Below are 72,089 nucleotides of genomic sequence, written 5' to 3'. Positions count from 1 at the left end.
AATGTATTTTAAAGATGGAGGTATGTCCCTCTTTGGCTAATGTATTTTAAAGATGGAGGTATGTCCCTCTTTGGCTAATGTATTATAAAGATGGAGGTATGTCCCTCTTTGGTTAATGTATTATAAAGATGGAGGTATGTCCCTCTTTGGTTAATGTATTTTAAAGATGGCGGTATGTCCCTCTTTGGTTAATGTATTTTAAAGATGGAGGTATGTCCCTCTTTGGCTAATGTATTTTAAAGATGGAGGTATGTCCCTCTTTGGCTAATGTATTTTAAAGATGGAGGTATGTCCCTCTTTGGCTAATGTATTATAAAGATGGAGGTATGTCCCTCTTTGGCTAATGTATTATAAAGATGGAGGTATGTCCCTCTTTGGCTAATGTATTTTAAAGATGGAGGAATGTCCCTCTTTGGCTAATGTATTATAAAGATGGAGGTATGTCCCTCTTTGGCGGCCGTCATACGAGCGCCTCACTCGTATGTATCCTGAATGATTCTGAATGTCAGATTCTACGCCTACGAGAATACTTTGATTAGTTGGTGGAAGTAATTACACATGAATGAGCACATATTTGTGAAAGAATAAAGTTTTTTTTAAGAATAAACTCAAAAATAATGAGTCTTGTGTTTTCTCCTTAACTTCTTCCACGACACGAACACCTGTTTCCTGGGTGAAAGTCTTGTGTTTTCTCCTTAACTTCTTCCAGGACATGAACACCTGTTTCCTGGGTGATAGTCTTGTGTTTAGCCCGGGACATGAACTCACCGTGGACGTATATGTGGAATACATAGGACACAGCGGGCATTACTTTTCATATCTATATGTAAGAACGGTTCATGAGAACAGCCTGACCAATCACGTTGGTTACTTTATGTGGGGATCATGATACAACAACAGGCTGCTGTCTGAACCATAGACTGGATATACTGCAACCAGTTTGGACTCCCTGTGCTTTAAGGCAGAATAAGGGCATGTTTTACACTGGTCAATGATATTGTGGGGTTTGGGGCTTGGACAGGGATCTGTGTACTGGTGGGGAGGGGTCCTTGTCTATACTGTATGTATGTAAACTGTTACAGGCTAATGGGGCTGCATGTTATAAAATGTCTTCGTCATGTTTTTCTCTGATTTGTATCTAATGTATGTGAGCTGCTTTCTCTGTGTGGTTGTGGTTAATGCATGTGCACGCAAGTGAAAGAGTTCAGAGGGTGGAACCTGAGAGGTGGAGCAACAGTGAGGAGGAAGAGGAGCGCTGCAACGTCACATTTCCTGATAATTAAAGTAAGTTTGAGCAACAGCAGAGCTGCACACGAGGCGAATCTCTCCATTTCTCTCAAAAGAAACATTCAACTGAATCCAGCAGCTTTTTCTCAACAACAGCAGAATCTCTGCAAACACTGGTAAGTACACTGAGACAACATCCACTCACTAAATACGTGCTCAAAGTTAAAACAAGAATCTGATATAAATATATTATGCTATGAAAGTCATAATTTTAGATAAAACAACTTGTAAATTGTGGCAGAACTTTAAAACAGATGGTAAAAACCAATCCACAGTGACTAACTCTGACTAGTTAAAGTTAGACGGAGAGCAGTCACAGTTAGCTTTAGCTCCAGCTATTTTACAGACTTATTTCTGACTGGTTTCCTGTATGAAATCAAAAGCTCAGCTCTACTCAGACAGGAAGTTCCTCTCTGAAAACTGCTCTTCTTCCACTTTCTAAGAAATGTGAATAAATAAGCTAAGTTTTATATTTAAGTGGGATTAAAAATGTTATAGTTTGTAATGTGTGTGATACCATTTAGACGCACCACTTCTGGACAAAACATATTGTCAATAATAGGAGGTAATCTCTGGAATAGCTCGCCCCTCCCAATAAGAGAGGCTCCTACATTCAACACCTTTAACCCTTGTGTTGTCTTCCCGTCGACAGTGCAAGATGCAACTTTTTGTTTTTCTGGGTAAAAATATGAGTTGTTCTTTTTCGACATTTGTTGCTTTTCCCGGCCTTTTTGTCCCAAGTTTTCTGTCACTTTTTACCCACTAGCTTGGCCGGCAGAATACTGAACAAAACATTTCTAGGAAACCAAAATGTTCCAGTTAACTTTGCTGAATTGAAAACACACAGTGAGAGGGTCAAAGTTAAAGATGAAAACACGGACAACAGCCAAAAACAACTTGAGGTCTATTTTAATGTCCACAGTGTTAGCATGGTTAGCATCACTAAGCCTCCATCCTGATTGACAGGTCCTTAAGCATCCCCTGCTGTTTTGTCTGTTTTAAAATAAATGAGACCATCATTTACTAAATGAACATCATGCTGTGACTTGAAACTAGCGATTGAGATCATAAACTCATTAAAGCTGCAAAAAGGGATGGACGGGCCCTCGCACCTCCCCACGGGTCGGGGTAACCGACAAGGCATAGGTCCATATCCTCGAATTTCCACTTCCAGGATTTCACTCATTTCGGTCGAATGTCCGTCCCCTTCCTCTTTCTGTTTTGGCGTTCTAACCTCCGGTGGATTTGTGAGAACTATGGTTAACTGCTCCTCAGATCTCTGCAGGGTAAATCCAGACAGCTGGCTAGACTTTCTGTCCAATCTGAGTTTTCTGTTGCACGACTAAAACTACTTTTGAACGTTCCACCAAAAGAAGTTCCTTCCTGAGACTATTTAGCAGAGGCACCGTGGCTCCGTCTGGAGCTTAGCGCCACCCAAGACGATAGTGATTGCTTTACAGAAATGCCAATAAACCAGAGAACGTTTTTCTCTCAACCAGGAATGTTGTGTGGACTAGTCAGACCTTCCTCCACAGCGCTGCAGAGGAAGGTCTGGTAAAGTGAGACTTCCGATGGGACATTGTTGTAGACGGCTGAGCATTTGTTAGATACATGTGGCACACACACACATATTGGGTGTAAACCTAAGAGGCTTTTTTGTAAGTCTTAACATGTTACATATGACTAATATAATAATCACAGTTTTGTTTTTCACACTTTTTATCCTCAGAGTGCCAACATGTCTGCTGCCAGCAGTCTGCTGACTGACGATCAGATTCTGTGCTCCATCTCTCTGGATGTGTTCACTGATCCAGTCACCATACCATGTGGACACAACTTCTGTAAAGCCTGCATCACTGATCACTGGGATATTGATGCTCCCTATCAGTGTCCCAACTGTAGAAAAGGTTTCAACACGAAACCTGAGCTGCAGGTCAACACTTTGATCTCTGAGATGGCTGCTAAGTTCAGACGGTCAACTCAACCGATACCAGAAGAAGTTCCCCGTGACGTCTACTCAGGATCCAAACTGAAGACCTGGATGTTCTGGTGTGTCCTGCTGTGTCTGATGGCCTGGATGCTCATCGAGACGATCAAGAAGACAGAGAAACTGGCTGAAGACTTCAGAGAGCTGAAACAGGAAATCTCTGAGCTGAAGAAGAGAAGCACTGAGGTGGAGCAGCGCTGTGTGGCTGAGCAGGAGAAACTCAGGAAAGAGAAGAACCTGCTCATCGAGACGATCAAAGAGAAAGAGAAAGCGGAGAAACAGGCTGAAGGCTTCATCAAATATCTGAAACAGGAAATCTCTGAGCTGAAGAGGAGAAACACTGAGGTGGAGCAGCTCTATGTGGCTGAGCAGGAGAAACTCAGGAAAGAGAAGAACCTGCTCATCGAGACAATCAAAGAGAAAGAAAAAAAGGAGAAACAGGCTGAAGGCTTCATCAAAGATCTGAAACAGGAAATCTCTGAGCTGAAGAGGAGAAACACTGAGGTGGAGCAGCTCTATGTGGCTGAGCAGGAGAAACTCAGGAAAGAGAAGAACCTGCTCATCGAGACGATCAAAGAGAAAGAGAAAGCGGAGAAACAGGCTGAAGGCTTCATCAAATATCTGAAACAGGAAATCTCTGAGCTGAAGAAGAAAACTGAGATGGACCAGTTCCTCAGTTTTTTTAAATTTCTATTAAGCGCTTTATTTATTTATTTATTTCCAAAATATTTTGTTTCCAAAAACATCACTCCTCAAAGCCACTGAGTCTAAGCCAGACTGGAATCAGCTGTGGTTGGCCCACTTTACCCAACATGAATCAGCTCTGTGTCAATTTTTCAATTGTTTTTTATTTTCAGCTGAGATATATTGTTTTTGAACTAATATCATTGCAGGAGCAGATACTGTACAGATAATGTATCTAAGGTTTGGATAATTGTTTTTGCTATTGTGGGATGTTGTGTGTTAACATTCAAAAATACTACACAAACAATCCATCATTTTGTTGGGAGATATTGCTTGTCTGTTAAGAAAATGTAAGCGTTGTGGAAATGTGTTCACTGACTGCATATTGTGTGAAAAAGACATGAAATATGTGAATTGTATGGCCAAAAATGACTGATGCTGTGCTAATTGTGTTTAGAGTTTTGAAAATGTGACTGTTTGGACAAATACTTGTTAGCGACTGAAAAAATCATGTTTGTTTGGTTGCATGCTGGATTTGTATTGTCTTTGTTTTTCTTATTATTAAAAAAAAATGCTAAATAAAGTTTGGAAAAACTAAAAACGTATCAGTGATATTTGTGAGGTTTTTGGTGGAACTGACTGACAGTAAATGTTCAATCTGTTCAATGCTGATTGGTCTGGTGGTGGCGAGGACCCTAAACTATACACAACATGGCCGCTGTTACAACATCTGGTCTGAAACATCTGGAAGAATACGAGTTGTGCACGAAGGAATCTCCAGACAGCAGCCTGAATGCAGCAACTTCAGGTACAGCAAAGGAAGGACAGTCCCTGTTTACTTCATTCATGTGTTTACTGGGTTCATGGACTGAGGATGGGAGGAGTCAGCACAATCTCAATGAGGAGTGAACCTCTATATATGGGCGCACGCTCTACCAGGTGAGCTACCCAGGCGCCCTCCATTACATTATTCTGACAGCTTTAGTTACTAGTTACTTTACACATTAAGATTTTTGCACAAAAATACATTAAGTTTATAAAAATTATGAAAATAATTATTATGATTAGATGATTTAACACTTAGTTGTTCGACAGAATTGTTTTGATCGTAAATTTGAGGATTTTTCTGCATTGAGTACTTTTACTTTTAATACTTTAGGTACATTTTCCTGATACGTACAGACTTTTACTGAAGGAACATTTTCAATGCAGGACTTTAACTTGTAACAGAGTATTTTTTACAGTGTGGTGTTAGTACTTTTACTGAAGTAAAGGATTTAAATACTTCATCCACCACTGCTGAGACTGAGGAATAGCTAAAAGGAACTGATTGGACGAGCTAAGGAGCTCAGCAATGTTTATATGTGAATAAATAAATTATGATGTATTAAATTGAATAAAGATGAGACAAGATTGATCCCGTTCACAAGCTACCTGCAGCGGTTATTATAATTAAGAAGTAACATAAAAGTAGTTACAATTCAGAGGCAGTAACAGGGGCGATTCTAGGATCAGACCTTTAGGGGGCTCAGCCCCTAATGAGAATGTGACACGGATACAATGTCTTGCCCCCAGCTGCTATATCAGTAATTTAATTAGCCGATAACCTCTGAGCTACTGAACAACAACATCAGCTAATGTTTTTGACACTATGATGGAACTAAACCTGACACTTCATAAGTCACAGTAATAACGACCGATTTGACAAAATGTTCTAACATTCAGCAACTTTAGTTGCTTACGTTTCAATTTGGGTTCTAATCTGCACCATGAAATGACCAACTTCTTCTCTGGGGACTACCAACGTTAAACTTCACAACCGTCTCTTTTTTCTCCCTCTGACAGATCAGATAGAGACTCAGCCAAATGCGGGAGTCTGGCACAACCTCCTCTGATTGGCCAACACTACATTTCTGTTAACCCTTTCCTTGACTGGTCTTACAGGGAGGTGTGTTCAGGTGCATTCTGGGCGTGCTGGTCTTACAGGAGGTGTGTTCAGGTGCATTCTGGGCGTGCTGGTCTTACAGGGAGGTGTGTTCAGGTGCATTCTGGGCGTGCAGGTCTTACAGGGAGGTGTGTTCAGGTGCATTCTGGGAGTATTGCTATCTTGAGGCAGCTGGATTGACCAACAAAAACCTGGTCTAAAGTCAATAACGCAGCATTTCATTGTTATGTTAACAGAGCATTAGTAAAATGCGGCTTATACACAGCGCGCACTATGCTTGTTACAAACACAGGGACACACAGCAGCACACACATATGCAGAAGATTACAAATAAAAATATTAGGGTGTAAATCCTCCATCATAACAGCAATGCTCCAAGGTCCAAACGCGCCTGTCTTTTAAAGGGAATGGGAGATGATCTCTGATTGGTTGATGAATGGGAGATGATCTCTGATTGGTTGATTGCATGTTACGCCCCAAACACACCTCTGATTAATGAAGACACTAACCGTGCGTTCATGGACATCGGAAAAACGTTTTTCCGAGTGAAAACGTCACCATTCACGTAACGTCCTGTGGGAATCAGAGGTGGGAAACTCGGGCTGGATTTTGATAACTGAGTTCCCCGTTGGCGACGTGTTGTTGACAACTGACTTTTGATGGAGGCGACTTTGGTTCACTGAACATATTTCACATATTTCAATGACGATAAACTGTTTATTGTGGACAAATGCCTCTGCCAAGAAACATGCACAGACATAACATGTTTAAAATGATTCATAAATAGGCCCATGTATAAAAAAACAACACATTATCCGTGTCTTTTCCCGTTTGTTGTCCTACAGATAACACAATCAAACACCTGGCGATGTGCTGTTTGGATGCTCGCATAAGAAAACAGCGGAAAATCTTTTGTTATTGTGGCCTCCATGTTTTCACACACCTGATATGAGCTCAAAGAAGAGCCATTTAAAACACACGAGTCATGCTCAGCATATACAGTACAGCCCCAAATCCATCACCGACATTAGGGACAGTAAACCTACTGTTACTTTTACTGATTCTGTCTTTGTTTCAGGGATGCACCGAATCCAGATGATGGTTAAAAACTCTGCCCCTCTGATCATCTCTCCTGTCAGTCACTGAGTAGAAAAACCATTTGATTTTCTAGATTCACTTTCATTTAATGTAATACATGTATATTTACTGGTGATGTTTGGTGTACATATACGCAGCCTTTTAACTCAGGGGGAGTGTCCAATATATTGGTGTATACTGCAGGGTATCATGCAATATCCTTGGTGTGTATGTTCTGAGTGTATGGATTGGTGTGTGTTACTGAATGTTAACTGTAGTTTGTTTGTACATGTATCCTAATATGTGGTGTGTAAACAGGCTGTGTGCTGTCACCTGTTTTATCTTGAATGCCAAAGACAGATTTATCTTGAGGGAAAAAATAAATGCTTATCTTACCTTATCAGATTCTTATCAATGTGTTTTTCAACTTTGCTACTTACTACAACACACAGATTTGCAGTGAATTCATTGTATTTTGTGATAAAATGTCATGCTCCGGGTTTCATGAACAGAAATCTAAATTTGCCAAGACTTAGTTCTGTTTAAAAAAAAATTAATAGACTGTTTTACTTAAATATACATTGTGTAATTTTTGAGTTGATTCTTAGCAAAAAAACTTTGTTCTTTCACAAATATGCGCTCATTCATGTGTAATTACTTCCACCAGCTAATCAAAGTATTCTCCCCGCCTCCATCTTTATAATACATTAACCAAAGAGACATACCTCCATCTTTATAATACATTAACCAAAGAGGGACATACCTCCATCTTTATAATACATTAACCAAAGAGACATACCTCCATCTTTATAATACATTAACCAAAGAGGGACATACCTCCATCTTTATAATACATTAACCAAAGAGGGACATACCTCCGCATTTCGCCCTCTTACACTCAGTGGCACCGTGATGAATGCCAGGAGGAGATTAAAAAGAGAATTAAAACGACAACGCGACAGGCAAAACAACAAGACCACAGTTAATATTGGAGTGGCTAGAACAGCTGCGTGGAAACGATGGAGATACTAAGAGATCATTTTGGGTTTGGCCACCGTGAGGAGTTAAAACATGCTCAGAATGTTAGGGACTAGAAAGTCATATTCAGTTGGTAGTCATATACAATTTCACCACTAGATGGGAGAAATTCTTGCACAATGTAGCTTTAAATACTCTGGAACATGTAATTAATAAGAAAAGTGTATCTAGTCTTCAGTATTATAAACAATTATTTGTTGATCTATCTAATATTTAATTTAAAATGCTGTTTATTTAAATGTTTTCTGTTTCTACTTTTCTGTCATCTCTTTTATTTATTTTAGTCTGTCATCTGTGTTTTTTGACGTTATGTGAAATGTATTCTGTCTGACTTTGTACCATTTACATTTTTAATGAAGTAACAAAAGGCAAACAGTGAGCTAACTTTGGATTCTTAAAAAAGGCATTTAAGAGACTGTATGGTCCAGCAAATGTATCATTTTTGTTCAGTTGCAACAATCCCAAGTTTCAATTCATATTTCTTAAGAATATTCACTCACTTGAAGGCTACATACAGTCATTCTATATATACTAAGGTACTAAGGAGGATTTGGTATTCGCCCTCCCAAAAAAAAAAAAATGGATTCGAGGAATTGAGGTAACTTCAGGTCCAACCCAGGGTTTTGTGTAACATGACAGTGGGTCACTTGTTACCAAGTTACAACACTGAGAACAGTGAATTAATATTTTTCTGAGTTTATATGAACTAGTAAAGATGACAAGACATAATTTAATTTGGCTATAATGTATGTAAAATGACCACTGTAGGAACATGGTTATATAGCCTTTAACCTTTGAAATAAGCCACATATTAACCATGCACGGGTAAAAGAAAGAAATGCAGGCCTAATTAAAGGCTAAATTACAATAACTAAATAGACTAACTAAACTAGCTGAAGACACACTAACTAGAGACTAGAGAGCAATTACTACAGTAGGCTATACCTACTGTATAATAGACATCATTGACTTGGAATGAACTGGATTGGCTACATGTCTCTGGGTGATATCTTCAGTGTGGTAAAGATTAATTTAATGTACAATAAATGGTAGCTTAAGTCACTCACTACACTTTGTTACGGAAGTGCCATCTCATGGTGAAACCCTGTAAGTGAATGAAAGGGTGTGATTACTGTGGCTTCTGGCTTGGAGGGGGAAATGTAGATGGCTTCATCTGTATAACCAATTATTTGGTTATACAAATATTGTATTTAATTTTAAAATGCTGTGTATTTTCCCTTTTTCTATGTTTAAGTTTTTTGCCATTTCTTTTATTTTACAGTAAGCCTAACTTTGGATTCTTATAAAGGCATCAGATACACAGTATGTTTCTGCAAATCTTTCAATTATGCTGTGTTGTCTGTTTGTACTTTTCTGTTCTTTTGACTGCTGTACACTTCCATTGTAGAAGAAAGAAGAGGAAACAAAAGCGTATCTTGTTTTTTGTTAAGGTATTTTCCAAAGAGGCAGTAACTCCTTCCACACAGAGCTACACTGACAGGAGGAATGTCACATTTCCTGAAATGCAGGTTAAACAAGTCTGTCTGAGTGACAGCAGAGCTGCAGTCAAGACAAGTCTCTCCGTTTCTCTCGAAAGAAAAATTCAACTTTATCCAGCAGCTTTTTCTCAAGAACAGCCGAATCTCCGCCAAACAGTGGTGAGTACACTGAGAAAAAATGCACACATTAATGTATTGCTTATAAAGGTCAGATAAATAACTAGATAAATAACAACTTAAATAACTGTGACACACTTTGGTAAGCAGCCTTGAACTTCAAACTCTTTCCTCTCAGCCTCCCTGTCTAAGGTGCAGATGTTAAAAAAACACTTTATTTTCTTATACTGCCCATGGCTGCTGCATCTGTATTAGAAAAACAAACAAGGGATTGTTTTCTAGAATACATTTACCTCACTATCTGAAGCTTTGGCAATGTTTCACATGAAAATCTGACATTGTAACATTATACATATGACAAAAAATACAGAAAAGCATAATAGGTGACCTTTAAAGATGTGAACTAACCACAGACTGTTGGCTAGTTCATGGAATCACGGCATTGCAAATTCACGAATATGTAGGAGTTTAACTACTTCTCTTACATCACAGTGCTGCTATTGCTGTTGCTGTCAGACGCTTCAAAAAAACAAATAATAAAGACAAATACTGGGTAAACATATCACAGTATATCATTATGAATGTGTTAAGTTCAATATTGAAGTGGAATTAAAAATATTCAACCTGTCAAAGTGAGATTTTCTGAAACAAATTAAAAGATGTCATTACAGTTTTGAGTTTTCACATTTTTCAGATATGTCTGCTGCCAGCAGTCTGCTGACTGAAGATCAGATTCTGTGCTCCATCTGTCTGGATGTGTTCACTGATCCAGTCACCATACCATGTGGACACAACTTCTGTAAAGCCTGCATCACTGATCACTGGGATATTGATCTTCCCTGTCAGTGTCCCAACTGTAAAAATGATTTTAGCATGAACCCTAAGCTACAGGTCAACACTTTGGTCTCTGAGATGGCTGCTAAGTTCAGACGGTCAGCTCAACTGATACCAGAAGAAGTTCCCCGTGACGTCTACTCAGGATCCAAACTGAAAACCTGGATGTTCTTCCTGCTGTGTCTGATTTGTGTCTTCATGGCCTGGATGGTTTCAGAACAAAAGAAACATGATTTTGTTCTTCTGAAAGAAGAATATGAAGCTAAGAAGATCGAGCTGTGCAAGACACAGGCTGAAATTCTGCAGATGATCCAGAAGATCAAACACTCAATGGAGCTCAGTAAGGAAGACACAAGCAGACAGATCTTCACTCTGAAGGAGTCTTTCGAGAGAAGCCGGGCCGAGCTCATCGAGACGATCAAAGAAAAAACAGACAACAACAGAGAAACTGGCTGAAGGCTTCGTCAAAGATCTGAAACAGGAAATCTCTGAGCTGAAGAAGAGAAACACTGAGGTGGAGCAGCTCTATGTGGCTCAGCAGAAGAAACTCAGTAAACTAATCATTAAACTGCTCCCTGAGTCTGATCTGATGAGGGTCCAGCAGTATGAAGTGGATGTGACTCTTGATCCTGATACAGCATATCCCTGGCTCATCCTGTCTGATGATGGGAAACAAGTTAAACCTGGTGATGTGAGGAAGAATCTCCCAGACAATCCAGAGAGATTTGATTATATTGATTCTGTCTTAGCAAAGCAGAGTTTCTCTTCAGGAAGATTTTATTACGAGGTTCAGGTTAAAAGGAAGACTTATTGGACTTTAGGAGTGGCCAGAGAGTCGATCAACAGGAAGGGAGAAATCACACTGACTCCTCAGAATGGTTACTGGACGATAGAATTGATGGATGGTGATTCGTACTACGCTCTTGCTGGCCCTACAGTCCTTCTCTCTCTGAAGTCTCGGCCTCAGAAGGTGGGGGTGTTTGTGGATTATGAGGAGGGTCTGGTCTCCTTTTATGATGTTGATGCTGAAGCTCTTATCTACTCCTTTACTGGCTGCTCCTTCACTGAGAAACTCTACCCATTCTTCAATATATTTGATACAAATGATGATGGTAAAAACTCTGCCCCTCTGATCATCTCTCCTGTCAGTCACTGAGTAGATCAACCCTTTGATTTTCTAGATTCACTTTCATTAACTTCCATTCATCTGCCTCCTAAACGTTTTCATTAGCTTCAAATATGGACACATATTGAACCAAAAATGTATTTGACGTGAACTGAAAACATTTGCCTCATTTGAAACACTCACCAAAGACCATAATATACCCAGATCCAACTTTTTCTGGGTCCAACAGATCCAAGTTTTCTACTTCACTTCATTCTTCCTCTCATTCCCCCACCTTCCACCCAAGAACCCAGTTGTTGAAGTAGGTTCCTGCCCCTTAAAACATTAAGATACAAAATGTGTAAAGCTCATAAAAAGTTGGAGTCCTTTTTTTGATTTCATTGAACAATTTTCACTCAATGATTGCGTTGTATTGATAATATTTGCCTTCTGTTATTACACTGAAGATGATCTGATATGAAACAGTTTTTATTGTCGTATTCGGTGCTTGTTTCTTTTTATTATCTAAAGAAGGGTTATATTAACATGTTTGTTTGGTTGCATGCAGGATTTGTATTGTCTTTGTTTGGAAAAACTAAAAACTTTTCAGCGATCTTTGTGAGGATTTTGGTGGAACTGACTGACAGTAAATATATATATATATATATATACACACACTACCGGTCAAAAGTTAAAAAGTAGAACTCCCCATTTTTTTTTTTGTTTGTTATTGAAATTTTAGCAGTTCACTAGCTTGAAATGGTACAAAAGGTAAGTGGTGAACTGCCTGAAGTTAAAAAAAAAGTTACCCAAAACTGAGAAATAATGTACATTTCAGAATTTTACAAAAAGGCCTTTTTCAGGGAACAAGAAATTGGTTAAAAATGTAAAGCTGTTCTGCAGCTATGGAGGTTGATCAAGCTTTGAAAGTTGGTGCTACCAATTCCCACAGGTGTTCCAACTTGTCTGGATTACTTACAACCCCCTCTGTTTTTATAAAAGTATTGTTGGAACACACTGTGGTACTGTACCCTCGTGAGCATTATTTGAACAGTATTGTACTGCAGAAAGTAGTCTGTTGCCATAAAAATGGCGGGAAAAAGGCAATCAACAATGGAAGAGAGACAGACCATCATAACACTTAAGAATGTTGGTCTTTCCTACAGAGAAATTGCGAAGAAAGTCAAGGTGTCAGTGAGTACAGTATTCTTCACTATCAAAAGGCACTTAGAAACTGGGGGAACGCTGACAGGAAGAGGTCTGGCAGACCCAAAGCCACAACAGAAGTTTCTGAGAGTCAACAGCTTGCGTGATAGGCGGCCGACAGGACAACAGCTTCAAGCACAGCTTAATAGTGGTCGTAATAAGCAAGTCTCAGTTTCAAATGTAAAGAGAAGACTTGGAGCTGCAGGTTTGATAGGTCAAGTTGCAGCAAGAAAGCCATTGCTAAGACATCAGAATAAGAAAAAGAGGCTTGTCTGCACCAAGAAACATCGTAAATGGACTACTGAAGACTGGAAGAAGGTGCTATGGACTGATGAATAAAAATTTGAAATCTTTGGTTCATCACGCAGGATTTTTGTACACCGTCGAGTAGGCAAAAGGATGGTTCCTCAGTGTGTGACATTAACTGTCAAACATGGAGAAGGAAGCTTGATGGTCTGGGGCTGTTTTGTTGGATCCACAGTTGGTGATTTGTACAGAGTGAAAGGCACCCTGAACCAAAATGGCTACCACAGCATTTTGCAGCACCATGCAGTACCCTCTGGTATGGGCCTAGTTGGTCAGGGGTTCATCCTACAGCAAGATAATGACGCAAAACATAAGTCCAAGCTATGCCAGAACTACCTTAGGAAAAAAGAACAAGATGGTAAGCTTAAAAACATGGAGTGGCCAGCACAGTCACCAGACTTAAACCCCATTGAGCTGGTTTGGGATGAACTGGACAGAAAAGTGAAAGCAAAGCAACCTACAAGTGCCACACATTTATGGAAACTTCTGCAACAGAGGTGGGAAGAACTTTCTGAAGAATATTTGATTTCCATTGTAGAAAGAATGCCACGAGTGTGTTCAGCTGTTGATGAGTCAAAAAGTTAGAATACATTTTGTTTTATAAATTAATTCTATGATTTCTTTTTTTAACTTAAATTGTTCATATGTTCTATTCTTTCATTTCAGAGTACAATAAGACATTGAACTGCATGAATTTAAATAAAAACCTGGAAAAATTGGGGTGTTCTAAAACTTTTGACCGGTAGTGTATGTATATGTGGAATACATACAACATACCGGCATTACTTTTTAAGTAGCTATATGTGACACGCACACCAGGAAATGAATCCACAAATGCTCGACTCAGGTGAGTAAAGTTCAATGGTTTTATTTGGGCACAGGAAAACGTACAGGTGACAGTGTCCAAGAAACGATAGCCAATGGGGAAGTCCAAAAACAGGCAATGGTCAAAAAAATCCAAGGGAAACTCAGGGAAAAACGCTCAAAAAGTCTGCACACAAGGAAAACTTACAATCTCGCACAGCAGTAAAGAAAAGACTGAACTTAAATATACAATACAGGGAAGACAATGAGATACAGGTGCAACACATAGGGGCAGGAAGAGGTAATCATACAGGCAGGAAGGAGGACAAAGACCAGGGAGACAACAGATCTGAAATGAGATGAGAAATGAAACAGGAAATGGAAAATAAAACAGAAACATGAAACAAACTAAAAACAAGAACTTGACACAGGGATGAGACATGACAATATGTAAGAACGGTTCATGAGAACAGCCTGACCAATCACGTTGGTTACTTTATGTGGGGATCATGATACAACAACAGGCTGCTGTCTGAACCATAGACTGGATATACTGCAACCGGTTTGGACTCCCTGTGCTTTAAGGCAGAATAAGGGCATGTTTTACACTGGTCAATGATATTGTGGGGTTTGGGGCTTGGACAGGGATCTGTGTACTGGTGGGGAGGGGTCCTTGTCTATACTGTATGTATGTAAACTGTTACAGGCTAATGGGGCTGCATGTTATAAAATGTCTTCGTCATGTTTTTCTCTGATTTGTATCTAATGTATGTGAGCTGCTTTCTCTGTGTGGTTGTGGTTAATGCATGTGCACGCAAGTGAAAGAGTTCAGAGGGTGGAACCTGAGAGGTTCAGTGAGGAGGAAGAGGAGCGCTGCAACGTCACATTTCCTGATAATTAAAGTAAGTTTGAGCAACAGCAGAGCTGCACACGAGGCGAATCTCTCCATTTCTCTCAAAAGAAACATTCAACTGAATCCAGCAGCTTTTTCTCAACAACAGCAGAATCTCTGCAAACACTGGTAAGTACACTGAGACAACATCCACTCACTAAATACGTGCTCAAAGTTAAAACAAGAATCTGATATAAATATATTATGCTATGAAAGTCATAATTTTAGATAAAACAACTTGTAAATTGTGGCAGAACTTTAAAACAGATGGTAAAACCAATCCACAGTGACTAACTCTGACTAGTTAAAGTTAGACGGAGAGCAGTCACAGTTAGCTTTAGCTCCAGCTATTTTACAGACTTATTTCTGACTGGTTTCCTGTATGAAATCAAAAGCTCAGCTCTACTCAGACAGGAAGTTCCTCTCTGAAAACTGCTCTTCTTCCACTTTCTAAGAAATGTGAATAAATAAGCTAAGTTTTATATTTAAGTGGGATTAAAAATGTTATAGTTTGTAATGTGTGTGATACCATTTTAGACGCACCACTTCTGGACAAAACATATTGTCAATAATAGGAGGTAATCTCTGGAATAGCTCGCCCCTCCCAATAAGAGAGGCTCCTACATTCAACACCTTTAACCCTTGTGTTGTCTTCCCGTCGACAGTGCAAGATGCAACTTTTTGTTTTTCTGGGTAAAAATATGAGTTGTTCTTTTTCGACATTTGTTGCTTTTTTCCGGCCTTTTTGTCCCAAGTTTTCTGTCACTTTTTACCCACTAGCTTGGCCGGCAGAATACTGAACAAAACATTTCTAGGAAACCAAAATGTTCCAGTTAACTTTGCTGAATTGAAAACACACAGTGAGAGGGTCAAAGTTAAAGATGAAAACACGGACAACAGCCAAAAACAACTTGAGGTCTATTTTAATGTCCACAGTGTTAGCATGGTTAGCATCACTAAGCCTCCATCCTGATTGACAGGTCCTAAAGCATCCCCTGCTGTTTTGTCTGTTTTAAAATAAATGAGACCATCATTTACTAAATGAACATCATGCTGTGACTTGAAACTAGCGATTGAGATCATAAACTCATTAAAGCTGCAAAAAGGGATGGACGGGCCCTCGCACCTCCCCACGGGTCGGGGTAACCGACAAGGCATAGGTCCATATCCTCGAATTTCCACTTCCAGGATTTCACTCATTTCGGTCGAATGTCCGTCCCCTTCCTCTTTCTGTTTTGGCGTTCTAACCTCCGGTGGATTTGTGAGAACTATGGTTAACTGCTCCTCAGATCTCTGCAGGGTAAATCCAGACAGCTGGCTAGACTTTCTGTCCAATCTGAGTTTTCTGTTGCACGACTAAAACTACTTTTGAACGTTCCACCAAAAGAAGTTCCTTCCTGAGACTATTTAGCAGAGGCACCGTGGCTCCGTCTGGAGCTTAGCGCCACCCAAGACGATAGTGATTGCTTTACAGAAATGCCAATAAACCAGAGAACGTTTTTCTCTCAACCAGGAATGTTGTGTGGACTAGTCAGACCTTCCTCTGCAGCGCTGTGGAGGAAGGTCTGGTAAAGTGAGACTTCCGATGGGACATTGTTGTAGACGGCTGAGCATTTGTTAGATACATGTGGCACACACACACATATTGGGTGTAAACCTAAGAGGCTTTTTTGTAAGTCTTAACATGTTACATATGACTAATATAATAATCACAGTTTTGTTTTTCACACTTTTTATCCTCAGAGTGCCAACATGTCTGCTGCCAGCAGTCTGCTGACTGACGATCAGATTCTGTGCTCCATCTCTCTGGATGTGTTCACTGATCCAGTCACCATACCATGTGGACACAACTTCTGTAAAGCCTGCATCACTGATCACTGGGATATTGATGCTCCCTATCAGTGTCCCAACTGTAGAAAAGGTTTCAACATGAAACCTGAGCTGCAGGTCAACACTTTGATCTCTGAGATGGCTGCTAAGTTCAGACGGTCAACTCAACCGATACCAGAAGAAGTTCCCCGTGACGTCTACTCAGGATCCAAACTGAAGACCTGGATGTTCTGGTGTGTCCTGCTGTGTCTGATGGGGGTCTTCATGGCCTGGATGCTCATCGAGACGATCAAGAAGACAGAGAAACTGGCTGAAGACTTCAGAGAGCTGAAACAGGAAATCTCTGAGCTGAAGAAGAGAAGCACTGAGGTGGAGCAGCGCTGTGTGGCTGAGCAGGAGAAACTCAGGAAAGAGAAGAACCTGCTCATCGAGACGATCAAAGAGAAAGAGAAAGCGGAGAAACAGGCTGAAGGCTTCCTCAAAGAGCTGAAACAGGAAATCTCTGAGCTGAAGAGGAGAAACACTGAGGTGGAGCAGCTCTATGTGGCTGAGCAGGAGAAACTCAGGAAAGAGAAGAACCTGCTCATCGAGACAATCAAAGAGAAAGAAAAAAAGGAGAAACAGGCTGAAGGCTTCATCAAAGATCTGAAACAGGAAATCTCTGAGCTGAAGAGGAGAAACACTGAGGTGGAGCAGCTCTATGTGGCTGAGCAGGAGAAACTCAGGAAAGAGAAGAACCTGCTCATCGAGACGATCAAAGAGAAAGAGAAAGCGGAGAAACAGGCTGAAGGCTTCATCAAAGATCTGAAACAGGAAATCTCTGAGCTGAAGAAGAAAACTGAGATGGACCAGTTCCTCAGTTTTTTTATATTGCTATTAAGCGCTCTCGCATTTATTTTTTTTTGTGTTTCCAAAAACATCACTCTTCAAAATCTTTCTTTTATAGTAACTGTAGGAAATCACCCCTGCCACTGAGTCTAAGCCAGACTGGAATCAGCTGTGGTTGGCCCACTTTACCCAACATGAATCAGCTCTGTGTCAATTTTTCAATTGTTTTTTATTTTCAGCTGAGATATATTGTTTTTGAACTAATATCATTGCAGGAGCAGATACTGTACAGATAATGTATCTAAGGTTTGGATAATTGTTTTTGCTATTGTGGGATGTTGTGTGTTAACATTCAAAAATACTACACAAACAATCCATCATTTTGTTGGGAGATATTGCTTGTCTGTTAAGAAAATGTAAGCGTTGTGGAAATGTGTTCACTGACTGCATATTGTGTGAAAAAGACATGAAATATGTGAATTGTATGGCCAAAAATGACTGATGCTGTGCTAATTGTGTTTAGAGTTTTGAAAATGTGACTGTTTGGACAAATACTTGTTAGCGACTGAAAAAATCATGTTTGTTTGGTTGCATGCTGGATTTGTATTGTCTTTGTTTTTCTTATTATTAAAAAAAATGCTAAATAAAGTTTGGAAAAACTAAAAACGTATCAGTGATATTTGTGAGGTTTTTGGTGGAACTGACTGACAGTAAATGTTCAATCTGTTCAATGCTGATTGGTCTGGTGGTGGCGAGGACCCTAAACTATACACAACATGGCCGCTGTTACAACATCTGGTCTGAAACATCTGGAAGAATACGAGTTGTGCACGAAGGAATCTCCAGACAGCAGCCTGAATGCAGCAACTTCAGGTACAGCAAAGGAAGGACAGTCCCTGTTTACTTCATTCATGTGTTTACTGGGTTCATGGACTGAGGATGGGAGGAGTCAGCACAATCTCAATGAGGAGTGAACCTCTATATATGGGCGCACGCTCTACCAGGTGAGCTACCCAGGCGCCCTCCATTACATTATTCTGACAGCTTTAGTTACTAGTTACTTTACACATTAAGATTTTTGCACAAAAATACATTAAGTTTATAAAAATTATGAAAATAATTATTATGATTAGATGATTTAACACTTAGTTGTTCGACAGAATTGTTTTGATCGTAAATTTGAGGATTTTTCTGCATTGAGTACTTTTACTTTTAATACTTTAGGTACATTTTCCTGATACGTACAGACTTTTACTGAAGGAACATTTTCAATGCAGGACTTTAACTTGTAACAGAGTATTTTTTACAGTGTGGTGTTAGTACTTTTACTGAAGTAAAGGATTTAAATACTTCATCCACCACTGCTGAGACTGAGGAATAGCTAAAAGGAACTGATTGGACGAGCTAAGGAGCTCAGCAATGTTTATATGTGAATAAATAAATTATGATGTATTAAATTGAATAAAGATGAGACAAGATTGATCCCGTTCACAAGCTACCTGCAGCGGTTATTATAATTAAGAAGTAACGCAAAAGTAGTTACAATTCAGAGGCAGTAACAGGGGCGATTCTAGGATCAGACCTTTAGGGGGGCTCAGCCCCTAATGAGAATGTGACACGGATACAATGTCTTGCCCCCCAGCTGCTATATCAGTAATTTAATTAGCCGATAACCTCTGAGCTACTGAACAACAACATCAGCTAATGTTTTTTGACACTATGATGGAACTAAACCTGACACTTCATAAGTCACAGTAATAACGACCGATTTGACAAAATGTTCTAACATTCAGCAACTTTAGTTGCTTACGTTTCAATTTGGGTTCTAATCTGCACCATGAAATGACCAACTTCTTCTCTGGGGACTACCAACGTTAAACTTCACAACCGTCTCCTTTTCTCCCTCTGACAGATCAGATAGAGACTCAGCCAAATGCGGGAGTCTGGCACAACCTCCTCTGATTGGCCAACACTACATTTCTGTTAACCCTTTCCTTGACTGGTCTTACAGGGAGGTGTGTTCAGGTGCATTCTGGGCGTGCTGGTCTTACAGGGAGGTGTGTTCAGGTGCATTCTGGGCGTGCTGGTCTTACAGGGAGGTGTGTTCAGGTGCATTCTGGGCGTGCAGGTCTTACAGGGAGGTGTGTTCAGGTGCATTCTGGGAGTATTGCTATCTTGAGGCAGCTGGATTGACCAACAAAAACCTGGTCTAAAGTCAATAACGCAGCATTTCATTGTTATGTTAACAGAGCATTAGTAAAATGCGGCTTATACACAGCGCGCACTATGCTTGTTACACACACAGGGACACACAGCAGCACACACATATGCAGAAGATTACAAATAAAAATATTAGGGTGTAAATCCTCCATCATAACAGCAATGCTCCAAGGTCCAAACGCGCCTGTCTTTTAAAGGGAATGGGAGATGATCTCTGATTGGTTGATGAATGGGAGATGATCTCTGATTGGTTGATTGCATGTTACGCCCCAAACACACCTCTGATTAATGAAGACACTAACCGTGCGTTCATGGACATCGGAAAACGTTTTTCCGGTGAAAACGTCACCATTCACGTAACGTCCTGTGGGAATCAGAGGTGGGAAACTCGGGCTGGATTTTGATAACTGAGTTCCCCGTTGGCGACGTGTTGTTGACAACTGACTTTTGATGGAGGCGACTTTGGTTCACTGAACATATTTCACATATTTCAATGACGATAAACTGTTTATTGTGGACAAATGCCTCTGCCAAGAAACATGCACAGACATAACATGTTTAAAATGATTCATAAATAGGCCCATGTATAAAAAACAACACATTATCCGTGTCTTTTCCCGTTTGTTGTCCTACAGATAACACAATCAAACACCTGGCGATGTGCTGTTTGGATGCTCGCATAAGAAAACAGCGGAAAATCTTTTGTTATTGTGGCCTCCATGTTTTCACACACCTGATATGAGCTCAAAGAAGAGCCATTTAAAACACACGAGTCATGCTCAGCATATACAGTACAGCCCCAAATCCATCACCGACATTAGGGACAGTAAACCTACTGTTACTTTTACTGATTCTGTCTTTGTTTCAGGGATGCACGAATCCAGATGATGGTTAAAAACTCTGCCCCTCTGATCATCTCTCCTGTCAGTCACTGAGTAGAAAAACCATTTGATTTTCTAGATTCACTTTCATTTAATGTAATACATGTATATTTACTGGTGATGTTTGGTGTACATATACGCAGCCTTTTAACTCAGGGGGAGTGTCCAATATATTGGTGTATACTGCAGGGTATCATGCAATATCCTTGGTGTGTATGTTCTGAGTGTATGGATTGGTGTGTGTTACTGAATGTTAACTGTAGTTTGTTTGTACATGTATCCTAATATGTGGTGTGTAAACAGGCTGTGTGCTGTCACCTGTTTTATCTTGAATGCCAAAGACAGATTTATCTTGAGGGAAAAAATAAATGCTTATCTTACCTTATCAGATTCTTATCAATGTGTTTTTCAACTTTGCTTCTTACTACAACACACAGATTTGCAGTGAATTCATTGTATTTTGTGATAAAATGTCATGCTCCGGGTTTCATGAACAGAAATCTAAATTTGCCAAGACTTAGTTCTGTTTAAAAAAAAATTAATAGACTGTTTTACTTAAATATACATTGTGTAATTTTTGAGTTGATTCTTAGCAAAAAAACTTTGTTCTTTCACAAATATGCGCTCATTCATGTGTAATTACTTCCACCAGCTAATCAAAGTATTCTCCCCGCCTCCATCTTTATAATACATTAACCAAAGAGACATACCTCCATCTTTATAATACATTAACCAAAGAGGGACATACCTCCATCTTTATAATACATTAACCAAAGAGGGACATACCTCCGCATTTCGCCCTCTTACACTCAGTGGCACCGTGATGAATGCCAGGAGGAGATTAAAAAGAGAATTAAAACGACAACGCGACAGGCAAAACAACAAGACCACAGTTAATATTGGAGTGGCTAGAACAGCTGCGTGGAAACGATGGAGATACTAAGAGATCATTTTGGGTTTGGCCACCGTAGGAGTTAAAACATGCTCAGAATGTTAGGGACTAGAAAGTCATATTCAGTTGGTAGTCATATACAATTTCACCACTAGATGGGAGAAATTCTTGCACAATGTAGCTTTAAATACTCTGGAACATGTAATTAATAAGAAAAGTGTATCTAGTCTTCAGTATTATAAACAATTATTTGTTGATCTATCTAATATTTAATTTAAAATGCTGTTTATTTAAATGTTTTCTATTTCTACTTTTCTGTCATCTCTTTTATTTATTTTAGTCTGTCATCTGTGTTTTTTGACGTTATGTGAAATGTATTCTGTCTGACTTTGTACCATTTACATTCTTAATGAAGTAACAAAAGGCAAACAGTGAGCTAACTTTGGATTCTTAAAAAAGGCATTTAAGAGACTGTATGGTCCAGCAAATGTATCATTTTTGTTCAGTTGCAACAATCCCAAGTTTCAATTCATATTTCTTAAGAATATTCACTCACTTGAAGGCTACATACAGTCATTCAAAATCACACTAAGGTATATATGCCCACAGTATTCATCCTATGTGTAAATGATCAGAACAGTTACTGCACCGGGTGGCAGTGTGAAAATATTTTTTCTAAAATAGCACAATGGACTAAGGATGGGAGGAGGATTTGGTATTCGCCCCCCAAAAAAAAAAAAAAAAAAAAAAAAAAAAAAAATGGATTCGAGGAATTGAGGTAACTTCAGGTCCAACCCAGGGTTTTGTGTAACATGACAGTGGGTCACTTGTTACCAAGTTACAACACTGAGAACAGTGAATTAATATTTTTCTCAGTTTATATGAACTAGTAAAGATGACAAGACATAATTTAATTTGGCTATAATGTATGTAAAATGACCACTGTAGGAACATGGTTATATAGCCTTTAACCTTTGAAATAAGCCACATATTAACCATGCACGGGTAAAAGAAAGAAATGCAGGCCTAATTAAAGGCTAAATTACAATAACTAAATAGACTAACTAAACTAGCTAAACACACACTAACTAGAGACTAGAGAGCAATTACTACAGTAGGCTATACCTACTGTATAATAGACATCATTGACTTGGAATGAACTGGATTGGCTACATGTCTCTGGGTGATATCTTCAGTGTGGTAAAGATTAATTTAATGTACAATAAATGATAGCTTAAGTCACTCACTACACTTTGTTAAGGAAGCGCCACCTCATGGTGAAACCCTCTAAGTGAATGAAAGGGTGTGATTACTGTGGCTTCTGGCTTGGAGGGGAATATTTAGATGGCTTCATCTGTATAACTAATTATTTGGTTATACAAATATTGTATTTAATTTTAAAATGCTGTGTATTTTCCCTTTTTCTATGTTTACGTTTTTTGCCATTTCTTTTATTTTACAGTAAGCCTAACTTTGGATTCTTATAAAGGCATCAGATACACAGTATGTTTCTGCAAATCTTTCAATTATGCTGTGTTGTCTGTTTGTACTTTTCTGTTCTTTAGACTGCTGTACACTTCCATTGTAGAAGAAAGAAGAGGAAACAAAAGCGTATCTTGTTTTTTGTTAAGGTATTTTCCAAAGAGGCAGTAACTCCTTCCACACAGAGCTACACTGACAGGAGGAATGTCACATTTCCTGAAATGCAGGTTAAACAAGTCTGTCTGAGTGACAGCAGAGCTGCAGTCAAGACAAGTCTCTCCGTTTCTCTCGAAAGAAAAATTCAACTTTATCCAGCAGCTTTTTCTCAAGAACAGCCGAATCTCCGCCAAACAGTGGTGAGTACACTGAGAAAAAATGCACACATTAATGTATTGCTTATAAAGGTCAGATAAATAACTAGATAAATAACAACTTAAATAACTGTGACACACTTTGGTAAGCAGCCTTGAACTTCAAACTCTTTCCTCTCAGCCTCCCTGTCTAAGGTGCAGATGTTAAAAAAACACTTTATTTTCTTATACTGCCCATGGCTGCTGCATCTGTATTAGAAAAACAAACAAGGGATTTTTTTCTAGAATACATTTACCTCACTATCTGAAGCTTTGGCAATGTTTCACATGAAAATCTGACATTGTAACATTATACATATGACAAAAAAATACAGAAAAGCATAATAGGTGACCTTTAAAGATGTGAACTAACCACAGACTGTTGGCTAGTTCATGGAATCACGGCATTGCAAATTCACGAATATGTAGGAGTTTAACTACTTCTCTTACATCACAGTGCTGCTATTGCTGTTGCTGTCAGGCGCTTCAAAAAAAAAACAAATAATAAAGACAAATACTGGGTAAACATATCACAGTATATCATTATGAATGTGTTAAGTTCAATATTGAAGTGGAATTAAAAATATTCAACCTGTCAAAGTGAGATTTTCTGAAACAAATTAAAAGATGTCATTACAGTTTTGAGTTTTCACATTTTTCAGATATGTCTGCTGCCAGCAGTCTGCTGACTGAAGATCAGATTCTGTGCTCCATCTGTCTGGATGTGTTCACTGATCCAGTCACCATACCATGTGGACACAACTTCTGTAAAGCCTGCATCACTGATCACTGGGATATTGATCTTCCCTATCAGTGTCCCAACTGTAAAAATGATTTTAGCATGAACCCTAAGCTACATGTCAACACTTTGGTCACTGAGATGGCTGCTAAGTTCAGACAGTCAGCTCAACTGATCCAGAAGAAGTTCCCCGTGACGTCTACTCAGGATCCAAACTGAAAACCTGGATGTTCTTCCTGCTGTGTCTGATTTGTGTCTTCATGGCCTGGATGGTTTCAGAACAAAAGAAACATGATTTTGTTCTTCTGAAAGAAGAATATGAAGCTAAGAAGATCGAGCTGTCCAAGACACAGGCTGAAATTCTGCAGATGATCCAGAAGGAGATCAAACACTCAATGGAGCTCAGTAAGGAAGACACAAGCAGACAGATCTTCACTCTGAAGGAGTCTTTCGAGAGAAGCCGGGCCGAGCTCATCGAGACGATCAAAGAAAAAACAGACAACAACAGAGAAACTGGCTGAAGGCTTCGTCAAAGATCTGAAACAGGAAATCTCTGAGCTGAAGAAGAGGAACACTGAGGTGGAGCAGCTCTATGTGGCTCAGCAGAAGAAACTCAGTAAACTAATCATTAAACTGCTCCCTGAGTCTGATCTGATGAGGGTCCAGCAGTATGAAGTGGATGTGACTCTTGATCCTGATACAGCATATCCCTGGCTCATCCTGTCTGATGATGGAAAACAAGTTAAACCTGGTGATGTGAGGAAGAATCTCCCAGACAATCCAGAGAGATTTGATTATATTGATTCTGTCTTAGCAAAGCAGAGTTTCTCTTCAGGAAGATTTTATTACGAGGTTCAGGTTAAAAGGAAGACTTATTGGACTTTAGGAGTGGCCAGAGAGTCAGTCAACAGGAAGGGAGAAATCACACTGACTCCTCAGAATGGTTACTGGACGATAGAATTGATGGATGGTGATTCGTACTACGCTCTTGCTGGCCCTACAGTCCTTCTCTCTCTGAAGTCTCGGCCTCAGAAGGTGGGGGTGTTTGTGGATTATGAGGAGGGTCTGGTCTCCTTTTATGACGTTGATGCTGAAGCTCTTATCTACTCCTTTACTGGCTGCTCCTTCACTGAGAAACTCTACCCATTCTTCAATATATTTGATACAAATGATGATGGTAAAAACTCTGCCCCTCTGATCATCTCTCCTGTCAGTCACTGAGTAGATCAACCCTTTGATTTTCTAGATTCACTTTCATTAACTTCCATTCATCTGCCTCCTAAACGTTTTCATTAGCTTCAAATATGGACACATATTGAACCAAAAATGTATTTGACGTGAACTGAAAACATTTGCCTCATTTGAAACACTCACCAAAGACCATAATATACCCAGATCCAACTTTTTCCGGGTCCAACAGATCCAAGTTTTCTACTTCACTTCATTCTTCCTCTCATTCCCCCACCTTCCACCCAAGAACCCAGTTGTTGAAGTAGGTTCCTGCCCCTTAAAACATTAAGATACAAAATGTGTAAAGCTCATAAAAAGTTGGAGTCCTTTTTTTGATTTCATTGAACAATTTTCACTCAATGATTGCGTTGTATTGATAATATTTGCCTTCTGTTATTACACTGAAGATGATCTGATATGAAACAGTTTTTATTGTCGTATTCGGTGCTTGTTTCTTTTTATTATCTAAAGAAGGGTTATATTAACATGTTTGTTTGGTTGCATGCAGGATTTGTATTGTCTTTGTTTGGAAAAACTAAAAACTTTTCAGCGATCTTTGTGAGGATTTTGGTGGAACTGACTGACAGTAAAATATATATATATATATATACACACACTACCGGTCAAAAGTTAAAAAGTAGAACTCCCATTTTTTTTTTTTTTGTTTGTTATTGAAATTTTAGCAGTTCACTAGCTTGAAATGGTACAAAAGGTAAGTGGTGAACTGCCTGAAGTTAAAAAAAAAGTTACCCAAAACTGAGAAATAATGTACATTTCAGAATTTTACAAAAAGGCCTTTTTCAGGGAACAAGAAATTGGTTAAAAATGTAAAGCTGTTCTGCAGCTATGGAGGTTGATCAAGCTTTGAAAGTTGGTGCTACCAATTCCCACAGGTGTTCCAACTTGTCTGGATTACTTACAACCCCCTCTGTTTTTATAAAAGTATTGTTGGAACACACTGTGGTATCATACCCTCGTGAGCATTATTTGAACAGTATTGTACTGCAGAAAGTAGTCTGTTGCCATAAAAATGGCGGGAAAAAGGCAATCAACAATGGAAGAGAGACAGACCATCATAACACTTAAGAATGTTGGTCTTTCCTACAGAGAAATTGCGAAGAAAGTCAAGGTGTCAGTGAGTACAGTATTCTTCACTATCAAAAGGCACTTAGAAACTGGGGGAGACTGACAGGAAGAGGTCTGGCAGACCCAAAGCCACAACAGAAGTTTCTGAGAGTCAACAGCTTGCGTGATAGGCGGCCGACAGGACAACAGCTTCAAGCACAGCTTAATAGTGGTCGTAATAAGCAAGTCTCAGTTTCAAATGTAAAGAGAAGACTTGGAGCTGCAGGTTTGATAGGTCAAGTTGCAGCAAGAAAGCCATTGCTAAGACATCAGAATAAGAAAAAGAGGCTTGCCTGCACCAAGAAACATCGTAAATGGACTACTGAAGACTGGAAGAAAGTGCTATGGACTGATGAATAAAAATTTGAAATCTTTGGTTCATCACGCACGATTTTTGTACACCGTCGAGTAGGCAAAAGGATGGTTCCTCAGTGTGTGACATTAACTGTCAAACATGGAGAAGGAAGCTTGATGGTCTGGGGCTGTTTTGTTGGATCCACAGTTGGTGATTTGTACAGAGTGAAAGGCACCCTGAACCAAAATGGCTACCACAGCATTTTGCAGCACCATGCAGTACCCTCTGGTATGGGCCTAGTTAGTCAGGGGTTCATCCTACAGCAAGATAATGACGCAAAACATAAGTCCAAGCTATGCCAGAACTACCTTAGCAAAAAAGAACAAGATGGTAAGCTTAAAAACATGGAGTGGCCAGCACAGTCACCAGACTTAAACCCCATTGAGCTGGTTTGGGATGAACTGGACAGAAAAGTGAAAGCAAAGCAACCTACAAGTGCCACACATTTATGGAAACTTCTGCAACAGAGGTGGGAAGAACTTTCTGAAGAATATTTGATTTCCATTGTAGAAAGAATGCCACGAGTGTGTTCAGCTGTTGATGAGTCAAAAAGTTAGAATACATTTTGTTTTATAAATTAATTCTATGATTTCTTTTTTAACTTAAATTGTTCATATGTTCTATTCTTTCATTTCAGAGTACAATAAGACATTGAACTGCATGAATTTAAATAAAAACCTGGAAAAATTGGGGTGTTCTAAAACTTTTGACCGGTAGTGTATGTATATGTGGAATACATACAACATACCGGGCATTACTTTTCGTAGCTATATGTGACACGCACACCAGGAAATGAATCCACAAATGCTCGACTCAGGTGAGTAAAGTTCAATGGTTTTATTTGGGCACAGGAAAACGTACAGGTGACAGTGTCCAAGAAACGATAGCCAATGGGGAAGTCCAAAAACAGGCAATTGTCAAAAAAATCCAAGGGAAACTCAGGGAAAAACGCTCAAAAAGTCTGCACACAAGGAAAACTTACAATCTCGCACAGCAGTAAAGAAAAGACTGAACTTAAATACACAATACAGGGAAGACAATGAGAAACAGGTGCAACACATAGGGGCAGGAAGAGGTAATCATACAGGCAGGAAGGAGGACAAAGACCAGGGAGACAACAGACCTGAAATGAGATGAGAAATGAAACAGGAAATGGAAAATAAAACAGAAACATGAAACAAACTAAAAACAAGAACTTGACACAGGGATGAGACATGGCAATATGTAAGAACGGTTCATGAGAACAGCCTGACCAATCACGTTGGTTACTTTATGTGGGGATCATGATACAACAACAGGCTGCTGTCTGAACCATAGACTGGATATACTGCAACCGGTTTGGACTCCCTGTGCTTTAAGGCAGAATAAGGGCATGTTTTACACTGGTCAATGATATTGTGGGGTTTGGGGCTTGGACAGGGATCTGTGTCCTGGTGGGGAGGGGTCCTTGTCTATACTGTATGTATGTAAACTGTTACAGGCTAATGGGGCTGCATGTTATAAAATTGCTTTGTCATGTTTTCTCTGATTTGTATCTATACTAATGCTGTTTTTCTGTGGCTGGTTGTGGTTAATGCATGTGTTAACACGCAAGTGAAAGTGTTCAGAGGGTTGAACCTGAGAGGTGGAGCAACAGTGAAAGAGGAGAGCTGCAACAACACATTTCCTAATAATGAAAGTAAAAGTTTCAGCAACAGCAGAGCTGCACACGAGGCAAATCTCTCCATTTCTCTCAAAAGAAACATTCAACTGAATCCAGCAGTTTTTTCTCAACAACAGCAGAATCTCTGCAAACACTGGTAAGTACACTGAGACAACATCCACTCACTAAATACGTGCTCAAAGTTAAAACAAGAATCTGATATAAATATATTATGCTATGAAAGTCATAATTTTAGATAAAACAACTTGTAAATTATGGCAGAACTTAAAAAAAAAAAAAAAAGTAAAAACCAATCCACAGTGACTAACTCCGTCTAGTTAAAGTTAGACGGAGTGCAGTCACAGTTAGCTTTAGCTCCAGCTATTTTACAGACTTATTTCTGACCGGTTTCCTGTGTGAAATCAAAAGCTCATGAAGTTCCTCTCTGAAACTGCTCTTCTTCCACTTTTAAGAAATGTGAATAAATTAACTAAGTTTTATATTTTCCCAATAAGAGAGGCTCCTACATTCAACACCTTTAACCCTTGTGTTGTTTTCCTGTCAACCGTGCATGATGCAACTTTTAGTTTTTCTGGGTAAAAATATGAGTTGTACTTTTTTCGACATTTGTCACTTTTACCGGCCTTTTTGTTGTTTTTTGTCATTTTTTACCCACTAGCTCGGCCGGCAGAATGCTGAACAAAACATTTCTAGGCGACCAAAATGTTCCAGTTAATTTTGCTGAAGTGAAAACACACAGTGAGAGGGTCAAGATTTAAGATGAAAACATGGACAACAGCCAAAAACAAATTGAGGTCTATTTTAATGTCCACAGTGTTAGCATGGTTAGCATTGCTAAGCCTCCATCCTGATTGACAGGTCCTAAAGCATCCCCTGCTTTATTGTCTGTTTAAAAAAAAAAATGGGAGCATCATTTACTAAATGAACATCATGCTGTGTGAAGAAGACTTGAAACTAGCGATTGAAATCAAACTCTTTAAAGCTGTAAACAGGGATGGACGGGCCCTTCCACCTCCCAACGGGTCGGGGTAACCGACGTTCCACTACTTCCGGGATTGCTCCGTTGGAAATTCCGCCAGATTTCACTTCGTCCAATTCCTCTGTCTCTGTGTTGGCGTTCTAACCTCCGGTGGATATGTGAGGACTATGGTTAACTGCTCCTCAGATCTCTGCAGGGTAAATCCAGCGGCTAGCTAGACTATCTGTCCAATCTGAGTTTTCTGTTTCACGACTAAAACTACTTTTGAACGTACACGTTCCACAAAAACAAGTTCCTTCCTGAGACTATTTAGTAGAGGCATCGTGGCTCCGTCCGGAGTGTAGCACCGCCCAAGATGATTGTGATTGGTTTAAAGAAATGCCAATAAACCAGAGCACGTTTTTCTCCCAACCAGGAATGTTGTGTGGACTAGCCAGACACAGTACTGTGGAGGAAGGAATGGTGAAGCATGACTTCAGACGTGACATTGTTCTAGATGGCTAAGCATTTCTTAGATACGAGTTAGACTTTTCCTGACATTGAAAGGAGTGAAAATGTGTAACTAACGATACACGATGAATGATAAACGGTTCATGAGTTATGAAAGATACTTCGCAAACAAGCATATATAAGGAGAATAGAATTGGTCCAAGCACTGAGCCTTGAGGAACGCCATTGCTAACTTTAGTGTACTTGGAGGGTTTATCGTTAATGTTAACAAATTGGGATCGCTCAGAGAAATAGGACTTAAACCCGCTGAGTGCGATTCCTTTAATGCCAACTAAGTGTTCCAATCTCTGTAACAGGATGGTATGGTCAATTCAATCAGGAGAGACGTTGTTTGCAGATATGCAAAGATATTTATTGTACAACTGTATGATATTGAATGTACAAAGTCTTTTGGAGATTGGACTCCATCAAAATAATCTTCTTAAAGGGGTAGGGAATAGGAACATAACCCCCCGATGGAGCCCAGACACTGGTGGCGGCGGTGTAGAGACCAGAGACCGGACCAAAGAGGTAACGGAGCGGACAGCCGGAGAAACACAACTACCGGAGGAGGCAGGGGAGGAGGAGGGTCGAGCGCGTTGCCTGAAACGACAGCTGACAGCACAAGAAGAGAACAGATTTAAAGCAGAGTTGTAAGGCTGTGATTGGCCCTTGAATCTCGTGGCCGAGTCTGATTGGTTTAACTGACACGTCACTTCTTGAACAGCTGATTTGATTTAAGAATGAGTAGTGATTGGGGTAACGACGTCTTCCTGAAAGAATTTGCACTGAGCTTCATTAGTGTCGAATGCAGCTCTAAGATCTAATAAAACAAGTATGGAGACTAATCCTTGGTCAGCAGCAGTTAGAAGGTCGTTTTTTTTTCACCAGTGCCGTCTCTGTGCTATGATGCTTTCTAAATCCTGACTGAAAGTCTTCAAATAAACTATTCCTATGTAGAAAGTCACATAATTGGTTAGCGACTACCTTCTCAAGGATTTTGGAGAGAAAGGGAAGGTTAGATATCGGTCTATAGTTGTCTAAGACTTCAGGATCGAGGGTAGGTTTTTTCAGAATAGGTTTTATCACAGCTATTTTAAATGACGGCGGTACATGACCTGTTAATAAAGACAAGTTGATCGTGTATAGTATAGTGGTGTTGACCACGGGTAGTGCTTCTTTAAGTAGCCTCGTTGGAATGGGGTCTAAAAGACAGGTAGTTGGCTTGGCTGAAGAAACCTTTAACATTAATTGTTGAAGATCTATAGGATAAAAGTAGTAGTATATATCAGGTCTTATCACACTGCTTTAACATTTCCTTGAACTTGTCATAAAAGTCTATGTTAGCAGATGTTGGTCGATATAAGACTATTAATGTGAGAGACATCTGAGGTGCAAGAGATAAATTTAACCCAACACATTCTAGATCAATTGGGGTTTTCCACTGAATTTCACTGCACTGTATGTTATCTCTCACATAGATCATTACCCCTCCCCCTTTGGCATCAGCTCTATCTCTCCTGTAGGAGACGTACCCTGGAACTAAAAGCTCAGCAGTAGGGGAATTTTTATACAGCCAACTTTCGGATAGACAGAAATAATCCAGATTTGATTCAGTCATCATGTGGATAATTTGATCGCTTTTGGATTTTAAGCTTTGGATATTGAAATGTTCGCCAAAGAGACCATTTGGTTTGACTTTCTGATCCTAGATTATGCATGTGTCACTCTCTTGTAGTTTAGTAGTGTAACTTCCTATTTTAAAACTAAATACCAGCAAAATGTTTCCACCGATAGAAATGGACCCAAAACTACTTACAATATTAAATACAACACTTTATTCAAATTTAGATAAAAGAAGATAAAAACAGTTCTCCAAATATAAAAAAGGTAATAATAAAAAGGAGGTCCGACGAGGTCAGTCCGAGCTTCCACCACAATGTCCAAGTACATGTAACATAGTCTGTTCAATACGCAGGTCCCGAGAGGGGCGGCCAATTCCGTCTGGGGTAGCCTGGGCTCGTCTTCCCTTACGTCACTCCACGTTACGATCCTCCCGCTGAAGGCACTGGGGGAATACGCTTGGAACGTGTAGCTAGAAGACTTTCCTTTACTTATCTGTATACACAGGCGTTGAATCCTTCATTTCGGTGAATGTATCCCCCTGCTTCAGCCTCTGCCAACACGTCCCAATCTGCGCCACCACTTGTTCGTCTGCACTTTCTTCAGGTCGTCACAGCTGTCAATGCTTCAGCCCGTATGCTCATCTCCGTGTCCTCTGCTTCCCGGTGACCTGCTTCCCTGTCCTCTGCCTCCTCGTCTGTGTCCCTGTCCGGTCTCTCGATCCCTCTCGCTCCGTAGTGCGGGTGGCGCGGGACTATTCCTCTCTGATCATCTTCTCCGTTTCCGTTCTGCTGTCGACCACACGTCTCACTGCACCGAGTCCTACTGTACGCCCGTAGAGCGTCAGCACCGGCCTCGCAGATCTCGATCGTCCTCTCGTCCAGCCTCACCTCCAGTCCTGTTCTCGGTCCCTCTCCTTCCGAGTCCCACGCCACCTTGTTGTTCCTTCCTGCTCTCTGTCGTGTCTCCCTCGTGTCTTCCTTTTATTGCCTCCAGTCTCTCTGTCACACCTGTATTCCATCAGTTTGTCATTAGTTTTTCCGCACCTGTCTTCGCTCAGCCCATCAGTTCAGGCCGTGCTGTCTCAAAGTCAAGGGAGGGGGCGGGGTTTTTACCATAGTGAATAGGCTCGTTCGAGATGAGCCAGATCTGCGCAGAAACGATCACCGGCAATCGCCGCCCAATGCATGCTGGTTAGATTCTTGTCCGACTTGATCCCAACTTGCTCTGACGTCATGCACACGTGGGCAACGATAATCTCACGAGACCAAGTTCTGAGCCGCAGGTAGCGCAGCTGCTTTTCACCAACTGCAAGAGCCCGGCGGACGCAGGCGGACCCAGGGCATGCTGGGAAACGCCGGCCTCTCAGCTGATCGAACAGCTGATTGGTTTAGAATCGACTCAACAAGACAACGTTTTATATAAACTTTTTATTGATTTTGAATCGGAGGGATTTTAACTGCTATTTGTCTCATTTAAAGGCTTATTCTGTACAGAACACCTGTTGTGAGGCTGATAGTTATGTTTAGAAGACAGAGAGACTAAATCTCTTCAGATTACGGATCATCTACAGTCTGTTGTTAATTAAAATCAGCAACAGATCGCATGTAGAGCATTCTGACAGCTACTCTGTCATAATAAAATCAACTGGAGACTGTGTACAAGCTGATATATATGGGTCTGATAACATTTTATTAAATCGGAATCGGACCACAGTGTTTATGTCACTTCCTGTTCAGCCTGAAGGCTGCTGGAATCAGCTGGAAAACTTCATCTCGATCGAGCCTATTAGTTCATTCATAAATATCAGAGTTAACGCATGCAGTAATTTTATAAAAACAAGGGCACAGCAAACCATATTAAAACATGCAAAAATCCTTAAAAACACACATGCAAATAATGAATAAAAGCACACCAACACAACAATTCACATGCAACAATAAAATACAAGTGGCACACAGGAATATTATTATATGTCCAAATTCTTCACTTTTGACACATGCATTGTTTACAGTGCGAGCAACCTTCCACTTTCGGTTCATGTGTATTGCTTTATTTACTGTAAAGCGGTTGTGGATGTTGGCGGTGCTCACCACGCCGGCTCCGTGAACACCGCCACCACTTGGGCCGCTCACATCCGCGGGAGCCGCTTCCGTCACCGCAGGACGTCCACCCGGCGAACCATGGCGAAGCCCCGGACCGACGAGACCCAAGCGCCGCACAGAAGCACCACCAAGCCCAGGGCCGACAGCGGCAGCCGGCGACACACTCCCCGCGGACGCGAGCCGGCGTCCCCCCGGCAAACCACGCAGAAGATCCAGCCCGCCATCCGCGCAAGAGCCATCCCCACCAGTCCATCTCAGCTCGACGCAGGGATTCACCCGATCCAACGCCGGATTCCTGCAGACACTGCCTGGGAGCACCGCTGCCAGAGATGCACCGGCGCCACAGGTAGGCGCATCAGGAAGGTTTGCTCTGTCTGTTGTTTGGCCAGCCGGACCAGGGCACTGGTGGATGTCGCCCAACAAAAGTAGGCAAAGACATATTATCATGGCATTGTTTTTTGATTTCTTACAAGGAGTTTCTTTGCGTTTTCTTCTTTGATGGTAGCGATTTGAAATTGCAAGTGTGACAGCCAAGGTGTACTCTCCGTACCCAAAAACGCCATTGATCTTGTTTGTTTGCACTTGCCAATACGCCTCCTTGTCAAGCCAGTTGTTTAAGATCTACCGGCAGTGTGGCTTTACAAAAAGTGTGTAAAGTAGCAGAGCAACCAGCACGCCTGTGTTGCCTACCGCCATCTTGCCTGAACACGAGGACTGCAGACGAGCAGCTGCTCTGCTAACGTGCTGCTTTTGCTACACAGCCTGTCACAACGCTTTGAACTGTGGGTAATTCCCTTTGGTGAAGTCTGCATCGATGCAGACTCACGGAAAGGGCTCGGTAAGTGTGAACTCAAACCCTCACGCCCTTTGAAATTCGACATTGGGACAACCCTAAGCCCTTACGAACGTGCACAAAAGTCTGTGAGTCCGGACTTTTGGATTGGGCCATTGTGTATTCACTTCAGCAAAGTCTTCTGCGACACAGAATGATAATTTTTTGATTGTTGATTTTAAAATCGGCAATAAAGCAGGGGGTGTTTTAGGGCGTGGCTATGATGTGATTGCCAGTGAAAGTGTGTAACGTAACGTAGAGTGTAAGGGCTCCTCCCTCACAATCTCGATGACTCATAGCAGATCTCCACAAATCAATGGGTGACGTCACACATGCTCTGACCATTAATATTACCAGTCTATGGGTGGCACACACACGTATTGGGTGCAAACATAAGAGGCTTTTATGTAAGTCTTAACATGTTATATATGACTAATATAATAATCACAGTTTTGTTTTTCAAACTTTTTGTCCTCAGAGTGTCGATATGTCTGCTGCCAGCAGTCTGCTGACTGAAGATCAGATTCTGTGCTCCATCTGTCTGGATGTGTTCACTGATCCAGTCACCATACCATGTGGACACAACTTCTGTAAAGCCTGCATCACTGATCACTGGGATATTGATGCTCCCTATCAGTGTCCTACCTGTAGAAAAGGTTTCAAGACGAAACCTGCGGTGCAGGTCAATACTTTGATCTCTGAGATGGCTGCTAAGTTCAGACAGTCAGCTCATCAGATACCAGAAGAAGTTCCCCGTGACGTCTACTCAGGATCCAAACTGAAGAACTGGCTGTTCTTACTGGCTTGTCTGATGTGTGTCTTCATGGCGTGGATGGTGACAGAACAAAAGAAGATCGAGCTGTCCAAGACACAGGCTGATATTCTGCAGATGATCCAGAAGGAGAACAAACACTCAATGGAGCTCAGTAAGGAAGACACAAACAGACAGATGTTCACTCTGCAGGAGTCTTTCGAGAGAAGCCAGGCCGAGTTCATCGAGACGATCAAAGAGAACCAGAGAACAACAGAGAAACTGGCTGAAGGCTTCGTCAAAGAACTGAAACAGGAAATCTCTGAGCTGAAGAAGAGAAACACTGAGGTGGAGCAGCTCTATGTGGCTCAGCAGGAGAAACTCAGGAAACAGAAGAACCTGCTCCCTGAGTCTGATCTGAAGAGGGTCCAGCAGTATGAAGTGGATGTGACTCTTGATCCTGATACAGCATATCGTACTCTCATCCTGTCTGATGATGGAAAACAAGTTAAATTTGGTGTGAGGACGAATCTCCCAGACAATCCAGAGAGATTTGATTCTTGGCCTAATGTCTTAGCAAAGCAGAGTTTCTCTTCAGGAAGATTTTATTACGAGGTTCAGGTAAAAAGGAAGACTTGTTGGTTGTTAGGAGTGGCCAGAGAGTCGGTCAAGAGGAAGGGAATCACTCTACCAACTCTTCAAGATGGTTACTGGACGATAGCTTTGATCAATGGTGATGTGTACGCTCGTACTGTCCCTTATGTCAGTCTCTCTCTGAAGTCTCGGCCTCAGAAGGTGGGGGTGTTTGTGGATTATGAGGACGGTCTGGTCTCCTTTTATGACGTTGATGCTGAAGCTCTTATCTACTCCTTTACTGGCTGCTCCTTCACTGAGAAACTCTACCCATTCTTCAATATATTTGATACAAATGATGATGGTAAAAACTCTGCCCCTCTGATCATCTCTCCTGTCAGTCACTGAGTAGATCAACCATTTGATTTTCTAGATTCACTTTCATTTAATGTACTAAGTGTATATTAGCGGTAATGTAATGTGCATACAAAGTTTTTCAGTGTTGTCACATTTGCTTCTTACTACAACACAGATTATTGGAGTCAATGGAATTAACTTCCATTTATCTGCCTCCTAAACTGTTTCATTAGCTTCAAATATGGACACATATTGAACCAAAAATGTATTTGGCGTGTACTGAAAACATTTGCCTCATTTGAAACACTCACCAAAGACCATAATATACCCAGATCCAACTTTTTCCGGGTCCCACAGATCTGTAGTTTTGGCAGAAAGTCTTCCTCTCATTCCCCCACCTTCCACCCTAGAATCATTTAGATAATATCATTTATGTCATTTATACAGTTGTTGAATTAGGTTCCCGCCCCTTAAAACATTAAGATACAAAATGTGTAAAGCTCATAAAAACTTGAAGTCCTTTTTTTTATTTCATTGAAAGATTTTCACTCAATGATTGTGCTGTATTGATAATATTTGCCTTCTGTTATTACACTGAAGATGATCTGATATGAAACTGTTTTTATTGTCGTATTCTGTGCTTGTTTCTTTTTATTATCTAAAAAAAGTGTTTCTCAAATGGGGGTACGTGCCCCCCTAGGGCAGTGGTTCTCAAACTTTTTCGGTCATTCCCCACTTTGGACAAGGTGGAATTTTGAAGCCCCACCTGCCCCCATCGGCCCAACACAATGCTAATGAAATATGCAACAAGCTTAAACTGTTCCAATTTATTGAACAACTAGTATCAGTATAGTAACAAGTTGTATCTAAATACAAACTAACAATCTACATCAAATAACAGCGAGTTCAAAAATAAAGAAAATAAAATTACAGCTGTGTTAAAATTTGTATCAAGTTCAAAAATAGAAAATAAATAAAAGTGCCACTTTGCAATCTGTTAAAAAAACAAAAGAAGAGAAATCCATTTGGCAAGTGAGGTCTATTTATCCCTGCATCAGTGGCTGCAATGAGCCTGTTTTGCATCGGACGATTTCTCAAACTGGGGTTGCAGGCTTGATACTGCCACTCTCAAGTCATGCTCAATGTTCAGCTGAGATCTGTACTTTGTTTTCAGTGAAGCAACAGCTGAAAAGCCCATCTCACAGAGATATGATGTGGCATAATAATATAATATAATCCAATAATATAAGATATATAACACTGCATAATGAGCACTTTTACTTTTAAGTAAAGTATATTTTACTTAAGGACAATGTTGAATGCAGGACTTGTAACTGACAAGTTATTTGTAACTCTACAACACTGTTTTTTCTACTTTGACTGAAATACATGATGTGAGTAAGTCTTCCACCTCTGGAGATCACCAACAACAGTCTGCATGAATAGCTGCAGCTGTGTTCAACACTGAAAACACACAGCTCAGTACAGCATTTACTCAGGGCTCTTAAGTTTTAAGGACAGGCTGTGACAACTTTTGTTGAGGAAGTAACCTCCTTAAATGTGCATATGACAATTATTCACCTCAATGATAAATTCATTAATTTTAATGAATTAATACAACCCTGGACTGTAATATTTAAGATGTGTTTTGAGCAAGATTTCTGCTCATGCTCATGTGCTTTGTGCAAAATATATCTGTGTTCTCTGAGATTTGGAGGAGTCGTGATATTTTGAGAAAATAAAGTACCTAAAAAAAAACTATAAAATAATCTACCTGCACCATAGTCTGCTGTGCGTTACGTGATTGCTGTGCTGATACGGTAGATGTCAGACCTTCTGACAGACTCAGAGCCCTGTTTGGGAACGTTAAGGGAAGTGTCTGTACGCTGCTCTATGCTTTTTTTCTCATTGGTTGTTGCGTTAAATCTTACCCAGATACAATAGTGCTATTTTCTGATTGGCTATTGTATATGTATAGCCCCTTTCTATTTTTTTGATTGGCTGATAAGTGGCAGGCTTGACTAAGAGCTCCAGGGGAGACACCCTTGATTCCTGTCAGTTCCATAGTGAGAGCGGCTCGCCAGAAAACTTCCGGGCGCTGCAGAATATTAAATATGTTATAAATAGTTTTTCCGCGTGAGAAATACAGTGTGTGGCGGGAGTGCGTGACAGTCACGCTCAATGTGTGACACTTGAGAGCCCTGGTTTACTTGCAGCTCTGCTACAGTAGCAGCGAACCTTTAACGTTACCTGCCGGTCACATCGTCTCTAAACAGTCCGCTCACAGTGAAGTCCTGCACGGATCAACAGATGTTAGAGTCCGGCGGCTGCTCGCTCCGTTTGTTATAAGACGCACCGAGCAGATTAATGGAGCCGCTCGGTGTTTGACTAGCTAATAATCCGTTAGCCTGTTATCTTGAGCTTTGTCTGAAGGCGCTGAGTGGCCAGCCAGGCTCGACACACCGACACATTCATCACATCCTCCGATCAGTTTAACCGCTATTTTGTTACGGTATGAACCTAATCCTAGGGAAGGAAAAAATATAAGACCTTTGTAACGAAATCCAAGACTTTGTATACCAAATTCAAGGCTTTTAAGGCCTTAATTTGAGACGATCAAATGTAAGACTTCTTCAATGCTTTTAAGACCCCGCGGGTACCCACACACACACACACACACACACACACACACACACACACACACACACACACACACACACACACACACACACACACGTCGAGTGCGCGGTCTTGCTCCTGATTCCGGGAGATTTGATCTCATTTGCGGGCGTCAAGGAGCCGCTATCAATATGTGGGAGACTCCCGGAACTTCCTGGACAGTTGGGATTTCTGGATAAAGATATAAAGGCATAAAAAGGAAATTTACTCCAGTTTGGTCTCTATTCCCCACCAGTGGGGCGCGCCCCACACTTTGAGAACCGCTGCCCTAGGGGTACTTTGGAGGAATGCAGGGGGTACATGAGATATTTAACTAAATGTTTAATAGTTACAAAGCTGTTGTCCACAACATTGTTCCTCTTTATGTACTTTTTGTCCCTACCAAAAATGTGACATTTGTGTCACCTTCTTTAGACCTAATCTTGCCTTCTTTCCTTCTACTTTTTACAAGTTTCTCTCACTTTTTTTCCGAAGTTATGTCATTGTTTTTGAAGTTTTGATACTATTTTCGACCTATTCTTGCCTTCCTTCTTTCTTTCTACCATCTTTTTCCAAAGTGTTGTATTTCTTTTACAGTTTTGTCTCCTTTTCTCATTAACATTTAAATGTTTTTTCCAGTTACAAGGCTGTTTAGTAAATCTATCGCTTACATCGCTCTACTGTTTTTCTTTATATAGACTTTTTTTCAACCAAAAATGATTAGCGCTGGTCAGGGAGTACTTGGCTTAAAGAAACAATTCTCAAAATATTTGAGAAATACTTTTCTTATTATTAAAGAAAATGCTAAATAAAGTTTGGAAAAACTAAACATTTATCAGTGATATTTGTGAGGTTTTTGGTGGAACTGACGGACAGTAAATACATATATATATAATATAACATATATAATAATATAGTAAATATGGGTTCTCAACAAATGTTAGAATTAGGGATGCACATTACGGCCGTTGATTTCGGGAAGGTGTTTACGTAGGTGGAGCGTTCAATGCAGCAGGCTGTGAGGAAGTGGACATGGATCTGGTGAGCAGAACAAGTTGTTGTTTGGCAGTACTTTCAGTCAAAAGAAGGCCATTCAAGTCCAGCTACATGTTCAATCTGTTCAATGCTGATTGGTCTGGTGGTGGCGAGGACCCTAAACTATACACAACATGGCCACTGTTACAACATCTGGTCTGAAACATCTGGAAGAATACGAGTTGTTCATGAAGGAATCTCCAGACAGCAGCCAGAATGCAGCAACTTCAGGTACGGCAAAGGAAGGACAGTCACTGTTTCCTTCATTCATGAGTTTACTGGGTTCATGGACTGAGGATGGGAGGAGGAGTCAGCACAATCTCAACCAGGGGGTTCAGGATTCAGCCCTACCCTAAAAATCTGGATTCAGTGCATCCCTACTTTGTTTGTATGTAAAGGGCCTTTGAGTATATTTCAAAGCCCTGTACAAATGAAATGCATTATCATTATAGCTAATCATATGACAGATGTAGAGGAAATGTTTAGTTTAACTTTGGGTTCTTAAAAAAGGCATCTAGCGTATGTTTCTGCAAATCATAACTTTTGTTGTGTTGTCTGTTTGTACTTGTCTCTTCTTTTGACTTCTGTACGCTTCCATTGTAGAAGACAGAAGAGGAAACAAAAGCTCATCTTAAAGTTATGTCAAGGTAGGCGATAACATCTCTCCCTCAACGCTCCGCTAAGGGTAGGAATGTCACATTTCCTGAAATGCAGGTGAAAGTTTGTCTGAGAGACAGCAGCGCTGCAGTCTAGACAAGTCTCTCTGTTTCTCTCGAAAGAAACATTCAACTTTATCCAGCAGCCGAATCTCCGTCAAACACTGGTGAGTACACTAAGAGAGAAAGCACACATGAATGTATTGGTTATAAAAAGCAGACTATTGACGTTTTACAGCTTATAAGTGTGACACACTTCGGTACGTAGCCTTGAATTCAAACTCTTTCCTCCCAGCTTCACCGTGTTGTCTCTGTAGTTGCTGTTGTTGGCAGATTAAAATATCAGAGTATCGGCTGTAAAGATTATTAATCATGTGGTGACAGCTTGTTTTATATTACACAATATATGTGAGTGATGAAAGAGAGGTGGACATTTTCAAACTGGACATGGACAACAGATGAAAATTAGCCTGCTGAGCTAACTCTGGCTCATTTACAGTTGCTTTGCTGTTGATTAATGAGCACTGTCCCTGTCAAATAAATAAAACACGCAGACAGCAGTGACACGGTATTTTGCTCAACTCTAAAATGATAACGGCTTAAGCTACTTTGCATTTAGGCGGTAGATTTAAACTACAGATCAAAAATAATTACATTTGAATATTGTTTGGACATGTTTGAGCAAGATCCTACATAGTTTAGGCTATGCAGTTCTGTTCAGGTTTGTTTACTACTGCATTGGATAAAATAAATACATTTATCAAAACCCTTTTGTAACATATTTTATTGATTGAGGCATGTAAAATGTAAACCAACTTTGTTATTTTAGGTTCTGGTAACAAGTTTCTTTATTTCAACTACATCAGTAAACAGCAAGGCACATAGGTCTAAGAGGTAAAAGTCAGGCAGTACACTGAAATGAACAAAAAAGAAGAAATGACATTGTTGTGTCTAACTTGGCTAGTCATCAATGTTTACAAAGCAAAAGAAAAAACTCACAATTCCTGCTCATCAGTCATCAGGGTGCCAAAAATAAAGAGCATTGTTAATAGCCTAAATGTCATGGCTCAGAAAATAGTAGGACCCAAATGCAGAGATAGCCAGGCAGAGGATGTAATCACCAACAAAACATTTACAAAAATAAATGGAGTCCTGGGGCCTATTTCACAAAAGTAGAATAAAGAAATCCAGGATAACTGAAAAAGCGCAGCTTGACTTAGTGTGATCCACTCATCGCGGCTTAATCGGTTGCACGTTTGCCGAGCCAGGATAAGAAGGTGAAGCTATGTCAAGCCAGGTGTAGATAGCTGGGATAAGTGCACGTTCACGGATTTCTTAAATAGACCACGGTATCGATCACAGATTTACTGATGCAGAAATGGAGAAGACGGGTGCAGCAGCAGCTTCTAATGGAAATTTACGAGGAGCTGAAACATATAATATATATTCTCTATAATATGCAAAAAGGGAAATACGGCTGTTATCAAACGGAAAAAAAAAGCCCGACAGACAATAGCGGACCGACTGAATACGTATGGATTTAAAAAAAATCTACTTAGTCACTCCACGTTTTAATTGCTTTAATATGCTTGTTTTATGTGTTGGTTTTATTGCTGTATATGTTTTTATGCGCTAAATGTGCTGGTTTTAGTGTAAAGTGTCTTTGAGTAGCCTGTAAAGCACTATATAAATAAAAAATATATATATATCTTGTTCCTGGGAAATTTATAAGGACTAGGCTTAATTTCAAAGCGTATTCAAAATGTGAGAATTTTTTTCACAACTATATGCACAAATCTCCATAAGCTATGTCTAATTCTAAATATCTTTCTACAATTATTGTTCATACAGAACAAGCATGACTGGACAAAAACTAGAAAAAAAGTGACTTCAATACACACTGTAAGCATATCTGTAAAACAATGTAGCCTGTTATTATTCAGCTCCAAGATGACGAGTGACAGCACCAAAATAAAATAATTAAGAAGCTTTGTGGCGTTCCAACACATTCTCACTCCCATTTGGTAAAAAAGGACATTTGATCAGGTGCCATTGTCGTCGTTATTGATGCAAAAAGTCTCCTTTAGAGTCCCCCTGCTTCCCCCCTGCCTCCCCCCGCCTCCCCGCGTTGCACGGGTGGGGGCACATTTCACGGGGACAGCAGCGGAGGAAAAGCCCATTTCCTCGTCCCACTTTTTACCATTACCATCTCAACAACTGCAGTAGTAGGATTTAAATCAAACTGGTGACAGCAATAGTAACAAGTAACGCATGTTAATAAAATGAACACATTCAGAAGACAACGGAATAACTGTTAAACACGTTTATTTTGGATCAGAGCATCAGCTGATTGAACACATCAGACTCCAGGATTAATCTTAGCCTGCCTGTTAGCCTGCTCTGGACCAGGCTAGCTGCAACGAATAAATCTCCATGGTTACTTGGCTGGGTTTAATTCAACCTGCTTTTGTGCAACCAAGTCAAAGCTAAATTCATCCAGGATAACCTGAATATCCCGGCTTAATCCCTTATCTTGGTTTTGTGCAATACCCCTCTGGATAAAGCAGGCAAAACTATACCAGTATGTAGTACAATAAAAAAGAGGAATCACAGGAACCAGGAACCAGGAACACTGAGACAAAAATCGGGTAGAGTCACACACAGAAATAACAACCTGACAACAGACAAGGAAACACAGAGACTAAATACAAGAGTTAATGAGCAAACAAGGGACAGGTGAGACTCGGGCTAGGAAACGTTCGAAGACATCAGGGCGGAGCAAACAATCAAACAATCACAAAGGCGGGAAAACCAAAAAATAGGAAGTAAGACAGGACAACACATAAGAGAACAGAGAGACTACAAAACAAAACAGGAAATGGAAAACCAACAGGAAACACAAAACCAACTAAACACAGAAACTTGACACCTGATGAGACGTGACACTAAACACAAAAGGCTAATAGGTAATACTGCTCTCCAGTCATCAGGTAGACAAAAGAAAATGCTTCTTCCAAGAAACAACGGAAGAAACTTAAACATGTTGATATGACTGGAATGTAGACAGGTCGTGAAATAGTCAAGTTATTTTGATTTATTGATTTGTGTACACGTCACGAATTTTGAACGTGTACAGGTCACGATTTTCGAATCTGGGGGACGCAACAACGAGGAAATAAGGCGCCACGCGCCGGCCACAACAACAGGACGGACCGCCACATGTGGGACGCGATCCCCGGGCGCACAACCAGTGTTGGGAAAGTTCACTTTCTACATGAACTAGTTCAAAGTTCAGTTCACAAATTTTAAAATGAACTAGTTCAGTTCATAGTTAAAATGTTGAACTAAGTTCATAGTTGTTTTTTTCCATATGTTGCTGCAAGCTATTATTTTTCAAAATTATTGCCACAGCCCATAAACAACCAGAGACAGCAATTATTTTATCAGTTTTAACACTGAAACTATGCGTCAGATTTCATCTTCATATCCAATCAGTTCAATGTGCCGTTTCAAGTTTGCTGTGGATGTGGCTGAAGTGCGAATTTTCTTTTTGAAAGCCGGCGGGCAAAGTTTGCACATAAATGTCAGATTTTTCCCATCCTCACCGACCTTGTCATAAAACTCGTTTAAATGATCATACGAAGCCTCCACGCTGCTTCGTCGCCTCCACGCTGCTTCGTCGCCTCCACGCTGCTTTCTGTTTTGAGGACCCATGCGGCGGTGAGACACTGGTGGCTGGTGTTGCCAGATTGGGTGTTTTTTCCGCTACATATTAAGGCCTGTTTACGGTGTGTTTTAGCCGTGGTTTTGGCCTGGAAGGCTCTATAGAAATCTGGCGCCCTATTGGACGAAGTTAAACTGAGAGAGCGTGGCGTTCACAGACACCAGAATGAAGGAGTTCACAGGAACGTTCATCAGGCAGTGATCCAGTACATTCAGTTCACTTTGCCCAAAATATGAACGAGTTCATGAACGTTCAATGAACGCGTTCAGGCACAACACTGCACACAACGGGGAAACGAAACGCCACACGCCAGCCACAACAACGGCAGGTTAGGAAAAGAAGAAAGGGGAAAGGAACTGTCACACGCGGGACGCCATCCCCGGTCTCCTGGGTGTAAGTCCTGTGTTGTTTGACCCGTCCACCCCCCCAACCAACCTCCCTGCGCGGACTTTCCCCTTATCAATACTACTCGCTACTGTCATCGTTCTGTGATCACGAAACAGAAATAGGCTTCCCATTGAAATACATTACTTTCAAATTCGTAATCACCACACAAACAAAACGACATTATCGTGTCCTGTCCACGACTCAATAGGTTCAATAACGTGACCATATCACCAACTGCCATGAGACCGGGCTTTGTCTGGGGGTAAGACTGTGACAGGATGCTTCTTCTGGTAGATAGTTGTAAGACACTGTTTCGCTAGGGTAAGTTGGTGCATGTAAAGGCCTTTTTATAGTTTTTTTAGTTGTGCATAGACGCAGACCCCTCTGCGTCTACGCTGGACCCTACGCCCGTAGCCTGACGTGCACCTCATGAAAAATGTAAAGTGAAAATGAAATGTTTCAATAAAGTAGGCTTACTTCTTCATTAGCATTACCAAATACAACCATATAAGATGTGTGTGTGTGTGTGTGTTTCAAAATATTAATCACAAAAGTGGCATATTTAAACTCTCCCATTCATGTAATTTGCAATGTTTACCTGATTTCCCTTTGTCTGACCCATCCATGGAGGTACTTTTTGGGTCTGTGCTGTTAGCCTATGAGGTGAAAAATTAATGTGAGAAATGTGCAATTATCAGCTAACTTGTGAGCCGAATCAGGGAATTGAACCAGCTCTGTTACAGCCGATTCCAGCTATCATTTAGCCAGTGAAGTACCTCATCAGTAATTGTGTAGGGTCGCTACCCCCGTGTAAGCAAGCCTGTTCCATGTCAATTTGCTTAAACCCTATTATGCTCACTCACTATGATCCTGATGATTGGGTGAAAGATTCTGTGACCGTCAAGAATTTTAAAGGAACTCCTGGGTTGATTAGTAAAAACTGGCAACACCTGGGCTCTGTAGGCTAGTAAACCTTTAAAAGCCTCTTGAGCTCAGTTGTGCCATCCCCATTTCTGACACATCATCGTAGCTTTTGGTTGCTGTTTTGGATAGTGTAGTTGCACCATACAACACTGTACATACATTCTTTCACTAATGCAGCCACTCACATTACTGAACATACTGATTAGTTTGTGTAAAACCTGTTTTGTGTATAGCTGGTTCGGGACATTGGCCTATAATAGTTTTTATGAAACAAATAATCAAGATATGAAATTACAAATTAGTTTTCTCACACATTTTGTTCTCAGATTGCCGATATGTCTGCTGTCAGCTGTCTGCTGACTGAAGATCAGTTTCTCTGCTCCATCTGTCTGGATGTGTTCACTGATCCAGTCACCATACCATGTGGACACAACTTCTGTAAAACCTGCATCACTAAACACTGGAATATTAATGTCCCGTGTCAGTGTCCCAACTGTAAAGAGGATTTTAACATGAAACCTAAGCTGCAGGTCAACACTTTCATCTCTGAGATGGCTGCTCAGTTCAGACAGTCGGCTCAACAGGAAGCCAGCAGCAGAAGCACTTTCTCAGGATTCGTTAAGAAGACCTGGATGTTCTTCCTGGTGTGTCTGATGTGTGTCTTCATGGCCTGGGTGGTGTCAGAACAAAAGAAACACGGTGTTGTTCTTCTGAAAGAAGAATATGAAGCAAAGAAGATCGAGCTGTCCAAGACACAGGCTGAAATTCTGCAGATGATCCAGAAGGAGATCAAACACTCAATGGAGCTCAGTAAGGAAGACACAAACAGACAGATGTTCACTCTGAAGGAGTCTTTCGAGAGAAGCCAGGCTGAGCTCATCGAGACGATCAAAGAGAAACATAAAACAACAGAGAAACTGGCTGAAGGCTTCAACAATGATATGAAACAGGAAATCTCTGAGCTGAAGAAGATAAGCACTGAGGTGGAGCAGTTCTACAAGGCTCAGCTGGAAAAACTCAGTGAACAGATCATGAAACTGCTCCCTGAGTCTGATCTGAAGAGGGTCCAGCAGCATGAAGTGGATGTGACTCTTGATCCTGATACAGCACATCCTAGACTCATCCTGTCTGAAGATGGAAAACAAGTACATGATAGTGATGTTACGAAGAATCTCCCAGACAATCCAGAAAGATATGAGACACATGTTTTTGTCTTGGCAAAGCAAAGTTTTTCTTCAGGAAGATTTTATTACGAGGTTCAGGTTAAAGGGAAGACTGCGTGGTTATTTGGAGTGGCCAGAGAGTCGATCAACAGGAAGGGACAAATCACAGTGAGCCCTCAGGATGGTTACTGGGCGATATGGTTGGGGAATGCCAATGAGAACAGAGCTCTCGATGACCCTGCAGTCCTCCTCTCTCTGAAGTCTCAGCCTCAGAAGGTGGGGGTGTTTGTGGATTATGAGGAGGGTCTGGTCTCCTTTTATGATGTTGATGCTGAAGCTCTTATCTACTCCTTTACTGACTGCTCCTTCACTGAGAAACTCTACCCATTCTTCAGTCCCTGTCTTAATGATGATGGTAAAAACTCTGCCCCTCTGATTATCTCTCCTGTCAGCCACTGAGTAGAACAACTATTTGATTTTCTAGATTCACTTTCATTTAATGTAATACATGTATATTTACTGTTGATGGTAGGTGTACATATACTCAGGCTTTAAACTCAGGGGAATGTGCAATGTATTAGTGTATACTGTGTTACTGGATGTTAACTGTAATTTGTTTGTACATGTATCCTGATTAGGGCTGGGTATTGCCAAAGATTTTGCGATTTGATTACATTTTTGATTCAATATCAATTCTATCAAATTTTAGTTATAATACCAATTTTGCTTGGATATGAAAGAAGGAAAAGAAGCAACCCTTAAATACATTGTGAGTTCATGGAAAACACAAGACTTTCACCTGGGAAAAGGGTGTTTGTGTCCCAGGAGTACTATTTAAGGGGACCAGTGTTTTAACACAAAGCACAATCTTTTTTTCTAATCTTACAGTGTTCATATAATGCTTTTTGGCTTTTCCTTTTCCTTTTATTGTGTTATGTATCTTTTTTGTGCATGTTATAGGTTTACAAAGTGAAAAAGCCCAAAGTCCACCCCAAATGGACTTACCATCTCCAACAGAAAACACTGTTCACAAACTGCTCCAAACAAAAAAAAATATTGTAGTCCAGCCTTTACTTCTGTGACAAACATGCGTCACTTTGTAACACACGTTATAATGCTCGCCTAGCTGCTAGCGTGGCACGCCCTCATACTCTGCTTCTGACTGGCTAGTAGTCCTTACCTAGGTACTGTCAGGGCACGCCCTCATACTCTGCTTCTGACTGGCTAGTAGTCCTTACCTAGTTACTGTCAGGGCACGCCCTCATACTCTGCTTCTGACTGGCTAGTAGTCCTTACCTAGGTACTGTCAGGGCACGCCCTCATACTCTGCTTCTGACTGGCTAAGGTCCTTACCTAGCTCAACACACAGGGTGAAAAGAGGAGCTGCAGCAATGTACAGTACAACATAGATATATATTTTTTGAAAATTAAACCATGTAAACTTATTCTGGTACAACCTCTTCATACAATTATGAACTTGAAATTGAGCATAATATGAGCGCTTTAAGACATTTTGAGGCTAAACTCAACTGTCAAGACTATGACCTTACAGTGCTCTGTACCCGGGTCAGATTTCTTTGAGTGTTGGAACCCCAGCAAAATGACTCGCTTCACTATCAGAATTTGATCCATTCGGTCCCATAACATTTGGAAAGTCCAGAACAGCCATACAATTCAATAACTTTTTCCCCATTCAAGTTAGTGGAGCGCTAAACTGGAAGTGTCGAGCTTGGAGGCCAACACAGTGAAGAAGCAGCGCCCGTCATACGAGTAATGTTTGGCTCCATGATGGCTTCATGCACCACTAAGCAACTCTCATAGGAATGAACAGGGCTCTGCCTGCACCACTGGATCCAGGTTGTATTATACATCCATGGTATTGATATCAGATTACTGAAACAAATACATATTTTTTAATTGCAGAATCACTGATTTTAACCCGGCCCTAATCCTGATATGTGGTGTTTAAATAGGCTGTGTGCTGTCACCTGTTTTAACGAATGTCCAAGACAATTTTCTTCAAAGGGAGACAGTAAAAGGCTTATCTTAAATTAACACATTCTCACGCTCACATTCTGATCAATGCATTGTTTTAATGTTTTTCACATTTGCTTCGTACTACAACACACAGATTTGAACAGCAGCAACAGATAGGACTTTAATATTTAATTGTTCAGCCTTTGTATTGAAGAACTTTATCCTTGCCACAATATGCACAATACAAATAACAAAAAAACACTTTGCCATTAACCCTTTTAGTCCTAGACGTTTTATTAGTTATCTACCTTAACCTTGTTAACTCTTCTTTGATCTACATCACTATCGAGACCACAATTCTGCACTAACTGTATATCGACCTTTACCACATTTCAGCATTTATATAGTATGTCAACTCATATTCACATTGACTCTCTAAAGATTTATACAGTCTGTCTATTCATGCATATTGGGTTATTCCTGATCTACATTACCACCTAGACCACTATTTGTATACTGTATATTGACTTTTCACTACATTCAGCATTTCAAATAGACTGTCTTTTCATACTTATCGTGTTATCACTGACCTACATCACTAACTAGACCACAACTTGCACTAACAGTATATTGACTCTTCTCTACATCTCAACAGTGTTATAGACTGCCTATTCATGTATATTGTGTTGTTATTACCTTATCACTTTCGCATATCCTCAAACTTACTTACAACTCACTTAGCGCCGGCTTTGTGATGCCTACTTAATCTGTACTTTATGTAGCCTATTGTATTCTGTTTTTCTTGTATTGTATTGTATGTGAAACTGTATGTTGTCTTCCATGCTTTTCTTTGCCAGGTCACCATTGCAAATGAGAACCTGTTCTCAACGGCCTACCTGGTTAAATAAACATTAAATAAAAATAATTTAAAAACGATTACCAAGAAAAAAAGAGTGATGTAAATCAAATATTTATTGTGTCCAAATCCAGGTACAAATTGCATTTATTAGAATTCCTGATGTGTCATATATGATATCTCCTCACAAAAGAGTGATGCAACTTATCAGTGACATGTGTAAGGTTTTTGGTGGAACTGACAGTAAATATGTCTCTTGTGGAAAAGGCTCATTTCATTTTACTTTTCCCAGCTCTGCAGGTGAACTGACTTTTGGTGAGTCCGTCCTCCACCGGATCTCTTCAGGTCATTTTAAACATGACAACAACATATGAGCTCAAAGAAGAGCCATTTAAAACACACAAGTCATGCTCAGCATATACAGTACAGCCCCAAATCCATCACAGACATTAGGGGCAGTAAACCTACTGTTACTTTTACTGTTTCTGTCTTTGTTTCTATGTAAAGGGCCTTTGAGTATATTTTAAAGCCCTGCACAAAATAAATGTATTAATTATAGATAATCATATTACAGATGTACTTAAATGTGTGGTGTGCTTAAACTAATGTGTAGATGTGCTATACTTAAACAGCTATTTTGTATACATTGGTCTTTGTTTCAGTATTTATTGTTTATTATTATTTTTAATGTTTTGTTTGTGTCATGGTATTTTTTAAAGTTGCAGTAACCCCCCCTTACAGAGCTCCATAGAAAAGAGGAGAGCTACAAAGTCACATTTCCTGAATGAAAGTAAAAGTATGTCAAGCCTCTGTTTCTCTCAAAAGAAACATGTTCAGAGGGTGGAACCTGAGAGGTGGAGCAACGGTGAAAGAGGAGAGCTGCAACGTCACATTTCCTAATAATGAAAGTAAAAGTTTGAGCAACAGCAGAGCTGCACACGATGCAAGTCTCTGTTTCTCTCAAAAGAAATGTTCAACTGAATCCAGGAGCTTTTTCTCAACAACAGCAGAATCTCTGCTAACACTGGTGAGTACACTGAGACAACATACACTCACTAAATACTTGCTCAAAGTTAAAACCACAATCCAGAACAAAGAAGTAGAGTAACAGCAGATAAAGTAGTCCTGCTAAAAGCTAACTAGCCTAGCGTAGCTTCCCTTTGAGTCGTCCAAATAGAGTCCAGTGTCTGATTTGATCTTTTATTGATAATAAAGACAGAACAACTCTTTCCTCTCAGCCTCCCTGTCTCTGTAGTCCCCGCTGTGTGCCTTTGTAAGACAGAACAGCTGATCATATTTACTGTGTTTCAACAACCGGTCTGAACTCAAAACCTGAGCTCTACTCAGACAGGAAGTTCCACTCAGGACAAATGTTTAACTGAGGTCCATCGGTGGCCGTGGGGGTTGTGGAGAGCAGTAGCTTCCATCTTTTCTTCTGCACATTTAAAAAAGGGACATCAACAAATCATTGTTTCAGTGCTTGTGCACATTCTGATATCTGTCTTTAATATAGAAAAATACTGACTACATATATAAATAAATATTAGTAAATCATAATAAATGTTCAATATTAAATTGGAAATAAAAATTGTGTGAAGACCCTCTCAACCATGTCTCCTGTTTCAACAGCCAATAGAGAAGTCAGCTGGACAAATCAGCTACAAACTATACAAATAAAATGATCCATAATCCATTTTATTTCTATGCTGCAAACTGTCAGTTGGTGGAAATGATGGAGTTTTAGACAGAGGCTATGGCGTCAGGATTATTTCATATCTCATACAACATGCTCACAAGCAAATTATATCATTTCACATGTACAGATATTACTACACCAATTCAACAACAGAGAGTTGTACAGGCAGCTGGGAGCATGAAATAAAAAAAAACATAGGGAGAGGGAAAGAATGCCGACTGCGCTTATAAAACTAAGAAGGATGTGTAGTCAACAGAAAGGGTAAAACCTTTTTGTTTATGCTGCCTTTGCCTGAACTTTCAATACCCTTTGTATTGTGCATTGATCACTTCATTTTGCACGGTTTCAGCATTTTTACTGGCTATAAATCTGCATCCTAAACAATCTGAAAACAACCAAAGAGCTGCCCAAAATAAAAATAATCAATTGTAAAACCAATCAATGAGGCTAAAAGACCCAAAACATATGTAAGAGAGAACAAAGTTTCTTGAAACAGCCTAACTAAGCCTTTAAGTTTATCTCATACGTACAAGATAATATCTCCTACTTAGAAGATAAACTTTAGGATATTTTCTCCTACGTGGGAGATTAACTTCAGTTTTGGCCAACAATGTCCACAATTTGTTTCCACCTTGCCTTTAGGGGCTTCCAAAGTAATGACATTTTTATTTTTTATTTACTTTTTTAGAGTGTCGATATGTCTGCTGTCAGCTGTCTGCTGACTGAAGGTCAGTTTCTCTGCTCCATCTGTCTGGATGTGTTCACTGATCCAGTCACCATACCATGTGGACACAACTTCTGTAAAACCTGCATCACTAAACACTGGGTTACTGATGTTCCCTATCAGTGTCCCAGCTGTAGAGAGGGTTTCAAAAGGAAACCTGAGCTGCAGGTCAATACTTTTATCTCAGAGATGGCTGCTCAGTTCAGACAGTCCGCTCAACAGGAAGCCAGCAGCAGCAGCTCAGAGCAACAATTGCCCGGACCAAAAGAAGTTCCCCGTGACGTCTACTCAGGATCCAACAGAAGGACCTGGATGTTCTTCTTGCTGTGTCTGATGGGTGTCTTCATGGCCTGGATGGTTTCGGACCAAAAGAAGCATCTTGTTGGTCCTCTGAAAGAAGAATATGAAGCAAAGAAAGCCGAGCTGTGGAAGACAGGGGCTGAAATTCTGCAGATGATACAGAAGAGACGACTGAAGATTCAGGAGATCAAACACTCGGTGGAGCTCAGTGATGAAGATGCTGACAGAGAGATAGCAGAAGGTGTTCAGGTCTTCACTGCTCTGAAGGAGTCTGTTGAGAGAAGCCTGGCCGAGCTCATCAAGACGATAAAAGAGAAGCAGAGAACGACAAAGCAACCAGCTGAAGGCTTCATCTCAGAGCTGGAACAGGAAATCTCTGATCTGCAGAAGAGAAGCACTGAGGTGGAGCAGCTCTTACAGTCTGAAGACCAGCAACACCTCCTCCAGAGCTTCACCTCCCTGAATGCTGTTCCACCCACCAAGGACTGGACAGAAGTCAACATCCGTCCACCTTCATATGAGGGGACTGTGAGGAGAGCTGTGACTCACCTAGAGGAGATGCTCTGTGAACAGATGAAGAAGAAACTGTTTCATGTCGAGCTGATGAGGGTCCAGCAGTCTGCAGTGGATGTGACTCTTGATCCTGATACAGCACATCCTAAACTCATCCTGTCTGATGATGGAAAACAAGTTAAACATGGTGATGTGTGGAAGAATCTCCCGGACAACCCAGAGAGATTTGATAATTGTGTTGTTGTCTTAGCAAAGCAGAGTTTGTCTTCAGGAAGATTTTATTATGAGGTTCAGGTTAAAGGGAAGACTGCGTGGACTTTAGGAGTGGCCAGAGAGTCGGTCAACAGGAAGGGAGAAATCACACTGACTCCTCAGAATGGTTACTGGACGATAGTGTTGAGGAATGACAATGAGTACACAGCTGCTGATGGCCCTGCAGTCCTTCTCTCTCTGAAGTCTCGGCCTCAGAAGGTGGGGGTGTTTGTGGATTATGAGGAGGGTCTGGTCTCCTTTTATGACGTTGATGCTGCAGCTCTTATCTACTCCTTTACTGGCTGCTCCTTCACTGAGAAACTCTACCCATACTTCAGTCCCGAACCTAACTATGGTGGTAAAAACTCTGCCCCTCTGATCATCTCTCCTGTCAGCCAATAAGTAGAACAAAAATGATATACATTATCAAAAAAAAATAATCTTTTAATGCCATACAAGTTTACATATAATTTCTTTAGATTCTGAGTAGAGAAAGAGATCCTAGTCCAATTCATCCAGAGGATAAAAAGGGGAGGCAAAAATACTGCAGGAGGTGAATTTAAGATTATATTATTATTATTATTATTATTATTATTATTATTATTAGATAAAATGGCAATTTCTCAGATTCACAACTCAGTGAAATGTGAACACACAGACATAAAACATGTACATGATTCATTGTGACTTTCTCTTCCTGTGGTCACTTTATCTCTGATGTTCATCGTGAATCCAGTAAATAAAAAAGGGACTGAAGAACATGCCTAAGCATGAAAAAAACATATCAAATGAATCCAGTGATAGTTGTCTGTACAACCATGGCTACACGGCAAACGAGCTTCTGGGAGATTATTCAGCACACTGTGATGGAGCAACAGGTTCTCACTCCGAACTCGTAAAATACGGAGGCTTGGGCAGTGGCTGTCAACATCCGATACGACGCAAAAAGCATCCTTCAGCGTGCATGTCGAATGCACCGGAGAGAGCAGCAGCTACACTGCACTTGAAGATGATGTAGAGAGACAACAGTAGAGAGTAGTATGAAAGCCCGAAAACCCACATAGGGAGGTTGGTTGGGGTGTTGGATGGGTCAAACAACACAGGACTTTCACCCAGGAGAACGGGGATCGTGTGCTGCGTGTCACCTTTCCTAAACCCATCTGTCCCGTTCTTCTTTTCTTGAAGCCAACCGGTCTTTTCCCACATCATGGAAACATACCTTTTTATAAGGCCACAACCTTTTCCTTAACTGCGATGGGAGTGTTGGATGGAGACAGCTTTCTCCATTTTCACACATGAGTTAAATTTCATACCGAGCTGATTAGAAAGTAAAGTTGTGGAACAGCTCAACTTTAAAGTAAGAGGATGTTGCTTCAGACAGGATTTAAATTACAGAAAGATCAGCTACTTGGCTGTTTATGCTGAGTTTTCATATTTTGAACATTTTCTTTGATCAATGATAAAATGCATTCATTACTGTAGTTTGTTTGAATCCATATTTTGGAAGATATATAACATTCTTGGGTTGTGATTTTAATTGTTTAGCTTTTTTTAATTTTTTTTATCTGCTTAGCTGCTTTTAACTTAGCTCATAAAATGTACCTACCCACCATAATAGACTGGACTTTCATCTCTGGTGCTTATCAAGGCTCACTTTAAGGACCTTTGTTGATGTTTTATCATAACTTGTTTGAGATCATGTGAAAGTAAAGGCACATATATCCACAATTCTGAAGCTATTGTTTTCTTAAAAAGGTACTAAAAGGTGGCGCTTATACATGTATTAATCACTTTGTACTGCCAATGTGTGAACGGATTTTAGGTGCAGGAAGTGGGTGGTGGCGAAGCTTTAAAACTGCGATGACAATAAAATGATAGCTTATAAATATCTCTGGTTGTTGTTTCTGTTCCAGAAGATTTTGTATGTTATGTTTGGGGTGTGGGATGAAGACAGAGATAATTTTCACACTCACAGCCACACAAAATGACAAATTAGTTTCTAATATATCTAATAGCACTACTTAGCAATGTCTCAAAGGAGAATTTGGGATTTTTTTCACTCGCCCAACCCCAAACAACCGAGGACTAGCGAGATGCACAGTCAGCTCAGCTGTACTTCATGGAGGGGAGGGGAGAGTGAGTTTTTAAAAGGAGACTGAGGTACAGTAGATTTGCCTGCAGAATACAGAGCCTGTGTAACATAGTATCTTTACCCCTGATTTCCACCAACTGCGGAACGGCTCTGTGCTCCGCCGTCCTTCAATACCCACCAGCTCCGGATGTGTTGCGGTACGGCTGCGGCCCTGACTGACAGCTGAAGACACTAGGACCCACGAGATCTCGCAAATTCACGTATGATCGTGCAATAACAGGATGTAGTTTCTATATACAGAACCACAAAACCGTTTTGTTTCCATCCATCTCCATTATGATGTTTTCAAGGTGTAATGCGGGGAAATATGATCTGCTGTGAGCATGGTGTATTTTATTTAGAAAATTAACCAGATGTTTTATTTTGCTTCTGTTCTGTGTGTCTGTCCCACACTATCTGCCGTGTGCTGAATTGCTGCGGAGCTCTCTGGCGTCCGGCAAAAATAGAAGCTCTGTGTATCTGCTCCGGAGGGCTGAGAGCTGGGACGGAGTCGGAAATACACACGTTGACTTTAATAGAAACCTAATGACTCCACCACCGTTCTGGAGCGGATCCGCATTTTAAATTATTGAATTTAAAATTAAGAAAAGGAAATCATTTCTAACTTTCTTTCATTGAACAAAAAATCTTTGACTGTTTTTTTGCGATATGTTGTTGCCTTTGGTGATGTGCTTATTGCGGCAATTGATATTGCGATTACGGTAAAAAAAGCAATATATTTTGCAGCCCTAAGGATGAAAGTGGAAAGTTTGGTGTATGTAAGTGCTGCTGAAGTGGAGATTTCTGACTCAAGAGTCTGAGAACAAAACCTTTTAAGATTTGGATTGTTAAATTATGACATTTGAAAGATATTACAGGTGAATATTAGTTAACATGTAACTAACATATCAGCATGAAACTTCCTCAGTTGGTTAGTTTAAACAATAGTTTTGTAAGATTTTGCAAGTGAGGCATAATATAATGCTAACTTTTGGTGAATTTGGGAGTAATCTGAAGACACATATTGACAAACTGTAGAAAAATAGATGTTTTCTCTCCACTAGTCTAAAAGAAGAAATGTTTTTGCCTGCCGCGTTTTCACAAACAGAAACCTTACTCAAATATAAAAGCAGCGAGGCCTTTTAGCTGCTACATAAACATTAAATAAGATAAATTAGGATTGTACACAGAGTACATTAACTCAGCCAAAGTCATGGAACCGGCCTGGTAATAAAGACGGTAACATTTTTAACCATTCTACACTTATTTGTTAACCCATGTGTTGTCTTCCAAAATTGAAAATTAATACAGTTTTTTGACGTTTTTGTTTCCAGATGCTTTTGAGACCTTTTTTTTTAAACCTTTTTGTCACTTAAATTCAACACTAACACCAACTTGTTATTACAAGTTTTACACCTATTCTTGGAATTTATGGTCAACAAACATCAACATTTATATGAAATTATACCTAGTTAAAAAAGCAGAAATTATGAATTATTTTGACTAATAGCTAAGATCAGAAGATGTTGAGTGGATAATCACAGACTGGTATATATCACAGTTTAGCCAGGATATTGTTTTGAAACCATTAAAACATTTCTTTTTAAACACTACAAAATGTAATAGAAGACCCAAAATTTTATGAAGGTAATTATTGATTTTACCTGAAGCAATCACACACCCATGATGAGAAATATAAATATATATTCTGCCAAAGAGTCAACCCTGCAACAACACACTGGCTGCTACAGCCATGAGGCTGGAAAACTGGATACAGCCAGATGTTGGTGTCCTTCCCTGATTGGCCGAGGCATTGATTGGTACTTAACTCCACATGGTGGTGCAGAGAAGAAACCTAATCAAACAGGCTATATGTCCACAAGGGGCACTCAGGGATTATTTAATGGCTAATTCTGACCTTTCGAACAACATAAAGAGTTCCACCTGAGGCCTGTACTACGAAGCAAGATCAACTTGTCCTGGATCTCTTTCAGTTATCCAGCTTCACCTAACCTAACAACCGCGGTCCCACATAACCTGTGTCATGACGCTGGTTATCAACTAGTTCAGTCAACTCAGGGTTTCCCAATCCAGCCGCGCGTGCGTTCACATAAAAGAGGCGGTGTTTGCGCACCACGACCAAACATCTACCAGAGCCGCTTATGTTAAGAAGAGCAAATTATAATTCTACATAAATATGAAGAACACAGACTCGGTTTTACAGGGAAAACGCAATACAGTCGCTGCTTCCTGAAACAGGAAGGAAAGCTGGCAAAAAAATCTACGCTGTAGATGTTTAAATCACAACTCCACTATCACTTCCCCATCAGTCAGGACCAAGATCTGACCATAATTACACTTGTGCTTTCCATAAACTGTCGTTGCTTTAGCCTATTATTTCAGTTGCAACCTTGGCAGTGGGGAGCGATCGTGAGAGCAAATAAAAAATATAAAAACATAATTCAAACCGATGTGCGCATTGGCGACACACGTCTCAAGAAGCCGATATGTAATTCCCTCCCATCAAAATATATAGGCTATATTTCATAAAAATACCCATGTTAACGGGGTTGTTGGTCTCTAAATGTTTTAACTTTTATGAGCGCACCTCTCTCTGCACCGAGCTCCACCTGATCTTCTTTAAGAACGGTGACGCCGTTATCAATCGACCTATTGATTGGTCAGTAGGCGGTGCTTTTACACCAGTTGATCTCTGATCTCCAACTTAACCTGCTCCTGACCAGGTTAGGTGTTCAGCATGAGTTACCACGGCAATTGAACCCGATAACAAGTGATCCACCTTTGTGATACAGAAAATCCTGGGTTGAGTCTGAAGTTAGCTCGCTAACGCCAAATCCTGCTTCGTAGTACAGGCCTCAGCTCGGTTTCACGTTTGTCTGCAGAAATATCAGATAAATATGTAAAAGTTAGTGCTGTAAAGTATTGATGTAACAATGTATTGATACAAAAATCTATATAAATGTTTAAAAAGTAAATCCGGTTTAGATAAAAAACATTATTGTGGTGTGAACTTTAAAGAAAGAGGACGTTGCTTCAGACAGGATTTAAATTACAGAAAGATCAGGGTCCGTGTACTTTTTCGTTCATTCGATTTTCATTTCATAAACAGGTATTAAAAAACAAAAAACGATGGTTATTTGATTTTCGTTTTAAAATACAACATTTGAAATTGAAATACAAGGCGTTTTTTCCGTTTCATGGTCAAAAGGGGATGGGAGAAATTTAAAATATGCTATGATTTTCATTTTCTATTTCATATAACAAAAATAAAATCACTCAGATATAAAAATGAAAAAAGGCTTGTTTTTTTATATTCAGAGACCGGATGTTGTCATTTCCAAGGCAACAGCGCCAGCCTAGCCTACCAGTGTTGCTTTCAGCCCAGGCTAAAATTACTTTGGAAACCTGTACTCTTGATAATGCTTGGGGGGAATTTTATTTCATAATGTCCCATTTATTTATTACCCTCTCTCCCTGCCTTCCTCTGCCTCTCTGTCTCTACCCGCCGGAGACAACTCCGCCCCAAGAGAGTCCAACCAGCTGAGGAAACAGACCGTGTTGGTTCACGGCTGTAACGTTACCGTTACGCCACCGTTACCTATCCCAGCAAACTTTCTGTTGCTGCCGTTAAACTGCTGATCTGGCAGAGAGTCAGATCATGGGGATCAGCCCTCCGGTGCTGGGTCTAATATTCTAATATTAGCTGCTGCAGCTAGCTAGCAGCTAGCCACCAGCCTTGTGACCTCGGTCCCCGCGGTTCGCTCCCCGGTGCTGACTGACTCTGGTCCGTCTGCAGAGCTGCGTTACCCGCTCTAGATGAGCTGGGAATCTGCCGCGCTCGTGATTTATTCATATTTTATTTTCTTTGCAGATAGTGATATGCTATGACGCACTATGCCAGGCAGGCTTGCTAGTTGCTTTTAGTCGGAGTCTGTACAAAACTTCCTTTGAATATAATGTGCATATATAAATAGACGGAATAAATAAAAGTCCCCGGAGATAAATAAAAGTAAAACATATGTATAGGCTATGGAACTATAATGACTAATGCCTATGTTCATATATTGCCTCATTCATTTATTTTATGATCTCTTTCATAGCCATATTTATGTAAAGGGGGGCAAAAAACGGATGATCAGTCGCTCAGGAAGGTTACAGTTTCCTTCAACTGCAGCCGGGACATTCTCAAACGCTTAACGTGAAAAAAAGCTTAACGTGGTTTAATGTACCTTAACAATGATCAATGATTACCAAATTTCTCTCTCATATTGCTCCTCATGACCACTGAAAACTGTCAAAAAATCTAACCCAAAGTCCAATTATTATGGACGTTATCTGACTGATAACTGAATGATATCTGATTGATCATTGTTTAGGTACATTAAACCATGTTAAGCTTTTGTTTGAGAATGTGCCGGCTGCAGTTGAGGGAAACTGTAGCCTATATAACTTCCTGAGCGACTGATTATCCGTTTTTCGCCCTCCTTTACATAAATATACATAAATATGGCTATGAAATAGATCATGAAACATAAATGAGGCAATATGAACATAGGCATAGTCATTATAGTTCAATAGCCTAAATATATATGTTTAACTTATATTTATTTCAGGGCACTTTTATTTATTCCGTCTATTTATATGCACATTGTATTCAAAGGAAGTTTTGTACAGACTCCGACCAAAAGCAACTAGCAAGCCTGCCTGGCAGAGCTCAGCTCAGCTAGAGCGGGTAACACCAGCTCTGCAGACGGACCAGAGTCAGTCAGCACCGGGGAGCGAACCACGGGGACCGAGGTCACAGGGCTGGTGGCTAGCTGCTAGCTAGCTGCAGCAGCTAATATTATTATTAATAATAATAATAATAATAATAATACATAAGTTTTATATAGCGCTTTACATGGAACTCAAGACTCAGACGAGCAATGTTACGTAGGTGGAAAAAGGCAGTTTTGGTGATATGACGGATATGGGGCTTAAAAGTGAGTGTAGGGTCAAAAATGAAACCAAGATTTCGGATCTGGAGTGAGGTTTTGATTGTATTTCAATTTCAAATGTTGTATTTTAAAACGAAAATCAAATAACCATCGTTTTTCAGACATGATCTGAGCTTCTCAAGCTTCAAGTTGTCGAGCACTTCTTTAATCCAACGGTCGTGTGTAGGGGGCGGGGGAGCCTCCAGTTGAACAAGATCAGTCTCTGGGCTAGCAGAGATGTAAACGCCAGGGTCCGCCTCAGTGCAACAGGGAGGTCAGCGTCTAGGGGTATAATGTGATCATAGGCTCTACTCATGGTGTCAAAAATGGTCATCCAAAAATTTGTTAATTTAGGGCAAGACCAGAACATATGAGTATGGTTGGCAGGAGACTAGTTACACCTGTTACAGGCATCCTGACAGTGGGGTATATTTTAGACAATTTTGCGTTTTTGTAGTGGACTTTATGAAGGACCTTGGATTATATTAGGCCATGATGAGCACATATGGAGGAAGAGTGAACCATGGCCAGGGCACGGTCCCATTGCTGGTCCGTAACAGTCATGTTCAGATCGCCCACCCCATGCAGCTTTAGTCAAAGTACGAGGGTTCGCGGAGGCCGAGCACAGCAAATCATATAAAACAGAAACGCATTTCTTTCGGTTGAGATCTATCGCCAGGAGGGAATCAGTCAGGGTGTCGGGGGAGCGGTTTGGAAAGTGGGGGAATGTCTTCTTGACAAAGTCCCTAATGTGGAAAAAGAGAAAGAGGTGTGACTTAGATGAGTCATAAAGGGAAGAGAGCTCTGTGAAGGAGGCAAATATGCCATCCTTGTATAGGTCTTTGACACCAACGACACCATTACTGTGCCAGGCCCTGAATGCCAAGTCTGAACTTGAAGGTGTAAAGACATGGTTTTTGAGCAGTGGGGTCAAGACTGAAGGAACCTGTAAGCCAAAGTTTTTCCAAACCTAAATCCAGATCTTGAGCAAGAGGGATACAATCAGGCATGTGCCCACAGATGTTGAAGGCAGAGGGAGTTGAGAGCAGAGGACCGACCGCAGTGAAAGGTGTGAACTCGCCCTAACCAAATATACCCAGACAGCCAGTGAGGCGCAGTCATCACTCATCCAGTATAGGAGTTTCTGCAAATTAGCTGCCCAGTAGTATCGTCTGAAGTCAGGGAGTGCCTAACATAATGTCCTGTATAACATAAAACTTTAAACACTGTAGACCCTTGTCCCACTTTTTGGAGCATGCATGAGGCAGGACATGATGCGGATTAAACTGTGATCATGTATCTGGTTTGTAATTTGGTTGAACTACCAAGTATCCCGCCATTCCTTAAATTTGTCTTCAGATTTCGGCGTCACTTCTTACCGACAGAAGCTCCTAAAACTAGTTGTCTCTCCAGTTAGACATTCTCATTGCTGTCTTTAAGGCGTCTTATTCTTTATCCTTGTTGTTTATTGTACATCCGGTAGCGCCAGCCACATGATAGAACTTCATCAACATCTCCACTTTTCACTATTGGAATGTCTGTTTTTATTTTACAATTCAAATTTTAAATATTTGTTGACAGCCCTAGTAAAGTTAGGTTATAAATGGAGTTTGCTAATGTCTGCTTTTTTTTGTTGCTTTGTGACAATGCATTATTGTAATACAATGTAAATTTTAATGTAATAAATTCAATATTAAATGATAGTTCTTTTTGAGAAGCAAACTACCATCAATAATGTACATAACATACTTTATCAAAACATGTTTTATTTTGAAAAATATTCAAGGATCTCTTCAATAAAGGTTACCAATTTCTGTATTATAGTTTTACCTGTAGGGTCATGAAAATGTCTGTAGTTTTCCAATTAAATCCACATCTTTAAAGGTTTTGTTCTCAGACTCTGAGCCAGAAATGTCGACTTCAGCAACACCTACATACACCAAACTTTCCACTTTCAATCCTATCGTTATTCTGAAGCTTTTTACACTGGGATTTGTTAAGATTCTATAAAATCTAATGTCCGCAAAACTGCTTTAAACTCCCATATTTAATATAAATGCAACGTTTCGACCCTACTGGGTCTTCTTCAGACAAAATTTGTTAAGATTCGCCATATAAATAAAAAACACTTAAACTCTATAACCAAAAAATTTGGTTTTAAAAATAAAAGAGCTGTAGGTTACAGTTTTGCGCAGGTATGTGCAAAAGTTCACAGTATGAAGTATAAAGAGTATAAAGGTCCATCAATAATTTTCTGATGCTGAAACAAGTAAAATAGTCGATAGCTTGTCACATGAGGCATATATAGGAAATGTAGAGCTGAATTTTGGACAATTTTTGTGTCCTCATAAAGGCACTAGATAGTAGATAGTTTGTTTCTGAAAATCTTTTACTGGCATTAATCTTTTACCAAGAGTTATCTATCTGTAATGACTGGTGATAAAAGCTTGCAGGCAGAGCAACATGGCATGAGAAGGAGAGCTTCAATTTCAGATGATCATAGAAAAGAGAACATTTGTCTTCAGCAGAGCTGCAGTCACGACCAGTTCCTCCGTTTTAGGTTAAGAAGTGTCAAGAGTTCATTCCGATCTTCTCTTATAAACACTGGTGAGTACAGATGATCATATTTACTGAAATTAAGAACCAGCATTGACACAAAGATTCAGCTCTATACCCTTTCATAACGACAGTCGCCAAATTAAACCAGAACTGCAAGCAGTTATGACTCAAGCCTCAGAGGGTCATGGCAAACAAGAACCTTAAGGCTCTGACATACCAACCCGATTATCGGCCGTCGGACAGTTTGGCGAGGTCGGTGACTTGAGTCTGTTCGGTGTGTTCCATGCCATCGTGGCAAACAAGAACCTTAGGTTTTGCGTTGATTGCATTTACTCTGGACTAGATATGCAAAAGTTGTTTTTTTGGTTGCTAGCTGCAAAAATGTGTTCGTTCAAATATTTGCACATTTTTTGACTAAGCAAAATTCTTTACATAACTTTTTTCAGGTCCATCTGATGATTCTTATGCACAGTTTCAGGCTTATCAGGCGAAAACCCCAGGAGGAGTTGGAAAAAGTAGGATTTGAACATTTTGCGGACAAGAAATCTGCGGCGGAATTGGGCATGGCCTACATCATGTGATTCAGCTTCATTCAAGGAACGCGTGGATGTAAGATTCAAATGTTTGATGTGTAATGTGGGAGTTATAGTCCAAAACGCATCTGCCTTAATTATAATGCACCTGGTGATCCACTTCTATAATTTTTGGTATGTGAGGTGGATTAAGCATTGTACATCTACCCGGTAAAGTCGTTCACAAAAGTGGGTCCATTAGACCATGCCCACTTTGTTGAATAAGTGCACCATTGTAGGTGTTGCCTCAGGGGTGATCCTGTATAATACCTTCAAATTTTGTATAAAATCGCATGAACCCTTCATGAGATATAAGCTTTTCATATTTGTAGCGCCGCCAAGTGGCTGATATTCGCCAAATTTAGTCCAGAGCCTCAGAGGGTCATGGCAACCAAGAAACTTAAGTTTTGCGCTGATAGCATTTACTTTGTATGAGATATGCAAAAGTTCTTGTTTTGGTCGCTATCTACAGAAATTTGTTCATTCGTAATTTGCGCAATTCTGAACTGAACCCATCTGAAGATATTTATGCAATGTTTCAGGCAGATTGGGTGAAAACCACAGGAGGTAGAAAAAAGTAGGTTTTACTCATTTCGCGATTTTGAGAAATAAGTCTAGTGACCAATGTCAGCTGAGTTCCCAGCACCCCTGGTACTGAGAGCCACATTGCCTTGCATTCGCTGGCTCCCAGTCCCCTCAGGTTTGGAACGCCTAACTAAAGTGCAACATGACTAAACTGTGACTCAGATTGTCAATGTGTCTGGTGAGCTGAACTTTGGATCATTGTTGGGTCATAAAAGGCACTAAAGATACAATACATTTTCCCATATCTTTCACTGACTTCCTTTGTAATGGTATGTTCCATGGGATTAAATTAATCTTTTACCAGAAGTTATGTTGATGATAACAGTACAAAGGTACGAGTACTGTACAAGAGGCGGAGCAAGAAGGAGGAAAGCTTTAGTGTATATTATCAGATAAAACTGAACATTTGCCTTCAGCCGAGCTGCAGTCAAGACCAGTTTTTCTTTTCTCTGTTAAGGAAATTAAACAGGGTTCTTCAAGATTTTCTCTAACCGACACTGGTGAGTACAGATGATCATATTCACTGAATATAACAACTAGCGTTGACACAAAGATTCAGCTCTACTTATATTCATAAAGACAGTCGCGAAATTAAGTTTAAAGTGTAACATACACTTTGACTTTTTGTCCTCAGAGTGTCGATATGCCTGCTGCCAGCAGTCTGCTGACTAAAGATCAGTTTCTCTGCTCCATCTGTCTGAATGTGTTTAATGATCCAGTCACCATACCATGTGGACACAACTTCTGTAAAACCTGCATCACTGATCACTGGGATAGTTATGTCCCGTGTCAGTGTCCTACCTGTAGAAAAGGTTTCAAGACGAAACCTGCGGTGCAGGTCAATAATTTGATCTCTGAGATGACTGCTAAGTTCAGACAGTCAGCTCAACAGAAAGCAAAAGAAGTTCCCCGTGACGTCTACTTAGGACTCAAGAGGAAAACCTGGATGTTCTTCCTGGCGTGTCTGATGTGTGTCTTCATTTCCTGGATGGTTTCAGAACAAAAGAAACATGATTTTCTTCTGAAAGAAGAATATGAAGCTAAGAAGATCGAGCTGTCCAAGACACAGGCTGAAATTCTGCAGATGATCCAGGAGATCAAACACTCGATGGAGCTCAGTAAGGAAGAAACAAACAGACAGATCTCAACTGCTGTGAAGGAGTCTGTTGAGAGAAGCCAGGCTGAGCTCATCGAAACGATCAAAGAGAAGACAAGAAGGACAGAGAAACTGGCTGAAGGTTTCGTCAGAGAGCTGAAACAGGAAATCTCTGAGCTGAAGAAGAGAAGCACTGAGGTGGAGCAACTCTATGTGGCTCAGCAGGATAAACTCAGTAAACAGATCATGAAACTGCTCCCTGAGTCTGATCTGAAGAGGGTCCAGCAGTATGCCGTGGATGTGACTCTTGATCCTGATACAGCTAATCCCTGGCTCATCCTGTCTGATGATGGAAAACAAGTTAAATTTAGTGATGTGAGGAAGAATCTCCCGGACAACCCAGAGAGATTTGATAATTGTGTTGTTGTCTTAGCAAAGCAGAGTTTCTCCTCAGGAAGATTTTATTACGAGGTTCTGGTTAAAGGGAAGACTGAGTGGGATTTAGGAGTGGTCAGAGAGTCGATCAACAGGAAGGGAAAAATCACACTGAGGCCTCAGGATGGTTACTGGACGATATGGTTGAGGAATGAGAAAGAGTACAAAGCTCTTGATGACCCTGCAGTCCTTCTCTCTCTGAAGTCTCGGCCTCAGAAGGTGGGGGTGTTTGTGGATTATGAGGAGGGTCTGGTCTACTTTTATGACGTTGATGCTGCAGCTCTTATCTACTCCTTTACTGGCTGCTCCTTCAATGAGAAACTCTACCCATTCTTCAGTCCCAGTCCTAAGTATGGTGGTAAAAATTCTTCCCCTTTGATCATCTCTCCTGTCAGCCAATAAGTAGAACAAAAATGATATATTGAAAAAAAGATTAATTTTCTTTTCATGCCATAAATGTTTACATATAATTTCTTTAGATTCTTAGTAGAGAAAGAGATCATAGTCCAATTCATCCAGAGGGTAAAAAGGGGAGGCAAAGACACTGCAGGAGGTCAATTAAAGTTAAAATGGCAATTTCTCAGATTCATAAGTCAGTGAAATGTGAACACACAGACATGAAACATGTACATGATTCATTGTGACTTTCTTTTCCTGAGGCCACTTTATCTCTGATGTTCATTGTGAATCCATTAAATGAAAAAGGGACTGAAGAACATGCCTAAGTACATTTTTTTTTAGTATCAAATTAATCCAGTGATAGTAGTCTGTACAACCATGGGTACACGGCAAACAGGAGCTTCTGACAGATTATTCAGCACACTGTGATGGAGACAGCTTTCTCCATTTTCACACATGAGTTAAATTTCATACCGAGCTGATTAGAAAGTAAAGTTGTGGAACAGCTCAACTTTAAATTAAAAGGATGCTGCTTCAGACAGAATTTAAATTACAGAAAGATCAGCTACTTGGCTGTTTAAGCTCAGTTTTCATATTTTTAATGTTTTCTCTAATCAATTTTTAAAGTGCATTTATTACTTACTATAGTTTGTTTGAATCCATATTTTTTGTTAAGATGTATAAAATTATTGGGTTGTGATTTTAATTGTTTAGCTTTTTCGAATTTTTTTTATCTGCTTAGCTGCTTTTGACTTAGCTCATAAAATGTACCTACCCACCATAATAGACTGGACTTTCATTTCTGGTGCTTATCGAGGCTCACTTTAAGGACCTTTGTTGATGTTTTATCATAACTTGTTTGATATCATGTGAAAGTAAAGGCACATTTTTCCACAATTTTGAAGCTATTGTTTCTTACAAATGTACTATGTGAACCTTATAAATGTATTAATCACGTTGTATTGCCAATGCGTGAACGGACTTGAACGTAGCTTAAAATCTGAGACCTTCCCCGACTTCCTTGGTTGCTTAGGACAACCTGTGTGTGGACAGATTTCTATTTAAAAGAAACCGGGCGGTTTTGCTGGAGAAAAGGAAACAATATTTCTGCGCCCCAGAGAGCCTTGCATCTCTTCAGCTTCCCTATGGCGCCAACAGTGTGGCCAACAATGACGTTTGAAAATACTTCTAAAAAACTCATAGGTTAGAATATATAATATCTGTGTTCATTATGTCTTCAAGATAATCAAAGGAATTTGTCCAAAAAAGGCCCTAAGGCCTGTCAAATCTGACTCCAATTTATTAATTCCCGCGCCTTTTTCTATTGGACTTACGTTTCCCAGAACACAAGGATCAATCTGAGACGAAGAGTTCAGTTAAGCAAAGTTTACTGATTACAGCATAAAAGTAACAACACATTCGTGAATTCACAAGAAACTGTCTAAGTTTCCCTATCAACAGACATCAAGTCAGAGCCTGGTCCACCAAGTTGTCCTCTGAATTATGACCTCCGATCTGTTCTCTTCCTCAAGCTTTTATCCTATCCTCACAGGGGGGAGTGTCTTCTTGTTTCTTAGGCAGAAACTGTTATCTTACACACGCCAAGGTCAGGTCCTCCGTGTGGTGCAACTTCCTTTTCCGTTCTCGCAACCTTCAAATAATGCACCTCTATGCCATAAAAGCCTAAACTATTTTTATGACTTAAGCCTAACTTTATGTGCATCAGAGGTCACCCAGAATACTTTTAAGAAGTCAGGGAGTGCCTAACATAATGTCCTGTATAACATAAAACTTTAAATACTGTAGACCTCTGTCCCTCTTTTTGGAGCATGCAAGAGGCAGGACATGATGCAGATTACACCGTGATCATGTATCTGGTTTGTAATTTGGTCAAACTACCAAGTGTCCCACCATTCCTTAAATTTGTCGTCCGATTTCGGCGTCACTTCTTACCGACAGAAGCTCTTAAAACTAGTTGTCTCTCCAGTTAGACATTCTCGTTGCTGTCTTTGAGGCATCTTATTCTTTATCCTTGTTGTTTTTTGTATGTCCGGTAGCGCCAGCCACATGATAGAACCTCATCAACATCTCCACTTTTTACTATTCGAATGTCTGTTTTTATTTTACAATTTATTTGTTGACAGCCCCAGTAAAGTTAGCTTATAAATGGAGTCTGCTAACGTCAGTTTTTTTGTTGTTGCTTTGTGACAACGCATTTCTGTAATACAATGTACATTTAAATGTAATCAATTCAATATTCAATGATAATTATTTTTGAGAAGCAAACTATCAAGAATGTACATAACATACTGTATCAAAACATGTTTCATTTTTTTTTTCTCATTTAAATTTTTATTGAATTTTTTAATAGCAGAGTTTATAAGTACAGTTGGTCATACATTTCAGAACCTTGGCATAAACCTACAACATGTCACAGAGGAAAACTAAAACTTGAAAAATAAAGTAAGAAACATAAGGGGGAAATCCAGTCTACAGAAGGACGAAGATGCTATGCTGTATTTAGTCTCTGCTTTCTTAGATTGAGTTTTCATTAGCCCTTGTGTAGGTCCAAAAAAGATCCCAAGAGGTCATCCCATCCTCCATGTTAGTTTGTGAAGCATAGACTCATAAGATGCTGTCTCCACCATTGCATTAGTCCAGTCTTTCAGATTAGGAGATACAGTAGTTTTCTAGTGTCTTAAAATAACTCTAGAAGCTGTGACCAAGCCCATTATAATGACAGAAAAAGTTATTTTTGATATATTCGTTATTTGTGATCTGTCCCCTAGTAAACATATGGCAGGAGTCAGGGGAATCACTGAACCTGAATAGTTACTCAGGAAATCCACAACTTTGACCCAAATTTGACTCACTAATGCACATTCCCATAAACAGTGAAGACAAGTTACTACCTCTGTTTTACACTTCCAACACATATTATCATTCATCAATTTCATTCTATGTAATCTCACAGGGGTATGATAATACCTATGAATGATCTTATATTGTGTGAACTTCCCTCATACTTCCCTTAAATACTTTCCACAGTCTGCTAGTACCCCCAACCATTTCTCCTGTATAACGTTTATTCTCAGGTCTCTCTGTCATAACAATTTTACATTAGAGGACTCACCACTTACTGAGTAGTTTGTTAGTCTATAAAATTGTGAGGCCGTGCAGCGTTCCTGTGGCACATTCAGATATGCCAAAATATCATTTGTAAGTATTTCCAAAACTGTTGTTTGCCTTCAAGTTTAAATTGATGCGATAATTCCTCATAAGACATGAATTGTCCATTTTTGTACAGGTCTCCTATATTACATACACCACTTGAACACCACTGCCTCCAATACACTGATGTTTTACCAATATGTATGGCAGGATTAAACCACAATGAAGCATATACCTGTACATATTGTGACAACTTATACATTTTGTGTACCTTGGCCCACACTTCCTTAGAGTGCACAAGAATTGGATTTGTTATTTTACTTCGTTGAGACAGTTGCTCCTTTGGACTAAATGGTAAACATAACTCATTCTAAATCTCCATCCAATCTAGCTTGTTGTCTGTTGTTTTCCAATATTTGGCTAATTTAGCCATTTCAAAAGATATCCCATATAAACTTGGATCTGCTAAACCTAATCCCCCTTTCTCTTTGGGCGCAGAGTTTACTTAGTTTTATCCTTGCTCTTTTCCCGTCCCATAAAAACTGTTTAACTATATCATCATACTTCTTAAAAATGACAGGCGGTATCATTATTGGCAGCATAATTACTAAATAGTTAAATTGAGGAGCTACTATCATTTTAATAATAATGACTTTTCCCCACAGAGTAAGTTTTATCTTTTGCCACTTCTCCAAATTAGCTTTACTTTTTTGCAACACTGGGTTAAAGTTTTATCTCTCCTAGGTCTTGACTGAGTGTAATTCCAAGATACTTAATGCCTTGAGGTACCCACTTAAATTTAAGTTTTTCCACCATTTAATGGTGGCATATGCATAGCCTCTGACTTATACCAATTAATTATGTAACCTGACAGTTTAGAGTAGGACTGAATAGTATTACATTACATGTCATTCAGCTGACGCTTTTATCCAAAGCAACTTTATGTCAGAGGTCGCACGCCTCTGGAGCAACTAGGGGTAAAGTGTCTTGCTCAGGGACACATTGGTTGATGTAGCGCAGTGGGAATCAAACCTGGGTCTCCCACACCAAAGGCATGTGTAACATCCACCGCACCATCACCACCCCGTATCCATCAAATGTGGCAAAGATGCCTCAGGGTCTGTAACTACAGCTAAAATATTGTCAACATATATCAACAATTTATGTTCATGTCCCCCACCCTCTACTCCCTTAATTCTGCCAGTATTCCTGATACTAACAGCCAGTGTTTCTAGGCAATTTATAAACAATAGAGGGCTCAAAGAGCAGCCTTGGCGTATGCCTCTAGACAGGCTGAAAAAAGGTGATATAACTTCATAGGTGATTACTGCTGCTTTTGGTTCTTTATATAATGTCTTTACCCATTGAGAGAAATAGGGACCGAACCCAAAATGTGACAAAGTGGAAAAGAGAAAGCTCCATTCCGCCTCATCAAAGGCCTTTTTGGAATCTAGGACACATTTTTGGACTGGGCAAGCCACATTACATGTATTCATTTACTCATGTTGTCTGATGAGGATCTGTTCTTCACAAAGCCTGCTTGGTTGGGATGTATAATATTGGGTAAAACTTGTTGAAGTCGTAGAGCCAGCACTTTTGTCAGTATTTTTAAAGTCCAGATTAAGCAGGCTAATAGGTCTGAAATTAGATGGGTCTGCTTTGTCTCTATCTTTCTTTGGAATCAGAGATATTAAAGCTTCATTAAATGTTGGCGGCATGTGGCCTTTTTCAAATGCCTCCTGATACACCTTCACCAAGACTGGAGAACTGGATGTACTCTTTATAATATTTCACAGGAAATCCGTCATAACCTGGTGATTTCCCAGTGTTCATTAATGACACAGCTTTCCTTATTTCTGCTACAGTTATAGGCAACTCTAACTTCCTTGTGTGATCAGGGTTAAGCTTAGGCATATTCATTTTAGAGAAGAATTTATTTATTTGGTTGTCATTGCAAGACACCGATGATGTATCTTTAGTCATCAGTGGACCTTTAAACTGACTTTTGTCTAAAATAAGGTCCATCACTTGGTTAAAGTCTCCTGCCAGTATTATTTGCCCATCCATTTCCCCTAGAACCCTATTCACTTCATGAAAGAAGTGTGGGTCTCCCTTATTAGGTGCATAAATATTACATAATATTACCTGCATACCCTCTATTAGTGCCTGCACACATATCATTCTTCCCTCTGTATCTTTAACCTATTTAAGCAACACAAAATGTATCCTCCTGTTAACCAAAATCATAACCCCGTTTCGTGAACTTGAGAGTGAGCTGTGAAAACATGCCTCACCCAGCCTGTTTTGAATTTAGCCGCATCACCCTCATTAAGGTGGGTTTCCTGTATGAAAACTATGTATTCCTTATTAGTTTTTAAATAAGAAAATACCTTGCGTCTTTTGACTGTATTTCCACTTCCATTAATGTTCCATGACACGTATTTCCCGTACATTTTTTAATCATCTTTGTATATCTACATAACCATCTACTTCACTGTTCCTGTTTGAAGCACTCTTCACCTGTATGTCTATGCCTTCTGTGTTATCATTCTTTAAAACCCTGTACTCTGACAAAATATGAACACTAACATTTAACCTTGAAAAAGAACGTTTCCCTTACATAATACGCCAAAGAAAAACAACAACCAAAAACAAAAACTTAAATTCAAGCCAGAAAAAGTCTGACAGTCCTGTTGCTGATGTGCAGCTACAAAAATGAAAAACTAAAATACATCCTTATCTGGTCCGTGGGTTACCGCTCCTCCTGCCTGTAACCCTCTGTCTGTGGCAGCTTTACTAGACGGATCTCTCCCCTCCAACGTCTGTCTTCACAACATGTATGTAGCTCTTCCACATAGACATGCATATCCACTCATCTCCCTTGTCGGATGTTTAGTCGTTACCCTGGTCGTTGTCATTAATAAATGTATCCGCCTCCATTGCCGTAGTGAAACTCACATTCTTCCCCCGGCATCAGCCCGGAGTCCCAGCCCTTCCGTCAAAATTTTCTGAACACAGCCCAACAATGTCCCATTAGTCCCAAAAGTCTCTTTCAGGCCTATGAGCCTCACATTGTTCGTTTTGCTGTGATTTTCTGTGGCTTGAATGCGGTCCCACATTGCATCCCTTCGTTTATTTATCTTGTCTCCATCAGTGTGTAGCCGCTTTGAGGTCTCCTCTAGACGCTCAATGCG

General features: G+C 40.1%; 6 protein-coding genes across 6 annotated transcripts; all 6 read left to right on the top strand.

Moving 5' to 3' along the window:
* The first annotated feature begins 1,290 nt into the window (after positions 1 to 1,290).
* LOC114560661 (E3 ubiquitin/ISG15 ligase TRIM25-like) lies at positions 1,291 to 4,521 on the top strand. Its single transcript, XM_028586194.1, has 2 exons — positions 1,291 to 1,403; positions 3,017 to 4,521. The coding sequence occupies exon 2, from the start codon at positions 3,026 to 3,028 to the stop codon at positions 4,037 to 4,039; it is 1,014 nt and encodes a 337-aa protein (XP_028441995.1). The 5' UTR covers positions 1,291 to 1,403; positions 3,017 to 3,025; the 3' UTR covers positions 4,040 to 4,521.
* A 10,276-nt stretch (positions 4,522 to 14,797) lies between these two features.
* LOC114560127 (E3 ubiquitin-protein ligase TRIM39-like) lies at positions 14,798 to 25,224 on the top strand. Its single transcript, XM_028585278.1, has 4 exons — positions 14,798 to 14,910; positions 16,525 to 17,578; positions 23,927 to 24,164; positions 24,447 to 25,224. The coding sequence occupies exons 2-4, from the start codon at positions 16,534 to 16,536 to the stop codon at positions 25,222 to 25,224; spliced, it is 2,061 nt and encodes a 686-aa protein (XP_028441079.1). The 5' UTR covers positions 14,798 to 14,910; positions 16,525 to 16,533.
* Positions 25,225 to 28,416: 3,192 nt separating this feature from the next.
* LOC114560681 (E3 ubiquitin-protein ligase TRIM39-like) lies at positions 28,417 to 36,641 on the top strand. Its single transcript, XM_028586219.1, has 2 exons — positions 28,417 to 28,512; positions 34,883 to 36,641. The coding sequence occupies exon 2, from the start codon at positions 34,892 to 34,894 to the stop codon at positions 36,134 to 36,136; it is 1,245 nt and encodes a 414-aa protein (XP_028442020.1). The 5' UTR covers positions 28,417 to 28,512; positions 34,883 to 34,891; the 3' UTR covers positions 36,137 to 36,641.
* A 9,163-nt stretch (positions 36,642 to 45,804) lies between these two features.
* LOC114560126 (E3 ubiquitin-protein ligase TRIM21-like) lies at positions 45,805 to 47,091 on the top strand. The gene has a single exon (XM_028585277.1). The coding sequence runs from the start codon at positions 45,805 to 45,807 to the stop codon at positions 47,089 to 47,091; it is 1,287 nt and encodes a 428-aa protein (XP_028441078.1).
* Positions 47,092 to 50,385: 3,294 nt separating this feature from the next.
* Positions 50,386 to 54,004, top strand: LOC114560441 (E3 ubiquitin-protein ligase TRIM21-like). The gene is made up of 2 exons (XM_028585816.1): positions 50,386 to 50,492; positions 51,850 to 54,004. Exon 2 carries the CDS (start codon positions 51,859 to 51,861, stop codon positions 53,350 to 53,352), a length of 1,494 nt encoding a protein of 497 aa, XP_028441617.1. The 5' UTR covers positions 50,386 to 50,492; positions 51,850 to 51,858; the 3' UTR covers positions 53,353 to 54,004.
* A 10,433-nt stretch (positions 54,005 to 64,437) lies between these two features.
* Positions 64,438 to 65,727, top strand: LOC114560125 (E3 ubiquitin-protein ligase TRIM21-like). Its single transcript, XM_028585275.1, has one exon. It carries the CDS (start codon positions 64,438 to 64,440, stop codon positions 65,725 to 65,727), a length of 1,290 nt encoding a protein of 429 aa, XP_028441076.1.
* Positions 65,728 to 72,089: the final 6,362 nt, after the last annotated feature.

This window comes from Perca flavescens, chromosome 8 (assembly GCF_004354835.1).
Source record: "Perca flavescens isolate YP-PL-M2 chromosome 8, PFLA_1.0, whole genome shotgun sequence".
Lineage (NCBI taxonomy): Eukaryota > Metazoa > Chordata > Actinopteri > Perciformes > Percidae > Perca > Perca flavescens.
Note: the sequence above shows the minus strand (reverse complement) of the source record. Positions and strands in the feature narration are given on the sequence as shown.

Bases quoted from the DNA above. Each gene is read 5' to 3' on its own strand.
- LOC114560661 (XM_028586194.1), top strand. From the start codon at position 3,026: ATGTCTGCTGCCAGCAGTCTGCTGACTGACGATCAGATTCTGTGCTCC.
- LOC114560441 (XM_028585816.1), top strand. From the start codon at position 51,859: ATGTCTGCTGTCAGCTGTCTGCTGACTGAAGGTCAGTTTCTCTGCTCC.
- LOC114560681 (XM_028586219.1), top strand. From the start codon at position 34,892: ATGTCTGCTGCCAGCAGTCTGCTGACTGAAGATCAGATTCTGTGCTCC.
- LOC114560127 (XM_028585278.1), top strand. From the start codon at position 16,534: ATGTCTGCTGCCAGCAGTCTGCTGACTGACGATCAGATTCTGTGCTCC. The intron at 17,579-23,926 runs GCCACTGAGTCT...CACATTTTTCAG, and splicing joins AACTGTAGGAAATCACCCCT to ATATGTCTGCTGCCAGCAGT. The intron at 24,165-24,446 runs GTCAGCTCAACT...TTCACTCTGAAG, and splicing joins ATGGCTGCTAAGTTCAGACA to GAGTCTTTCGAGAGAAGCCG.
- LOC114560125 (XM_028585275.1), top strand. From the start codon at position 64,438: ATGCCTGCTGCCAGCAGTCTGCTGACTAAAGATCAGTTTCTCTGCTCC.
- LOC114560126 (XM_028585277.1), top strand. From the start codon at position 45,805: ATGTCTGCTGTCAGCTGTCTGCTGACTGAAGATCAGTTTCTCTGCTCC.